The following is a 70075-nucleotide window of genomic DNA, read 5'->3' as shown; positions in this document are numbered from 1 at the left end:
GACTGTGGAATTAGAAAAATCACAAATTGGGACCCATGACAATATTAGTATGGGTTTTGATAACAATTTTTGTGAACCGATCCCTGTGTGTAATTTTTCTAATTCCATGGTCTTTATTTATGATTTTCCTTTTAAGTACTCCTTAAGGATAAAATAAAAAATCAAATTTTAAGTGCTTTTCCCAATTTTTATTTTTCACCTGTATGGGATAAATCAGCTTCATTTTAGGGGTGTTTGGATGATGCTTAATTTTTTACCTTGAGAATAAACTATAGTTTTAAAAGTGCTTTTGAAAATTTGCCTTATTTTGCTAAAAAGTGCTTTTTAAAAACACTTTTGAGGGTTGCCAACGCTTCCTATCCAAGGAGATTAATTATTCTTCTCCTGTTTTCCCACCCAAACAGAAAGAGGAAATGCCAAATAAAGTGAAGAGTAATAATAATGATAATCATAATAATCCACCAGTCATTCACATACAACGATTCGGTTCAGAAGATAAGAGCTTCTTCTGCTTAAACAAATCATAACCTAGCAGCACACCACACTAATTAACATCATTCACAATGTTAAATTGCTGGGGGCATCATCTTCATCTTCACAAAGGCGAATTGGCTAAGCTCCTAATCCTGCTTGAACGCCTCACAGGAGTCACAGTCGTCACACTCCCTCCATCTCCATGTCCCTGAAAGAAACAAAACAACAATCAAATAATATTTCTTCGCGTATAACAATTTATATATGTGTGTGTTGTGAACCAGAAGCCAATAAATGAAGAAGAAAACTCACAGGCTTTGGGATTTTTTCGTAAGTGGTGAAGCTTCCATAGGATGCAGAACCGCCCATGGAGTCTGCAGAAGAAGCGAGAGATTCTCTCCTGTAGTTCCTCTTTGGCTTCTTCTCCAGGCTTTGGGCTTCATTCTGCTCCTTCACTACCCTTTGGCTGTAATAATGAGATGAGCTCCTTTCAAAGCTGCTCATTTCTGAAGGGTATGACTCTCCAAGAACCTCCATTTCTATAGGGCTATTCCTCAGAAATGGCCTTTCCAGCGAAGAAAAGGTCTCCTCTTTTTGCAATGCCTTAGTCATGGGAGGTTGCTCCATAGAAGTGGTATTGGTAGCAGCCATTCTTCTTCTTCCTTCATCTTTCTTCTTCAAGAACTTGAATGCTGCACCTGCGATTATGGATAGAAAGAGAAGGATAGAGGCAACAATAACTGGTACAAGATATTTTTCCTCTGATTTCAATTGCACATCTTGATGCACTGTATTAATCTCAGACGCGGGCTCGCTGTCTGTATGCATTTCAGCAGTTTCAGAAACTTCAGAGCTTAAATCTGACTGATCTTTAAGGTCTACACTGCCAGTTTCAGCATCCTTCTCTGGAGTCTGCTTTGCTTGTAAATTATTAGCTTCAAAATCTTCAGTATGAATTTCATGAGCCTCTGAATCTGGATAATCAGTGTTACTTTCTGACTGACTGGGTTCACTAACCGCTCCAATTTCCGAAGCAGGTGAGGCATTTTCAACTTCAGTGTGAATTTCATGAACCTCTGAGACCGGATAATCAGTGTTACTTTCTGATTGATTGGGTTCACTAGCCTCCTCAATTTTTGAAGCAGGTGAAGCACTTTCAACTCCGGCAATTACTACTGCATCAGTATCAATCTCCTTGACAGCATCATTGTCAGGGACTGGATCCAGTTCCTGAACTACTTGTTCTTCATATGCTGAAGCATAATGATCTGCCATAATAATATCTCCAATATCATCATCACTAGAGGTGTCAGTGAAATCATCAGTCTTTTCAACGTTCAATACTGGAATATCCACCTGCGGAGCTTCTCGTATTAGATTTCATCTTGAACAAATGTAGGAAATTGATAAACCTCAGTATTTTCTGTCAAATCAGTCAGGTTCCAATGCAAGTGACCAGAATCTTGCACTCCTCTAAATGATGAAATCAATTTTGAAGTTGAGGACATCCATTTGGTAAACCAGATATGAAAATTTCGACTTAAGCCATCCAAATTATCTTTTGCTAACTGTGAAAAACGATCAAAATTGGCAGTTGCAAACTGGTAAAATTCAGAGGAATCACAAGTCGAGACCAAGTGGTGAGTTCTTTAAGCAATGGATCAAAGACCTGTGGATTTGTATATGAGATTGAAAAAGAAGCAACCGAGAGAAGCAAAAGCAGCGCAAAGGCTTTTGATCTCATGGAGAAGCCTGGTTTAGCAACTCCTTTTGCTTCAGCAATTTCGTCCTCCGGCGTGAGTGTGCTGTTGATAGTACTTGCTTCAGAAACATGATTCTGATCTTCACTTGCTATTTCATCCGAAGAAACTTCTGATTCCTTCTCTGACCCACCAGACAATGCCTCCTCTGTTAGTTCTGTATCTGAAGAGCCGTCATCTAACTTCATAGACTCCCTTTCTTTGTAAAGCTGAAGTCTTGGGTTTGGTTTATAGCGGAGAAACTGGGGTCTTGGAGAAAGGTAATTCACTTTAGGATCATATGGAAGAATCAAAGGGTCAGCTTTAGGATCATATGGAGGAATAAGAGGATCAGCATCAAGAGGAGCTATGACTGTAGAGGTCGAAGAAAATGGAGGTGGGGTAGGACTAAGCCTAAAAGATGGATCAAGATTAACACAATCAGGTTCATTAGTCACAGCTTCGCATGCTGATTCTGTTTCATTATGTGAATCCAAGCCTTCAGCTTTCAAATCTTCAGAAACAGTGGAAGACGTATGTTCCTCTGCGTCGTCTTTGATGAACCCATCAGTAAAAGGTTCAAACTTTTTCTCTTCAATAGAATCTGCAAATGCCACATTTGGATTAGGGCTTTTGGCTTCGGCTATCAAATCTTCAGAAACCAAGGAAGCTGTATGTTCATCCCTGTCCTCTTCGCTGACCTCATCAGGCGAAGGCTGAAACGTCTTCTCTTCAACAGAATCTGCGAATGTTACCTTGCGAATGGGGCTTTTATGCTTATGTGTCTCTTCCTTGATGATCCCATCAGAAAAATTTTGGAACTTTTTCTCATCAATAGAATCTCCAAAAGTAACCTTTCGACTGGGGCTTTTCCCTTCCGCGGAGGAAAATGAAGTTCTTGCTGGCTCATTCCTGTCCGTGAGCACTTTCTTTCTTGGAGACTCTGTGATCTTAGAAGAAGCAGATATAGTTGGAGTCATGAAATTTTTCATGCCCTTCGTTGAAGCAGCTGGAGATCGAACCTTTGACGACTTGAGAACATGTTCTTTCCCATTTTCTTTGTCATCAAGGTCACCAAGCGACCCTATGCTTTCTCTGCCACCAATAGAGTTTCTTCGTGGGAAATCTACAAAAAATTCAAAACAGTCATGATGATGAGTAAAGAAATCCCCAAACCAGCATCATTAAATGTATATTTTGATTCGAAAAATTCATACCTCTAGTAAAGAGAATAAATTTATAAATTTTCCCACAGTTTCACAGAGACCGAACGGCAAATATAAAGAAAGAAATACATATGAACACCAAGAAATACTAAATTTCCAACAAAGCTCGCATACTGTCCGGGAAGAGGAGCAGATTGATTTTCAAGCATTTTCTTAGCGGACAACCAGACTACTATTGCCATTTATTCATAATTCATAATATAAAAATAATGAAATCACAAAAAATGAAAAATATGAATGATTGAATAAGTAGATAAGTAAAACCTGAAGGACTATTGGCTGGAGTATAAGGGTTGAAACTACGAGGGTTTGCGATGATAGAAGGTTTCTGGAATGGGTTTCCACTGAAACTCCTTCTGACAGAGTTACTGATTTCTGAGTTTCTCAAATTAGGGTTTGATCTGCTTGATGCTGCTGCTAAAGAAGAAGACGAAGACCTGTTTGAAGGCATAGCCATCGATGAAATGAATGCGATGCAGAATAGAGAGAGAGAAATGAGAGTATTAACGAGAAAGGAAGGGCAATCAAGAAGTGATCTGAGAAAATTTGATTGAGAACGTCGCGAAGCGTTGGTAGCAAGTAACGGCTATAATTTGAGGAGAGAGAGAACAGAACGAAGAATTTAATTCGCGAGGGAGATTTGACCGTTGGACAATTTAAGAGCCGTTGGAATGATTGGAGCCGTTGGATTATTTAAAAAATTGAAAAGTCTGTAAAAATAGCATATATTCTTCAATGAATGAAAAGATTTAGATTTAACTTACCAAATCAATAAAAGTTTATTAAAATCATAAAATGGCAGATTTTAATCGAGGTTTTTAAAATGCATAAAAAGTCCTATATATATATTTTATGAATTAAATAAATTAATAAATTTTTATGAACTTAATAATTTATTTACAGTAATTATTTGAGATCTCCGTGACTATATATATATATATATATATATATATATTTAATCTTTATCTTAGCCTCATTTATAATTTCAATCTTAGTACACTTTCATTATTTTTTTTCCTTTTTCAATTTCTCAGTCTCATTTCACACACCTCATTAATTTCATTTCTTAAAATTATTTTAACTCTGATATTTTACTATTGATTTATTTTTCTCTCCAAATTTTGCAATTATTGTTTCAATGGGCATGTACTAATAATATGATGTTACAAGTGAGATCAAACTGAGAACCTCCATCAAATAACCTAATAATTATTTTTGTTAAATTATTTGTTGACGCAATTTCTATTTGCCTTGTAAATTGGATAATCTTATTTGATGGGAAAAAATCAAATCGAATAAAACAAATTTGCCAACAAAAATAAAAGCTTAAAGCCTTAAACCAAATATTTTTTATAATGAAAAAAAATTTCAGGTATTACATCCCAAATATTCACTCAACCAAATTTTAAAAAGGTAGTTTAATATCACTTTTTTGTTTTCCATTTCTTTTGTTGTTAGTTCATAGTTCTTAGAGTAAGCAGGAAAATTCTTTTTTTATTATTATTATTAATTAGAGGGAGAGGTAGCTGAAGAGTGGTAAAATGTGATGATTTTCTATTGCTTATCAACAAGACCCAACTTCAGCCAAAAAAATTTAAGAGAATTATAATTGAAGATTCAAAAAAATGTTTATAGTGAAAAATGTTAATGTAAAATTATTCAAAGTATCTTAAAACCCTGAATATGCTTTTATTATTTATTTTTTCATGTTTAAGTAAAAAAAATTGACAAAGGCCGAAAAAAAGACAGAAATATTGACCACCAAAATAAAGAGGAGTCTATGGGACTTAGGACATCAATATAAATCACCATACTTCAATTTTGCAGCCAACCAGACACTGAAGATTAAGCCAGTTGCTATGAGTTGCCAGTTAATTCTTCAACAGATATGAGGTCAACGCCTCCGCTTCCACTTTTTGGGAGCTTATTTCAAAAGAGGGAGGTATAAATATGAAACTCAAAAGAGCCCAATCAATTCTTTTGTGGCATTTAATAATGCAATATTTGGAATCATTCACGCAATCCTTTTCCAATCAAGGAATTCCAATAATTTCTTCATGCTATATTTGCTCAGGCAAAAATATTGACATCAATACCACCAGCAGAGCTTCAAAATTAGCCTTTTATTTCATTTTCAATCAAAATTCCATTCGCAGCAGAACATCTGCATTTATTTCCATGGTTCATCCACTCAAAGGTATGAACCAACAAAGCAAAAGATCACTTGTCTCCCTCAATAAAACGACAGACTAATCTATGACGTAACTGACCCTATTATTCAATGCTACCAAGAAAAAAAGGGTTCAATATATACAATCATTTAATTTAATGTTTAGATTAAAGCTTAGCACCAAGCCTGTACAGGAAAGGAAAAGAGATGAAATTGCAGACGGCTGATTTACTAACAGCAACTGAATTCTCATACTGACTTGCGTGCAGCATGGTAAAGTTCCAGATAGTCAAGAGCAGGTCGGTTCCAAGACCAGTCCTGCTCCATCACAGTCTTGCATAATGTATTGAACCAATCACGGCCTTCATACCAAGCCGATATTGCCCTGTAGAAAAATTTCACTTGAGATTTAGATATTACATGATAAAAAATTAATTTTTTTCCGGAAAGCTTATGTGTAAGTGTCAACAGAACGTTCAAGAGTGGGCAAACAACATGATAAAACTTTCAATCATGTCATGTAGTGGAAAGTCGCATAAAATTAACTTCAATTCCTTGATCATCAGAAAGTTCCATATAGTCAAAATTTAAGTCAGTGCCACAGGATCCTGAAATCCAAAAGTGTCGGTATATTCAATTACTATGGCAGAAAAATGATACCAGGGCAAGGAACTCCTTTTCCTATTCGCGCGCGCACATAGCGTTAAGTGGGAAAATAAAAAATGTGGCACTTCAAATGCACGGACAACATTAGGGACAGAGTCCTAAAGTATAGTCTCTTTGGAATCCAGAATAAATTGATGCAGATGGTTTTATTCTGAGCCTTTTAAGCTAAATGTCTACTGGTTTTGGAGTCCTGGAGGTGCAAGTCAAAATTCATTCAGCTGAGATTTAGCTCCCTAATATTACCAATATAACCCACCTATTAAGAGCAAAATCAACACCTCCAGCATCAGCTCCATCAAAACTAAATCCATTTGGTTCAAGACCCTGCGCTTGTGCTCTTTCCTTATCATGATCGACGTCAAATACAGTATCATATAGTCCTGCAAAATTACAAGAGGATGCATTATCAAATGTACCACAAATCCATAGCAATTGAATGAACATGAAACTTAGCCATAAATTCCTTCAAGTCATATATCCTATCACTGTCAGAGGAGAATGACAAGCTTCCAAAGAAAACAAGACTGGGATATCATAAACTCCCTCCAGTCCTATTTATAAGACCCTTTCCCAAGGTCCCTTCTACAAAACTCTTTGTCGAAAGCATTAATTTCTCCCTTAAGTGTCCTTTGCTCTGATATTTCCCAACAAACTAAACAACCACCTAATCAACTAAACAACCTCATTTAATTAATGAATTATAAAAGCATTAACAAATTTTGACCAAATTCCTTAATCTATGTAAATTTGATAATAGGTTTTTATAATAGAGACTGGAGGGAGTATGAAGGAATCTGCAAACATACTATAAGAACCTTGCAAAGGCAAAACAAACATTCCAAGAATAAGGTGATGGTCAAATCAGACTGTTGCATGGGTCAGGAAGTAAAGCTACGTATGAGGTAAATCAGGCGTGCTGATTAGCTGGCTAGGAATGCTCACGGAGTGGACATGATTTTGTTCTGAGGACCGTGAGCAAGGAGATTGCTGATGGTTATAGAGCCATAAGGATGGTTAATAATATTCATACTAATGTATTCAAAAGTATATTTTAAATAAAAACAGAGGAGTCATAGAAGATCTGTGTTCACAAGAAAAAAAGAAGAAAAAGTGTATAAACCTCCAGTTTTTCTAACAACCGGTATTGAACCATATCTCATTGCTGTGAGTTGAGTTAATCCGCACGGCTCAAAAATTGAAGGAACTAGAACGAAATCAGCACCAGCATATATCTAGGGGAAACAACAGAAAGAGAGAAATGAGTCAGCAATAACCTGCGCTGCTGCACATTAGCTTTACAAATGATAAATTGCTAAAAATGTTGAAGTTACCAAGTGTGAAAGTGGTTCGTCATATGTAAGACATAGTCTAGCACGGTCATGATGAGAAGAATGCAACTCATTGGCCAAATTCACAAAATCATTCTGGATACGAGGATCAGGGGCTGAACCAAGGAGCACAACCTGCATTTGTAGTTATTCAGGTGATTCATGCACTTTATAATACAACACGTAAGCAACTTTGAAATAAGTAAATGAAAACTAAAAAAAATTTAGGCAGCCTTGCTTTGACTTTGGCCCTTGACTCATGAATATGATGTAAACATGCAGCATAAAATCGGTTTTGAGAAGCGTATAGAAAGACTGTGGTGTATAATGCAAGGTGTTAACCATCCAATGCCATAATTATCCCCACACCAGTTGACTTGAGACCTTAGACAAATAGCAAAGGCTCCAAATGTATAAATCTCAACCATGCATGCTTTCACCTCAAATGTGAAAAACATTTGAAGCAAAAAAGTGGCTAAGATACAAGTTCACACTACTTTGTTTAGAATTTTTTGTTTGACTATAAGAATGAGAGAAACAGGGAACTCAAGAAAGCTTATTCAAGGAGATTTTCAAGAAAGCTTATTGAAGCAAAATAGCCCCTTGTCATATAACCACTAGATTTATCCGTAAAATATATCAAAAGGGAATAAATAAATATATAGAAGAATGAAGACAGAAACAAATTGCTCTCTGATTCAATATGATAGTCAATTAGGGATTTAGGGTTTCAATATACATAAGTGGGACATTCTGGCTGGCAAGGAAAGTCTAAGACCTAAATGCTGTTCAAAGGCTTACAATTGGCTCCGTTAATGTTATGTTCTGACGATTAGATCTGCCATTATGCAGGAAACGTACAATTATATGGTATTGGAAAAGCAGAGTTTGAAGTCAAAGAAAATAAAGGAAGACCTGTCCACCACGTTCTAGGGTGCGCCACATAGCATGCTTGATGAGATGGATTCCTTTCTGATGAGTCAATCTAGTAATGATTCCCACTAAAGGAAGATCAGCCCGTCTCAGACCAAGCCTTTGTTGCAAGGCTTCCTTAGCAGCTCTTTTGCCTTCGACTACATTCTCTGCTGTGTATGATACCTGAATAATGTTATATCAGGACAAATCATAATTCAATCAGTAGACATAACAGATCTTTATAAAACAAAAACTAGTGTTCTCATAATACATATTATTTCAGATTCCATGGAAATACTCATCGTCTCATAAATCCATAGCAACAATTCCAAAGTAGTCACAAAAAAGATAAGGCAATTATCTTCAATATAATTGGTAGAGCATTATAATTCAGCTGTGCATAAGGTAAGTCATTACGGTTTCTTACACAAGGGAAATAAAAAGTTTGGGTAAAAATGGTCATTCAGAAATGTAATAGGAACTGTCCAACTCTATAAAGCAGACACAGGTTATAAACTTATGAGGTGGTCAAAATATCAGGACATCAGTTTGAGAATTATCTGTCTGTCTTTAAATGTAAAAGATAAAAACGAAAAGCGCATATGTTAACTTACAGGTAAGAAATGATCATTATATGGGTCCCATATATCTTGGTCAATTCCATTTAATATACCATGGAACTTCTGAAGATAAGGAGCAACCGCAGGGTTTCCTGCAACCTCCCTTGAATAAGTGGGGGAGACCTGCCAACATAAACAGGAATCCATGAACATACTATAAAAAAAAAGATAGAAAATCACAATCAGCTTCTTGCTCCCTTCAAGATTTTCAGATTCATAATTGGTAGTATATTTTTCAATAAAACATTAGGCGTAAGCACACAGATTTGTCACTAAAATCAATACATGATGTTCAGTTAGGTCCCTGCATTTTGAAAACTATTAATGAAGCCTTTATATTTGTTATATATAAAAAACCTATTTGTGTCTACTGTGACATGTGAGGAATCTTTTTAGAAGTTTCCTTTGTAGTCACGGCAGGCCTATCATCAGACACATGAACATCAAAAAGCAATAAACCATCAGCTCAATCTGAGGGCATGTGAATGAACCAACTCTCCAAAAGCTTTTGGCCCATAAAGAAGTTTGAGCTGTTAGGTGACGTACCAGAAATGATTTCATTGATATTTTTAATTGAAAAAATATTCCAAATAACAGAATAGACAGCCCTCCAGAGAAAACAGAAAAAGCAGTAAACAAAAAGACAAAAGTACAATGAAAAGTGCGCCATTTACGAGCTCAAAGGTCATTATTTATTTTTACAGTGCTCAAAAGCGTAAGTTAAAATAAAGTGTGCATCGTGCATGTGCACAGATCCCAAGATGAGGCATGCTGTCTATGGTTTATAATCAGCATGACTCCATATATTTTATATGTTATGTTGATGGCCAAACTTTAATCCAGAGGTACAAATACAAAATTTGAAGGAGTTTATTATAAAGATATTTCCTCAGGTCTCACAAACACCCAGTAGAATGAGATTTTCAGATATGGTCGTTTCTGAACTGTTTTAGATTTGAGTGGTTGAAGCAGAAAGACAGGGTTGAAGTGTTTGAATCAATAATCTGATTCTGGAGGACCATTGGCTTCCTATGATTAAATGGAAAATCTTAGATGATTCCTTTTGAAAAATTTTCTTTGCAAAACTCTCTATCCTACGATTTCCTTTCCTCCCACCCCAGCCTCACCACTGTTGCAACAATTTCAGAAAACTATACACTCTCTGGTTTTGCACTCTATCAGCTCTTAAACCTCCAATGTCACCCAAAATGAAACAAGATTGTGTTAATATAACCATTATGAATAATATGAATGACTATCAGCAAGAAAAAAAGATTGTGTTAATAAATTGAATATTGCATATATCAAAATTAATAAGTTTTGAGCATAACGAACACTTACAGTTGTAGCCTTGTCAGCATATGCCATAGCTTTTCCAATCAAGGCAGCTCCAAATTCAAGATTATGAATTGTGAAGACAACTCGTGCTTTTCCAAGACCATATTGCATATAATGATCTTTATATAACCATGCAACTGGTGCACTCGACCAATCATGGCAATGGATGATATCCTGCCCATTGTTAGATGAGCATCAATTACCATACATTCTAGGAGACAAATGAATAGGGTTTGTTACAGGTTTACACTTCACAAAATATAGTCACATATGCTGTTAGAAAAAACTAACAAAGTAAGAGGAAAGTGATATAGGTAGAAGGGTAAGAAGGAAAGGGGGGATAGAAGGCAGAGAGAATTCAGGACTGGATTAGCCTGATAACCAAAAACAACATAACATAATCAAAGTCCTAGGCCCCTTTATTTATACTAGTCTAAAGCATAATGGTCAAGTCACATGCATCTAAATCATAACTACATAACTAATTAACTAACTCCTACTCCCAGAAAGCTGTGAACTTGGAAACGCATTTTCTGGTAAATGTGATTTTAAAATGATAATCTAGAAGGGCATTATTTCATGAGACATATTCTTAGTTTTATATTCATGCATGAGAAGTTTCGCATACAATCATGGATATGCATGGCCAATAGTCATGCCTGGAATAATCAACAGAAAAATCTATCGCTATTCACTAAAAATGTAATAAGGCAGGAGGAAAGACCAACCCTGATTGTGGATGCCTAACTATTGACAGAAACAAAATTGTGCACACGTAATATTTATGAGAGTAGTAAATGTTTCATCAATGTTTTAAAGTAACAACTTAATTAAAAGTAAAATATATCTTACGGGATGAAATCCATCTTGGAGAAGAAACTCGAGAGCAGCATGGCAAAAGAAACCAAATCTTGCACCGTCATTCCCACGGCCATATACACAGCCAACACCAAAGAATCTGCAACAAAAATTATAGATCAGATGAAGGATAATTTGAGCTTGGAGGCAGTTGAAGTTGCTTAAGCCATCTTTTATGAAATGACCATGAACAGTATAAATCCACTAAACAGAAGGTTTTCAATAAGAATCACGTTAAAAAAAAAGTTAGATTGTGAGAAACAAAATTAAATATGTAATTATTATTTATTATGATAATGAGTGATAAGAAACATAATAATAAGTAAGAAATGAAAAGAAATACAAGGATGGGAAAGTCAAAATACTCTTACCCATTTTGAGGCTCCAAAAAGTAAACAGAGAGGCCTTCAACCTTTCCATGCCATATTTTTATTTCAGTTCCACCCCAGGAGTAGTTTTTCCGATATTGCAAATCCTTTACCTGCACCAGAAGCCATATATGAAACATCTAGTTCAAGAACATGTATCAGCACGTGAATAGATCAAAAGTAAAATATATAGATTTTCAACCAGATGCAAATAAACATGTGGAACAATAGCCTCACAAATCTTCCGGAGGAGCCACATGAGGAACAGAGATGCACATAATCTCACTTGCACAAAGTGATAATTTGGGGAACCACATATATTTTAACAGATGACTCCAAATGTAATGAATAATTCATCACATTTCTTTGCGGAAAGACAATCAATATTTTCAATTCCAAACTTCTGCTATAACACTCCAAATAATATTTATGTAACCACAGGCTCTTCTCAAGAGATTTAAAAAAAAAAAAAAAGAAGCTTTTCTCAATGGGACAAGTTGGGAACTCATATTTTAAGGAGTAGACAAAGAACCAAGAAATGATATAAGGACAAAAGCGGAGGCAAAGAACTTACATGGCTATAGTTCAAACAGTCATACTTCGGAAGAATGATGTCCACGTTATGATTTAAATCCTGAACAGCTCGAGATAGACTGGTAACAACATCACCAAGCCCACCAACCTGTAAAATATGCAAAAACAATTTCACAAACAACATGACAATACATTAGTCTTAAATTTTAGCGTGTCGTATCTGTGTTTGAAAAGTAAGTAGATTTGTGCATTATACAATGATAATGCAACTTCCTTCCTTTCCTAACATTAAAAGCAAAAGAAAGAATGATAAGTAAGACAATCAGTCTTCCATTGAGCACATGACACAGCTCAATCTAATTAAAATCTTAATTTAAATCAGATAGAGAAAGCAGCATAAAGACTGCGCAGAACAAAAGCACTAATTTCGGTACAGAAGGACACCATATAACATTAGTGTATGCTAATCTCTTGAGGTTGGGGCAGGAAAAGGAAAGACAGAGAGTCAACAGTTCACTAATATATCCTTTCTTCAGTTCGCTTCGAAGGAAATTTCGTTTGTATTCCCATAATATTAGAGGTCTTACTGAATCTAACATTCTCACATCATGATACCAAATGTCAACATGTTTTCAACACATCCTGAATCCAGATATTTTAAACCATTTTTTCCTTTTCCACCAAACAATTACCACGTGAAAACTCTATTGATGCCCCAATCCATGACCGCACCAAAAAATTCAGCCATACATCTCACAGTATTTTTTCATATAAAGGGAATTTAAAGCAACAGGAAATAAAACTAGCACATTAAATTCCAAGCTAGAAAGATTACTGAAAACCATAAGCTTTGCAAAAGTATTTACCATAGCACATCCGTAAGATAAGTGGTGACATCACTTTAATTGAATTCATTATATACCAAAACCTTTGCAAGTCACAAGTTAAATAAATAGGTCCACACCAAATCATGCAGATGATGTTGACATAAGAATTTAACATACCTTTGCAACTGGGGCCATCTCAACAGCAATATGCACAATATGCATGGGTGGTTCCTTCACAATTCCTCCAAAAACAGGTATGTGATAATCCATTCCAAATTTGTTGTCAAATTCCCCACCATCTTCCCTCTCAGAAAAAACAAAGTCCATCATGTATGCGTCCAATGGTACCTTGACTGCAGAAAACACAATCATAAAGCTTCTTCAGGAACAGTTTTATCAGTCAATGAATAACTGACTCATTATTATGTCCTTTTGGCTTTAGATTGCAAAGTGATTGAGAAAGGCATGCATCCAATCATGTTGCAAGCCTTCAAATTTTGGGGTGAAAACGATCATATATTTAAACTGTCCACCTTAATGTGTTGCTGCTAATATGATGCAACGGAAGATCCATGAAAATCCGATCCAGATACAATCATAAGTGATCATTTCTATTAGCTCCTGATATGGTTTTGACATGACAAATACCCAGGACTCCTAATTTCAGACAAAGGCCAGTCTACAACATATGGGAAAAAACGTTTACAAGGAGTCTGATGAGTCAGTTTTCTGGCCAAAACAGATGCACATCATTTGACAGGACTGAGCATAAACCCAGTCAACATGATAAGATTGGGCCAGACTAAAAAAAAAAAAAAAATTCCAAGGAAGAATTTGGCTCATTAACAAGCTGGTCTGCGTTATGAGCAACAGGCTTGTTCTTGAAATAACCAGACCAATTTGTCACATGACTTTTAATAAATGAATGTTGCAAACATAGTATTTAAGCTACGCCTCCCCTAAATCCCTAATTTAAGCTCTCCCTCCCCGTAAAGCCATACTAGCCTTCTTGAGCTCTCAGCCTCTCCCTCTTGCATCCACACCTTCAAAATCTTCCTGCTTCTCCTCCAGCTTCCATTTTTGAAGGTCGTTGGCTCTGCCACTGATCTTATCATCATCAAAGACGAAGAGCTGAGTAATAGTTTCCCTCTCTCCCTCCACCTTTCCACTGTTCTCAGCTTTATACCTAAAGTTCCTTCTTCAAGTGATTTGGCTCCTCTTTTGCTTGCTATATATTGCTCTATTTGGTAACTTGCTGTGATGGCTATGATTTTTGGCTCCTCTTTTGCTTCTTGTGTTTGTCCTTCCCTTTTTCTTGCGGTAATAACAATTATATAGAGTTGCTGTGTTTGGATTATGTTCAGCCTCCCTTTTTCTGTGCTATGTAGATGTCAAACAAGTGAAGACATAGGATATTTTGTTCTAGTAATCTTGAGAGGGTGCATGTTGCAGATTATTGTTGTTGTTGTTTTTTTTTTTAAAAAAATATCACACAGCATATTATGCATGATGATGTCATTTTAATAATGTTCGCCATTCTGGAATGGTGAATTGATGATATTACTGGTTGTATCAATTATGTTTATGCTTGAATTGATTATTTCATTGTTGAATGTGATCCCCTTTCGAATATTTTCAGTTCAGCACTTCATTTTTATTGCTCTGCATCAGTTACACGTAGTCTTTGAGGGGTGGGGGGGAATACATGAGATAGCCTGGCCCAGCCCTGCCCAACCTATCCTGGTTTTTCCCGGCCCAGGTCCCCCTAGGACAGGCTGGTGAGCTGGGGTGAAAAAATCCCAGCTTGCACTGGTGACCAGGCTAGGCTACGGGTATGCTTCGACGTGGGCCTAGTCCGCCCATTCTTATCCCTATTATTTGTACATTGCAAATCAAAATTAATCATACATAAATTTGGCAGTTCTCTTGATCAGATTTCAAAAGCTGTGACCCTTGCAATGAATGTTAGTACAAAAATAAGCGCAGGAAAATAAGAAATTTACCAAGCAACCAGAAAACGTAAAATCTATCATGCTACCAGTTGCATTACTAGTACACTCGATTCATCCTTCACACATGAATCAAGAGAGAAAACTCACCAGAGGTTTTGAGATGAGTGCCATTCTCTGCGGGCAACATTCTTACAGGTGAAAGCAGACCCCTATGATGTGTCCAACGATTAAATGAACATCTAAACCAAACTTCAGGTTTTCCATTCAAATTTGTGTTGGTGGGATTATAATAGACTGTTACTGTGCTCCCCGCTTGAACATCAAGAGGCTCAGTATAGACAACATGCTTTTGGGAAAGCAAAAATCTTTTTAAAGTTTTCTCCTTTGTTTCAGATTTCATAAGTGCTGTTCTTTGGACCTACAACAAGAACAGGGCCAAGTAAATGAGAAGAGCAGCTTAAATACCTAAGATTTTTATTTTTGGCCCGTTATATCCCAAAACCAAGCATGTGCGACTTTAAATCAGAATAAACACAATGTTTCAGGTACTTGCTCCCTAAAAGAATTGAAGGGCGTGTTTGCTTTAACCATTTCATGTTTTCATTTACATTTAAAATTGAAAATAGACATGAATGGTTGAATTCCTTTTGATATTTTTTTTCCCCCTCTTAGGAAACAGACTCCACATATAAAGAAATTCTGTTTACTTTAAGAAACTGGAAATAGATTCACAAAATGAAAAGAGAAAATATTTTTTTAAAAAATCCCAATAAACTCTAAATAATCTATCACATTGAAATCAAAAATAAATGTGCTTTGTCCTAGGTTTTACAAGACAATAATTTTACAAATCTACTAAGTCAACATCTTATGCATATAACTTTAAATACACAAAAAATATGGAACCAGGTGATTCCACAGGCTTTTATCTACTTATGCAAGAAAGAACTTTAATGTTGTCATCTGAAATTTGAGTCTCAGAACAAACTAACCTTTGCACGTATAGCTTCTTGCTTGAGCCTCCTCTCCTCCTGCAGTTTCTGGTATATCTGTTGCTCTTCCTCAGTCCAATATTGTTCGTTAGGCATACCATTTGGGACAATAGAATGGAAGTCTTGCCTACGGTTGTTATCATAAATAGATGCTTTCTGTGGTGGACCATTAGCAAACACCCAATCCAGGAGAAATGCTTGATCAGGTACAACAACTGCATAAAAATAGAATTAATCAAGAATATGTCCTCTACTTGCAATCAAGTTCTAACAGAGATGAAATTAAAACTTTCAAACAGAGCAAGAGATGGCCAAGGATCTTCAACAGACTTCCAAGATAGTATCTGTTATTCATGATCTTGCACACATATTGGCATTGCTCAAGAGATACTCATAATGTTAGAAGAAGAAGCTAAAATCATGTCTAGCAATATTGCATTTTATGAGTAAGAGATGGATAGTGAGGGAGATTGATCCTCAATAGGTGAATAGTCCTTCACCTGAAGTATCACAATAATATATATTTCATGCTCTCTTCAAACTTTGCACCATATATGACTAAATGGAAGAGACATAAGGAAAAAAATTTACTTCTATTTTGGCTTATCTGTAGGGTAAAAGGGTACTTCGGAAACAAATAATAATCCTAACAGCAGAAATCTGCACAGTTGAGACCAATGGACTCCACCATATATCAGAAGATACCATGATAAATATTAGCAGACATGAAGTTTTAATAAGGAGATAGCTGCCTCAACCTCCTAGCACAATACATCACAGTTAAGCTTCTTAATTTCTCTATTCATGCAGACTTTTGCACCGCCAGTAAAGCAGTAATTAGAACAAAGACGAATCTAAGATTAGAAAAAGCAGATTTGAATGAACATACTGTCAGCATGCCACCAATCACTATCCTTTGAGCTAGAACGGACAAGCTGTTCAGCAAATGATATCCCAGCCTTCCAATTATTGTGTCCCCCATGAACCCATACTTCATTAGCATGTGACAGAGGACCTGAACTTCTGTTATAATATAATCTGATCAAGTCCTTGCCTTTGAATTCAGTTGGTTCTATATACCAAACATTATCCATGGATCTCACAGCTTTCTTAATCAACTGTTGAAATGTTTCACGCAATCTTTCAGTCTCCACCCTCGCCTGCAACCTATCAGCTTCTTTTGCGGCTTTCTCTTCTTCCATTTTTCTCTTTTCTTCTGCCTGTCTTTCCTTTTCTGCTTGCTCTTTGGCAAGATCTTCTAATTCTTTACGCTTCTTCTCTAGAAGAAAATCCTCAAATGATAATGCATCCATTTCGCCATCAACAGATAAGGAGAAGTCCTTTCCGTCATTGTTATCATAGATATTTTGCCCATTGAAGAACACAAAGTCCACTTTATAAGCTTCTCTTGGAACATTTAGATGGCAAGACCACCAATCACCCTTTAGATGCGTTTTATTCAACCGTTGGTTAAATGATTTCCACATCCAATCATTAAAAGCCCCCATAATCAAAACATCTGGCTCACTACTTAAAGTTGACAGACTTCTGTTCAAGAATACTTCAATATCTTGATCAGCTTTAACCACGGAAGGATATACAAACAGCTTGTTCCCTAGAGAAAAATTTTCCTCTGCAATCCTCTCAATTTCTTGTTTGCGTAGCTTTGCTTCCATCTCTAACTTCACCTGCCGAGAAGCTTCCTCTTGTTTGCGCAACTTTTCCTCCATCTCTAGCTTCAATAGCCGTGCGGCTTCCTCTTGTTTGCGTAAATTTTCCTCAATTTCTAGCTGCAAAAGTCGGGAAGCTTCATCCAGTTTGTGTAAATTTTCTTCCATCTCTAAGTTCAATGACGAAGAAGCTTCATCTTGTTTGGATATTGCTTCCATCACTAACTTTGCTTCTTGAGCATCCTCTTTCTGTTTAAGTAAACTTGCCTCTGCCTCTAACTTTGACAGTAGGGAGGTTTCCTCAGTCACTTTATCATCACTATCAACATCAGTTACTTTTGTGGTTTCACCAATTTTTTCGTATATTAGTGGCTCTCGCTCTGAATCCTGAACATTGCCAATATCACTTATTTCAGAAGTTTCTTCCTTCTGTGGTTCTAGAAGATCCTCTTCAATGATGGAAGTGATTCTGTTTTCAGTTTTAGTAACATCCAATGTATCATGTAATGATGATAATTCGCTAGCTTCCGCAGCACCTTCATCAACTCCATCTATCTCAGGTGTCTTCTCTTGAGAAAATATAACTGCCCCCTCTTCCTCAGGTTCAATTTTAAAATCAACTGCTCTTTTATCATCCCGTGAGATCCCACTAGCTGTTGGAGTATATGAATCCCCTTTAACGCCAGTCTTTTTATGTCCTCTCTTATGGTTACTTGTTCCAAGTGGTGATCTTGGCATGAAACCCTTTGGAGGAGGGCCCCTAGACCTTGCATTGGAAATCCTCCTGGGTCTCCTACGGGGAAAATCTGCCAAAAAAAGATAAAGGCCCCAGTTATACAAGAAAAGTAAATTATTACGCTGAAGTAGTAAAGAAGCGTGCTTTAACAATTAAAAGATTGCCTTCAACCTGCACTAGAATTGATGCAATAAGAACCCCAAACTGCCATGCACTCTTTGCGCCGTACCAAACACTGTTACGTCAAGGATTAACTCAACATATTCAGCATGGAAACTAAACAACCAAATTACAGTTATAGTTCAAAATTCAAATATGTCGCTCTAAAGAGAGCAATTTGTATAACTATTACTATCAGATATAATAAGATGACCAAATTACAATCAGAAAGATAGGGAATGATGGAACGAAAACCCAGTTAGTAATTAAAAAAAGGATCACCACCAAAAATCATTACTACAAAAACCAAAAAAATAGTAAATTAAGCAGAGCATGCTCGGTTATCACCAGACCTCAACAACAAAATCAAAACAAATCCCTCCTCAGAATTAGAAAATAGGTCATTGCAACTGTTCCAAATTTCAGGCAACCAACGAAAACAAGGACGGGATACACAAAGCCAACAAACAATTCAGGCGACCAGAAAGAAGCATACTTGGCGGGAAGCTGTAGTTCTTCCAATCGGAAAGGACCCAGAAAATGGTTTGAGCTTCACACAGCCCCTATCGCCGAACAGAGTTCCACAGTTCAGTGGCCTCTGCAAATGTAGGGACATTTCCATAGCTTTTGCCTCCAGGAATGCTCGTTAATGATCACCGAAAGATGCTTCTGATTGTGATTGATTCAGTAAACCATCAATCTCTCAATAAATTCGAGCTCATAAACAGAAATAAATAAATTTCTCTCCCCACTTCCAATGAATTAAAAAAAAGAAAAAAAAATGAATCAACTTGTAATATGTGCCTATGCTTCCGCTTCTTTGATAACGGCGGTGAGACTAAGTTCAACCTCAGCCATATGTATAAAGTTTACTATGCACGTTGGTGTAACGTTGTAGACTGTATCAAGTTTGCTGACGGTTCGATCTAAGCGAAGATAATGAGGTGTGAGATCCTATGGTGGCTGTTACGAGATTGTCGTGTGGCTCGTGAGCAAGCAGTCACAGGATAGTAAACCGGGGTATGTGAGATATTCATGGACAGGTGTACTAGCTGTTAAGATTTTTGGAGCTTTGTGGAGGATGATAGGATGCAACGAACAGAACAAACCAAAATCTACAGCATTCGATAGAAACATGCCACGTCAGGAAATAATTCTCGGTAGGTTCTTTTTTTTATTAATTAATTATATTAATCAATTTGTAATCATTAAATCAACGGGCCAAGTAGCACGTAACTTGCGAAAAGGAAAGGAAATTGATGATTGAGTTTGGTTTTTCGTAAATGAAGTAAAAGGGAGGGAGAAAAATAAAGCGATAAGTTTAGGAAAATATTTTCAACACAGAAATGATGCCTATATTTATGTTAATTTTAAGAAAATTAGATTCTCTTCATTTAAGGCACAAGATATTTTTTTTTATATTAATTAAATAGAGATAGTACTATAAATGTAAAAAAAAATTTATATAACAGTTTTTCTAAATACAATTAAATAAAAAAGAAATTAAATTTTTTTCACTATATTAACAAATTAAATTAATCTAAACATTGGTTCAAGAGTTACGAGAATTTAAACCTAATGTTGGTAGTTCATATTCAGTTTAGATAATTTTTATATTTTAAATGATTTTTTTATTTTCATAGATAAAGAATTTAAAGTAAAAATAATTTTATAATTCATAATTGACATTTCTTAAAAAATAACTTTATTATTGAAAAATTTTAAATTAAAATTTTTAAATTTGAGCCATTCAAAACATATTTTGTATGGTCTAAATTTCATTACAGCATGCTCATTCCTGTGATAAACAACGAATGAGAATCATCAAGAGCTAGTGATTTTGTTATGATTAAACCAAATTCAACCGATCCTGATTAAAATTATATAAATATATAAAAATATTCATATGTATCCTTAAAAAAATAATATATAAAAGTAATCCAACCATAAATAAAATATTCACATATAAAAACATAAATAATTTGAAAAAAAATAAATTACAAATATAATGAACTATTACTTTTCAAGTCAAAATAATGTGATTTTAGGCTCAATTATAAGAGAAAAATATAAATATTAATTAGATTATTAAATGATTGGTTCACTAGTTTAGCTTTTCTTGTGTCCGTTTGACTGAAAGTTTTAACACAACAATTTAAATCAACCAAGCCAACCTAGCTTTTATAAGTAAAAATGCAACTTTTGTGGTAAAATAATTAATTTTTAATTTTCTGTTACACCTACAAGTGTGGCATGCAACTATCTTACAAATAGACCTTCTTATGTATATTTTTAAAAAACTCAAATTAAATTGAAATTTAATTTAAAAAATTAGATGTAAGGAGTAAATAAAACATTTAAATATTTTTAATAACTTAAATTTTTAAAGAATAAACAGATGACTAAGTATTCATTTAAAGAACATAAAAAATAAATTTATTAGAAATATCAAATTTAGAAATTTTATTAGTAAATATATTAATATATATCAATTTAAAGTCAATTAAAAAATTATAAAAAAATAACAAATAAAGGAAACGGAAAAGTCCTATTCAAAGTATTGTAAATAAATAAATAGTACTTTTGGTAAACTTTATTGTTTGATCTTGATATTAATAGTCCACATGTCACTTAATTAAATTTTATTTCCAAACTAAATGGTATTTTTTTTTAAAGAAATAATTAATGCTTGAGAAAATTTGTGAAGTTTGTTATGCCTAATTACTAAGAAAACTCATTAAATAATGTCTTATAAAAATGATGGAGTTTTAATTTAAATGCATAACCCCTCCCATCCTACACTTTTCAGGAAAAAAAAGGGGTTATTATAATTTTTAATCTTTCAAGTTTACCCTCATTTTGGTTTTGGTTTCGGTTTCTTAAGTTTCAAATCATAAGTTGTAATCCCTCAAAAAGTAAAATGATTCAAGTTTTTATTGAATTACAGGAATCAATATTTTAAATAAAAAGAAACTTTCTTATAGGAAAAAAAAAAGTCACTTAATTGAGGGTATGAATTAAGTTTTTTTAATATCATTCCTATTGTCACTGCCTTTGAGAGATAATGTAATACAGATCTAAAAAATTTCTACTTAAATAAAGCGAATGACTTGACTTTTTCTTGACTCCGGTAGTTAGAGATATCTTATAATGAAAATCAGAATATCATAACAATTTAAAATAACAAATCTATCGCTATGCTCAAAATCTGTTTTTGGCATAGGCATGATGGACCATTCGGAAGACATTCTACCAAAAAAAAAAATTATGATTCCACTCTCAACTTTTCTCTCTATGCTTTTTAAGCTACCAGCAAATTTTCAGATCATTTTGTGTAATTTCCCCTTTCAAAGCTTATGGAGATAATGCATTCACAAGTCTCAAGCGACAACCAAATCTTTTTTCACCGGTGATGTTAGTTTGAGACTTTGCTACTTCAAAATCTGTGATCCAATCGATTACATGCCTGGAAGTGGTTAAATCTGGGAATTTGGGTGCATAAAGTGGTTTTGAGAAGATGAGTTTATTTCTTCAATTTGAATTGTGGTCCATTCATTAGTTGTTTGTTAATTTCCATCTTCCATTTTTCAATCCTTGGAGAACCCAACGAAGTGGATATGAATATGGTTGTTAAGTATGCATGTCTAAATTTTGTTATATTGAAAAGAAAAACGAGACTGAAAATGGTATTGAGAATGGGAAAAAGAACGTAACTTTAAAGTTACGTTTAGTATGGAGTAATACAAATTATAATACTAGAGAGCTTAGTGGCACCGAGGAGTCCTATATAGAATGGGATAGGGATTAGAATGATCCAATATTACCACATACCAAACATAAAAAATTAGTATTATCCAATCCCAATCCCAATCTAAATTTCATTCTTATCCTCTCAATCCTATATATCAAACCGAGCACTATATGTACCGATCCCAATTTGAGAAAAAGTAAATTTTTTTCTAAAATGAAATTGATTGATTTTAGCAGTGATATATTTTTTTGTAGCAAAAACCATTAAAAGAAGAGATGAATATTAAATAGTATGAGTAGCTTGCTTGAAGAGGGATGAGGCGCAAGACTAGGGTGTGGCATATTCAATTATTCGTTTTTTAGGGAAAGCTTGATGTATGCTGAGTCTTCATATAAATGAAGATTGATGGCGTAAAAGAGGATTGCCCTTGAAGAGACGTATTTAGATAAAAATCAAGAATTAATAATTAATAATAACTGTTGTTCGGTTAATTCGTAATAGAAAAAATTACAAAAGAAGACCTTGAAAATTAAAAAAAATTTGTATATAAGGACTAATTCATAAAAATTATCATTTGCTTATTAATTATTGTCAAAATCAATACTAATATTGTAATGAGTTTGTATTTGCAATTTTTCTATTTTTAAAGTTTTTTTTTTTTTGAAGAGACAGCAATTATAGACTAAGCTCGAGAAGTATCTGTTGCAAGAGGAGGTAATGTGGATTCAAAGATCTAGATGTAATGGGTACAATCATAGAGACAAAAATACAAGGTATTTTTATACGGTTACTCAGTGTCGTAAAAGAAGAAAGATTATTGAAGCTCTTCAAAGTGAGGATGGCAAGTGGTGCTATGATCAGGAAAAACTGAAACAGGAAGGTACTAGTTTTTTTCCAGCAATTGTACACCACTGAGGTCTCTTATAGTTTGCCTATTTGTTTTGGTGGGACTTTTTCATCATTAGGAAGTGATCAATTGAATGATATGGGTCGTGATGTTACACCACAGGAAATAAAACAGGCTTTGTTTAGTATGGGTGCATTGAAAGCACCTTGGCCGGATGGACTTAATCCACTCTTCTACTAGAGTCAATGGGACATTATGGGTACGTCGATGATTTAGTTGGTCCAAAGGATCTTTGCTATGCCAAAATTGATAAAGAATATTAATAGTACGAATATTGCCTTAATTCTGAAAGTTGATGTGCCTCAAACTTTTCGGGACTTTAGACCTATCCTCTTGTGTGATGTTGTGTATAAGGTGGTAACAAAAGTTTTAGCGAACCGACTAAAAGGGTTGATGCCATTAATTTTTCTCTGAATCAGCGTAGTTTTGTTCCAAGGAGACAGAGATCATATAATATTATTGTAGTGCAGGAAGTTATTCATTCTATGCAGACTTCGAAAAGGAAGTTATGACAATTAAAATTGACCTTGAAAAGGCATATGACAAAATACGTTGAGATTTTGTTATTGATTGTCTCCGGGAGTTGAATTTGCCGGCTAGTTTTATTAATCTTATCTATCATTGTCTGACCTCAGGTGAGATACAACTCTTATGGAATGGTGCTGAGGGACCAATGTTTGTCCCTACCCGTGGAACTAGGCAAGGTGATCCCATATCGCCTTATTTATTTGTGATTATTATGGAGAAGCTTGCACACCTTGTACAGAACGAAGTTACTCTTGGAAATTGGCTTCCTTTTTGATTGAAGTCCAATGGTACTGCCATCTCGCACCTCTTTTTTGCTGATGGTATAATACTCTTTGCTGAAGCTAATCTTGATCAGGCGAGGCTCATTAAGGCGTGTTTGGATGATTTCTGTGTAGCATCTAGTTTGAAAGCTAATAATTGTAAATCGAGGATCTTCTTCTCCAAGAATGTTCATCATGTTAGAAGAGATGAGATAAGCAAGTTCCTAGAGTTCACCCCTATAGCGGATTTGGGTAAATACCTTGGCATACCACTGCATCATCATAAGGCATCTAACAATACTTATCAGTACATCTTAAGTAAAATGAACCAACGGCTCTCTAGTTGGAAGGCAAATACGTTGTCTATGGCGACGCGTCATACTCTTGTGTCCTCAGTAGTGGTTGTTGTTCCATCATAAACCATGCAATCGACTTTGTTGCTGATTGGGACATGTAATGAGATTGATAAGCGATGCTGAAATTTCTTATGGGGAAGTTCAAACACAGTTAGGAAGGTGCATCTTGTAGCGTGGGATGAAGTTTGTAAAAGGAAGGATGAAGGTGGTTTGGGTATGAGACTTGCTAGAAAGCATAATACTGCTTTTATGATGAAACTTGGGTGGGGGTTGGTGAAAAGAAGATAGGCCCTATGGGTGCAGCTCTTACAGGAGAAGTACAAGTGTGGAAATGATGTTTTACCTAAGATGGAGGGAAGAAAGAATGAGTCTCAGGCATGGAAAGGCATTAAATTGGCTTGAGATTCGACTAAGAAAGGGATTGGCTGGATACTAGGTGATGGGTCTCAAGTGCGCTTCTAGGAAGATGCCTGGCTTCCTAATTACAGTTCACTTGCCTCATTTGTTACTAGAAGACTTGATGAGAATTTGTGTAATACAAAAGTGGCAAAGTACGTCTTGGTGTCAGGAGACTGGAACTGGAACAAGTTCTCTAGCTTTCTGCCTTGCTCAATCTTGAATTGTATTCGTAGATATTACCCATTGGGTCTTGATGGGTCGAAGGATATACCACGGTGGACCGAATCAAGTGATGGGGAATTTTCAGTTAAATCAGCTTATAATCTTCTTTGCAATCATGAGTTTACCCCATTGAAAGGCTTGTGGGGCAAAATATGGAAGTTGCTGATACCTCAAAGATGTAAGAACTTCATGTGGCTTTGTGGACGTGGTCGACTTCTTACGAACTGTTCACGAGCAGTACGGCACATGCAAGGATATATGACATGGGATCTCTGTGGAGGGGAGAGGGAGGATACTCTGCATGCCATACGGGAATGCCGTGTTGCCTCGGCTTGTTGGGAGGCCATGATACCACGGGAGGTGCGGGGGAAATTTTTTCACTCGAATGATCTTGGTAGATGGCTTGACTGGAACATTACGTTTAATGGCAGGATTATGGGAGTGCAGTGGGGTGTTTGGTTTGCTATCTTGTGTAGGCAAATCTGGCTTAATAGGAACTCAGGAGTTTTTTATAAGAAAGCTAAGGGATATTGACAAATCATTGCACAAGCTAAAGCTATATTAGATTGTGCGAATGTCAACATGGAATTGGATCAGAATGCTGTGATATCTAGTCCTCGTTGGGTTGCGCCGCAAGTTGGCTGTGTCAAATACAATGTTGATGGTGCGTGTGTGGGGGTGACTAAGGAGATAGCTTGTGCAAGGATTCCACGAGATCATGATGGCTTACTTTTGGATGGTTTTACATTCAAAATTGGAAAGGGGAACAGTCTCCATACTGAGCTATGGGCGGTGCTTTGGGGCTTGAAGAGATCTTTGGAGCTAAGATGGAAGAGGTTTATCATCGAGACGGACTGTATGGAGGTTATTGATTTGTTGGTAACAGGATGGACTGATAATCACCCTGATAGGAACCTGTTGGAGGAGCTAAAGTGGTGGCTGGAGCATGAGTGGGAAGCTAGCGTGGAATGGTGCTCTAGAGAAGCGAATATGGTCGTTGATATGCTGGCAAAGAATACTTTGAAGTCTGCTAAAGGGATGAACTTTTTCTACACTTCTCCTGAGTGCATTGCGTCGGTTATTAGTGCTGTTTAGTGCTCTTTTTTTTTTTGTTGCAATTTTTCCTTCATAGTATCAGTTAATATAGGGAAACTTATGTAATAGATGCATTTAGCTGTTTGCTGTATGTCATTTTACACAGCAACAACTTGAAACTTGGAGCAACAACAAAAAGCAGAGCAGCAATGTCAAGTTAAAGAAAACAAGTGTTGCATACACAGAGAATCAATCATGTACCACCCACTTGGTGAAAGCACTTGGTGAAAGCAAAAGTGCAACTTACGCAAATATCTCCCCTTGTGTGATATCAGATATGAGGCTAAATCAGCATCCACAGAGGCCAATTTGGATTGGATAAACATCTCTATGCATTTTAAACTGCATGTTTTTATGAGGGAAAAGACATCAATGAAGTTCTTTGAGGTTTTTCTATTGCATATGAATCATGAAACATGATTTGTTAACGAGGATACACTTCTTAGAGTAAAGAATTTTTAGATGTGAATCTCCAACATAGTGATGAAAGTTCATTGAAAAAGTAATAAGAATGAGAGGTGTTAAGCTTTTTATCATCCTGGTGCCGAGGTATTTTTCCGCAGGACCTCCCCTACAGTATCATCACCGCAGTAGAGTTTAACCACCAAGTTCGGGATGGATTGGTGTGGTTCAATTATGAAGCATGAAGAAGAGAATGGCGGAATTCTTGACCCCTTTGTCACTGACGCTTTCACACTCTGTCATTGACCCACTTCTCCTAAAAGTACTGTTAAGACAACCATGATATGATGTTGTGTCATTTTAGTTGTTAATATGAAATTCTAGATTCAAACTTTTGGTCATTGCCAAACGGAAAAACCTAATAATTTAATTATAGCCTTAAAAAATCTAGCTGACAAGACTATTGAGCTATATCAGAGATTTCATAGAATTAGCAATCAAGGAAGCTAAATCAATGTCTCTCCTGGTCAAGTTGGATGAATTTGGTATGCCATTAAAAAAAAAAAATCTAAAACTTGACTTTAGCTTAAGAGATAGCAGCATGACATATTGTAAGATTCATAGTTTAGATCCATGGTATGAATAATTCTACAAAGCTCACAACACAAACCATCACAATCACAATAGTTAGAAATTATGTGAATTTGTTGAGCCCAGGAGAAAATTGCTCTGAAAGTACAATCAAGATGAGGGTGAGAGTAAACTGATCTGTGAATCTGATGGGTACCTTATGAGGAATGTCTAAAATGCACTGTTATTACATATATAGCAGAGAGAGAAGAAGAATTTAGCGTACAGAGAATGTTGGAATGCTCAGTCAGTTTCAGATTATTACATCGCAGTTCCCTTTAAAGCACAAAAGGTTGTGCAGATGAGCAAGAACAATGAGGGGGAAAAGGTCTAAGTTCTTGCATAATTGTTCTTAAATAACCATATTTGGATTTGAAAAAATACCATTATAATACCTACATAGGAACAGAAGAGCCATCATTTAAGAAGCACGGATACTTGCACAAATACAGAACACTACAACACCACAAAATCTGTAGTACGGTGGAATCTGATGTATCGATGCTTCATATCACCACTGTGTTCCTCTATGTTAGGGCATTGGCACCAGCAACAATTTCCAGAATTTCACCTGTGATCTTGGCTTGACGTTGCCTGTTGTATACCCTTGACAAGTTCCTCTTCAATTCCACGGCGTTATCAGTAGCATTGCTCATAGCACTCATTCTAGCAGCTAGCTCACTGGCTAATGACTCCTGCAGTGCTCTAAGAATCTGAGAATTCAAGTACAGAGGCAATAAGGCATCAAGAATCTGAACTGGGTCCTGCTCAAACTGCAAAATGGGAGAGAAATCGTCTGTCTTGGTCCTCAAAACATCTCTCTCAACAGTCAACTTCCCTTCCTTTGTAGTCAACCTAAAGAACTCGTCCTCAGCAGCATCCACACAGTTACCATTCACATCACAGATCTCTCCTCTTGGTGACAGAGGAAGTAGAGTATGAATCACAGGATCGGATTTCACTAAAGACACAAACTTTGTGTATAATAACTCAACCTTGTCAACCTCTTCACTCACAAATAAAGAGAAAACGTCATCAGCAATGGCTTGAGCTTCTTTTGCAGTTGGCAGAGTTCCTTGTTCGAGAAATCTATCCACTGGGATATAAGGCCTACGAATAAAATACGAATTACCCTTTTTCCCAACGCTAATGACAGTATAATCAACACCCAGACCCTTCAATTCTGCGATTCTTGCTTCAGCCTTTTTAAGGATTTGGTTATTGAAACCCCCACAGAGACCTCGATCTCCAGTACAAACAACCAAAGCCACCTTCTTAACAGGTCGAACTTTTGTCAGAGGAACATCAACATCTTCGGTTTGAAGCTGCTCGTTGATATTGTAAAGGACTTCGACAAGGGTCTCAGAGAAAGGTCTGCCATTAACGACAGCTTCTTGAGCTCTTCTGACTTTCGCGGCGGCGACGAGCTTCATGGCCTCTGTGATTTTCTGGGTGTTCTTCACAGAATCAATTCGATCTCTGAGCTCACGGAGACCACACTGGATTTGCGTCGCAGAGGATCGCGAAGGAGATGGGTTCTGAGAAGGAGGGTGGAAAAAGGGGTTAAGGGATGCACGGAAGGAGAGGGAAGAAGCATCGGATAAAGAAGGTTTCGAAGAAACCCACATTGTCAGATTGGAGCAAGACATAGTTGTCGAGATGGGAATTCTCCAAGGAAGAGGAGGAAGAAGAAGAAAGGGAATGTGGATTTTGAATTCGGGTGGTAAAGATGGTGTCTTTTTTTTCTTCTGGTTTTTTATGATCTTATCTTGAAGAAGAAATAGAGATTGTATTTTGAGGTGGAAGGAAGGAGAAGGGGAATGAGTGGAGGGAGAGGAGGGAGCGGATGAGGTTTTAGGATAACGATTTTGACTGTAGGAGCTGAGCCGAAGCTCAAAATTATGATCCGTTATTCATCACTTGTTCTTTGTGTGGGTCCAGAATCTGATGTGGTTTCATCTGAGTGGATCGCAGTGCATGATGGTTCAGGTTTCCATGGGTATATGCGGCTATTCGATGGGTTATTCTCTTCTGAATGTAAAAACCGGGTTCCTCCTTCTACCTTTTCAGTTTTCAATTTTTCATGTGCAGCTTGGGTTCTTTTATAAATCACTTTTAAAAAAATATCAATAAAAGACCTATTTAACTAATTTGATTAGATTAAAAAAGTTAAGTAAGTTAGTTAATTATAAGAAATATGACATGTTCTTCCTAAAATATCATAATCATCTTTTTTAATATCTTCCCTCCCGCTTCTACTTGATTATGTTTGAGGAAGTATTTATAGGGATAATTTAAAAAAAATTGATAAATATTATAAATAAGTTTTATATTTATGACAAAAAACAACTCAACAATTAGGTTCTATATTAAGAACCGTATAAGTATTACAGAAACAACACTTGTAGTTCGTTGTGAGTAGTGAGATTTTCTTCATTGTGCTACCCTTTTCAGTTCGTACAAGATTTTTTTTTTTGGTATTTCTATGCGAGAGCTTTTATTAATGATCTCGACTTCACAATGGGTCAAACTCTTTGGAATAAAATTTAAATGCAGTAACCAATGGAAGTTAGGCTATTAGAAGATACTAGTCCCTCATAATTTCCGGTGGAATAGGCATAAAAATAATATAAATGCTTTTAATTTTGTAACTTCACTTAGTCATGGCATAGATATATGGAACGTAGATTGTAGGGAATCAAAATTCGCATTTTCCTTCTATTTTGGGGCTTTAATGTGGGGAAATTCAAGTAAACCGGCCCAGCCCACTCCCCACTTTCTTTTTCTTTTTTTCCCAACCACTCCCCACTACCTTCATAAGTCATAACGCCCGTGCATAAATAGGTTTGAGCACGAACAAGTTGGAAATGTTGAAATGGTGAATAAAACAGACTCAGCTTAGTTAAATATCAGTTATTTTTACCAAAATACATCTTATTGACCATCATAATGGAACCCCTGAGGAGAAACAAACACCTAAGGTTAGAGCATTGAGGCAAACTACTAGGAAGTCCCACACTCCCACATGATAATAGCAAGGATAATGTCTGAAATTGGTGCGTGCTGAAGATGAGAAATGATTTTGCATACATATTCGCCAGAAAAACTGAAAACATAACCTATTAATACGTGAAGAACTTTATAGGTAGTTAGTACTAGTGTATGTGATAAAAGGAGTGTATGGATGCAATGGAAATGAGACTATAAGGAAATCTGCATCTTGTAACCCCAGGCATCGATCTTATTGTGTTTTCGTGGTTAGGATTGTTGGAGCATTTTCAAGGCAACGCTCATATCAAGAGAGAAATCTCAAAAGCCTTATTCAACATTCTCAAAATTCCCTTGATATCTACCTGTTGCAGAATCGTGAAAATTGACAACAGCAGGATCCAAATGATGCAATACTATATCTGGCATAATGGCAACTTTGACTCGAAATTAAGCATTGAAACGGTAGAAGGAACGGAAGATTTACCTTAGGAGCCAGATATTTTGGTTGCCAAAAGTCTTGTGAATCTATCCTGAGCTATGATGGATGAAGTGAGAGCATTTTTTTTAAAAATGTTTTCTTCTGTTTTTTTTTTTTTTTTTCGTTGGGGGGGGGGGGGTTTAGTTTCTGAGGGTGTTTTTGATATTCATATAAAGAGTACGTTCTGTTCTTGTTGAGATGACTGACAAAGTCAAAGCCATGAGGGCAGAGCTGAAGGAAGTTGTGCACTTTTTACCGAAACAGAGCAATCCATTTCTGTCTTTTCCCTATGTTCTCGTCATTTGATTCTAAAAATGTCCGTTGCCCGAGCGCCCCCCCCCCCCAAAAAAGTCTGTGTTCGCATCATGATTGTGCTAGGTGGTAAAGGCTCATGTATTTTATTTTGTTGTTCTTATTATTGGGATTTCCTAGTTCTAGTTCCCGCTGTTTCTCTTCATTCTGTGTTTTCCCGATGATGTGTGGTTTTGATTCACTTTGTTTTCCATCTGAGAACTTTCACCCAGGACTTTCATCAAACACCTCGCATCCAACAACAAGAAAAACGAAGAAATGGACGAAGCAACGAGGGGGAATTCTAGTTTTGCACAGATACTACAAGAACTTACAGAATTGAGCCAATGAGCAACCACCCCCTCATTGCTAGACTCCTGTGACAACCCATCGAAGAATTGGATCAACAAGCACGGCGAGGGAAGAAAATGCGCTGCAACGGACGAACGAAATAAGAGCACGGAGGGAGCACAACAAAGCAGAAATGGATGGTCACGATCTCCCAAGAAATACTTTCAGTTAGGGCTGAACACAAAACCCGATAACCCGATGAACCCCGTCTGGCCCCCAAAAAAAGAAAAAAAGCCCGATAAAAATCAAGTCAGACTAGGTCTGACCCGAAGACCGGGTAGGACTGGGTTCCGAGTAAGTATGCTGGACTAGTTAACCCGTTCCTACCCGGTGATACATATTATTTTTTAATATATATTAGACATCATATTGATTTTTTTTAAAAAAAGAAAAAGACACAAAAAGTCCAAGTCCCAAAGAATGACACCACTGATTGATAGGGGGTCAGTACCACCGTCCTCAAAACCCAATATGATTTGAAACTCAATTCAAACCCTAAGCCTTAGGTTTTTGGCACCTTCTCTTTTCCTCCTCCCACTCCCGCTTCCCTCTCTCTTCTTTTTCTCACTTCCCTTCTCCGTTCCTCCTCCCATTTCCCTTTTCTCTTCAGCGCCTTTAATCCTTTCACTTCCCTTCTCCCTTCCTCCTCCCACTTCCCTTCTCTCTTCAATCTACTGCTCAAATGCTCAATACTTCCTTTCACTATTGTAGACTTGCAACCCCTTCTTCAGCCTCTTTGTCATCTTTAAATATTCGTCCTTAAGCTTATTATTGTCCTGCTGTATTTTATTCTTACTAATGTGACGTGGAACAGTTATGGTGATAAATATAAATAGAGTCCTATCTCCTCCTCTAATTCTAATTTTCTATGTTTTAATCAGTCTTCTTGAGGTCTTGTGGCCTGGGTGATTTTTCATCATGAATATATTTCTTTTCCAATTCTTTATATATGTATGAATTTTTACTCTTCATACATCGTCACACTCATTTTTCTAACCCAACTGGATCATTATTCATTAACTTTGGTTGAAAAAAAAGAAAAGAAAATGGACCATTAGCCCGATCCAATCCTGTCTGGCCTGCCCAACCCGATGGGTAGCGAGTTCTCCACCGGGTTGGACCGGTCTTTGGGCTAAAATGGCCAGCCCGAAGACCAAATTGGACCAGACCACGGGCTAATGTCCTGCCCGGCCTGGTCTGGTCTATGTTCAGTCCTACTTTCGGTGCTTCTCATAAGATGCGAATCCAATTTAGGCATTTCAGATTTAATTTTTTTATTTTTTTAAAATTTTATTTCTTTTAATGGATATGATATTTAAATTAAAATAAAAATATTTTAACAATTACTCGACCTATTTAGAAGGTAGAGAGAAGATTTTTCTTAATTCTTTTTATAAGTCACTTCATTAAATTTTTAACATAAATGTACTATTTTTTACTTATTATAGCAAAAATAATTATTTTTTTAATGTGTATATATATTAAATAGGAATAAAGTTAAAAATATAATATATTTTAATAAAGAGTTAATACAGTTTAAAATTTTTTTTAGGATATGTAAATATGCTGAAGTGTCTTATCAATAGGATAATGAGAGTAATTTTGTTAACAAGAAATATATATATTTTAATTTAGAAATCATCAATTGTTGTACCAAACAAAGGTCGGTAGGCACAATTTCTACACCTTTTAAATGTGGTAAAAACATAGTTGCAAAAAAAAAAACAGTTTTTTAAAATAACAATATCTTAGTCTGACATATTTAATTAATTTTTATCAGTTTTTGGTAAACAAAATCATTATCAGTTTGATCATAATTCAATCATGATTGGACGGATAAATTTCAGATATGTACTCCGTCGTCCATAATTCAATAACTCATGTTCACTTTAATTAATTTATTCGGATTTGATTCATTAATCAATTATTTAATTTGTTCCAATAAAGCACAATATACACATAACACTACTTTACTATTATTTTGGCCATCAACACCTAACGTGACTGAAAGAGACAGATTGGTGATAGTGCTGTTGGTGAAGGATAAGATCCATTTACGACCATGTTTTTTGGCATAAATTAAGGATTTTTTGTCTTGCACGGAATAAAGCGAAATCACGCCCTAATTAACTACTTAACCTTTCAACTATATATATATATATATATATATATATATATTTATATAAAGATACTCTGGTCTTCATTTTTCTGAACTATCTGGTTACCAAATCACCGTCAACTTTCTGATATTTGAAGAGCTTCTTGTGATCGATGGAGGTGAAGAACATGAGCAGCTCAAACCATACAGGCGAAATTGCCAATGGCCGTATTGGCAAAGGTACATATAGAAACATATATGTATATATACTACTCCTCTCCTGAACAAGCTTGATCATTTTAATTTAAGGTTTCTGCGTTTGTTTCTGAACAAACGATCCCCCTCTTTGTTTTTTTCTGAAGAGTTTAAGTTTCTGATCAGATTCTGGTTTGTGTCTTGATCTGTCATCCCTGTAATGATTCTCTCTTTGTTGTCTGTCAGAGACAAGAGCTGAGGAGGACGCTCATCAGCAGCGGGGATTCTCAGAAGATGAGGAAGAACTCGTTGCTAGAATGTTCAGATTGGTTGGCAAAAGGTTCCTTTAATTTGTTTTATATATATATACTCCTCCTATCCTTAATATAGGACCCAATTTTTGAGTTGATTTTGGTCCTAAATATAAGACACATTTTTCATATTTATCAATTTTCTCTAAATTACCCCTATGAATACTCCCTCAATCATAATCAAGTAGAAGAGGGAGATGGGGTATTAAGAAAAATAATTATGATATTTTAGGAAAAATGTGTCACTTTTCTTATAATTAACTAACTTACTTAACTTCCTTAATCTAATCAAATTAGTTAAATGGGTCTTATATTAAGGACCGGAGGAGTATGTATGTATTTATCTTCTTACTTGTTATCCATTTCTTTCAAATTAATTTTTCACACACACACACACACAAAGCACTCACAGAGTTTGCAATCGATTGTAAAGTTCTTCAGAAGCTTGGAGAAAGAAGAGAGGAAAAAGGAGAGTGTGAGACACGTTCACGTATAGTTTTTGAACACTTGCCTGCTCTTCTGTCACTTTCGCTTCCTTCCAACCTAGGGTTTATATTATTCATCAAAGCCAACTAAACTAAAATATATACCAGGTGAATATGGATTCAGTACTCCTAAAATATGTGTTCAATTGCATCCGGTATTTAAAAATATTTTGTTATGTATCTGGCACTTTCAAATATTTTCTTCAAGTGTATTCAGCACTCTTGATTATTTTTTTGCGCAATTTTATACTTAACAATTTGAAGTAAAAGATTCGTCAACAAATAATTTAGGATGCTGAATGCATATTAAAAAAATACTTTAAATGCTGAATACACCACAATATAATTTAGGACTTCTTGATTATGCAGAGATTCCTCAGATGATGAGATTATTATAGTGATCGAATTGTAAATTTTATTATGTTTTTTGGTTGGTGGGTTTGACTTGTTGCAGGTGGTCTTTGATTGCTGGGAGAATTCCTGGAAGAACTGCGCAAGAGATAGAGAAATACTGGAATTCAAAGTGCCCTTCATGAACTGCTTAATGTCTTATAAATAATTAAGTGCCTTGTAATTTAATTTTACTTCTTAAGTTAGTTGGGCGTAGTATCTAATATCTATATCTATATCTACTCAAAATTATTACAATGAATAATGAATATATAGATTTTAGTTGCGCTTTACATACATGTTCTTTTGTTTCCGGTTGTTAAAGGAATATCAAATTCTATTTTTTAAAGTTATAAAATAAAATATCTAGTACTATAATACTATCTTCGGTTCTTAATATAAGAGTTAGTTGTGAATTATATTTTGTTCTAAATATAAAATCTCGATTCACTTCATCTTTCAAATTCATCATTCATTCTCTAAAATTTTCTTATTGATTACTCGTATCAAGAAATTCTATAATTTAGATAATTCAATCTATATTTATTACAAATAACTTACTTAACAAATCTTTTTGATCTACTCAAATTAATTAAGTAATTCTCATATTAAAAGCTGGTATTGTCAAGGTGTACCTCCCACTAAAAAACAGAAAATTTAAAAACAGGATTTGTAAAATTTTTACTTAAAATAAGTTATGAGTATATTGGATTAAGACATGCTAACTAAAAATTAAGAGTTTAAGACATAAACAGAACTAATTGGAGGGAAAGGTTTATCAATTTTTCATTCCTAAACAATGAGAGGGAAGCAAAATTCCTCCCCTTCGTTTGCTTTGGCCTTTGGGTCAAGAACGTTCCATGAGATGTTGAGACAACTTTCCTGTGAAATCCATATTCCTCGCGAGACAGAGAGAAAAGTAAAAGCCCATTACCTGAACCTGAGCCTCTGTGACCAAAGAGCAAGAGAGACATCCCTGAATTGCCCCGTTTGCCTCCTCGCTCACTCGGACCACTTCTCCCCGCTTTCAGAGGTTTATGGGTGGGTTTATGACTATGCAAATAGGTTCAGAAAAGTGAAAACAGGGACAAAGCAATGGACTTCGAGAAGAGGAAGGCGGCAACGCTAGCTTCTCTTAGCTCAGTGGAAGCTGATAAATCGCCAAAAGGCTCCTTGGACACACCCATCATCCCTCTCCTCAACACCATCAATCAACACCCTTGTTTCTACACTACCAGTTCATGCTCTGGCCGAATCTCTATCCTTTCGCAACCTTTATTGAACCTCAACACTGATGAGCAAAAACCCAAGAAAAAGGCTAGAGGAGGTTCTTGGCTCTTCGTCTCCCACGATCCTGCTGATCCTGATTCAATACTCAACCTCCTTTTCCCCTCCAAGCCAACTCCGTCTTCTGTTTCAACTGAGCCGTCTGAACTTGTCTTCAGATTCGAGCCCCTCATCATTGCTGTTGAGTGCAAAGACCTCTCTTCGGCCCAGTCGCTTGTTTCTTTGGCTATTTCTTGCGGGTTCAGGGAGTCGGGCATTACTAATGCTAACAAGCGTGTGATTATAGCAATTCGGTGTTCGATAAGATTAGAGGTGCCTCTAGGGGATACTCACAAGATTATGGTGCCGCCTGAGTATGTTCGGTACGTTGTTGAAGTCGCAAATGATAAAATGGACGCGAATAGGAAGAGAACCGAGAGGTTTTTTGGATTGTTGCAGTCCAATGGCTTTGTAGGATTTATGGCTGCGGATAATAGTAATAATATGTCTATAAATGAGTCATTGAATCCTACTGATGTTTCCGTGCATGAAGAAGGCCTCGCTTGTGATAATGTTAAAGTTGGAGATGATGATGAGTTAGAAAAGAGGAATGGTGAAACCCCTTCAGGTATCTATGTAATTTACTGTTTTCAGCATTTGTGAGCTGTACAAGCCAAGTATGATTTGCTTTCTGTGATAGATTCACTCCAGTTCTTTTCATACTGGTGGCTTCAGGCTTGAAATTCTATTCTGTGATTGGAGAATGCTTGCCTGAGTACTCTCTGGTCTTGAGCTTATCTAGTAATGATAAAAATGTGTCACTATGAATTTGCAAATGTAATCAAATAAGTACTCATATTCGACATGAAACTGATTGCAGGACGACATTACTTTTAGTATCAAACAAAAGTCTGAATCCTTCAATTGTTGGCAGGGCTTGAGGATTTTCCTGGTTGTAGTCTGCAGATCGTCCATATTGAAATTGTTGGTGAATCGGCAGAAAAGCTTTTCCTTTGGGGTCATTCTGCTTGTGCCTTGGATAATGCCAGCCACAACAAAGTAGTCGTGTTTGGTGGCTTTGGAGGCATGGGGAGACATGCAAGAAGAAATGATTTATTGCTGCTTGATCCATATTCTGGTAATCTGGAAACAATCAGAACTGTTGGTGATTTGTCATTATCTCCCCGCCTAGGCCATACATCTTCCCTGGTTGGAGATGACATGTTCTTGATTGGAGGCCGGACTGGCCCTGATAAGATTCTGAGCGAAGTTTGGGTCCTTGATACAGCTAAGAATTGTTGGAAGTTAATGCAATGTGGAGGCAGTGACTTTCTTCCCAGGTAATGCTTTCTAGCATCCTTCTTTTGTAGCCTTGAATGAGAAGCACCAATGAAACAAGTGAAAATGAGAAGAGTTTATATTTTCCTAGTGGCAGGAATTTAATTCATTTGCATAGATTCTCGCAACTCAATGGAAAGTGTGTGTTCTAATGTCATTTCCTGTGGTGTGATTGCGTAAACTCACCTCAACGAATTTTATATCTAAATTTTCATGTTGGATAGGCATCGTCATGCTGCAGCTGTTGTGGGCTCAAATATTTATATATTTGGGGGACTCGATAATGATAATATATTTTCCTCCCTTTATATTCTCGACACAATTAACTTAACGTGGAAAGAGGTGCCAATTTCTGGGGACTGGCCCTGTGCTCGTCATTCTCATGCAATGGTGGCACATGGTTCTCAGATCTTCATGTTTGGTGGACACAATGGTGCAAAAGCACTTAATGATCTGTATAGCTTTGATATTCGGAAGGGTCAGTGGAAAAAAGAAAAGACCACTGGAAGGAATCCCCATGCTAGGTTTTCCCACTCAATGTTTGTCTATAAAAATTATCTTGGAGTTATTGGTGGTTGTCCAGTTAGACAGAATTTTCAAGAGGTGGCTTTACTTGATTTGAAGCTTCGCCAATGGAAGCATGTAACCCTTAATTCTGTTGGCAAGGATTTATTTGTGCGCGGTACAGCTTGTGTCATTGGCGATGATCTTGTTATTGTTGGTGGTGGTGCATCTTGCTATGCATTTGGAACCAAGTTTAGTGAGCCAGCAAAAGTTAGTTTGCTCCCTTTAATGCCTTCGTGTGATGATCATATAGATGTTAAAAACAAAACAGTGCTTATCAATAATCAAAATGATGGGGAAAATAAGACTATGATCCAAAATTTTGAAGAACCGCAACTTGAGCATGTACTGGATATAGCTGACAATGGTAGCATGCATCCTGATGATGAATCACCTGTCACAAATGACCAATTTCAGATGGCTACATCACATCATGTTCTGAAGCTAGACAAGAGATTTGCAAAATTAGGGAAGGATATATTGAAAGAATTTGGATGGTTGGACCTAAGTAGGAAAGCATACTCACAGGAGGATGGATTACATATCTGTTTTCCTGTGAGTAATGATTTTTTTCATATATTTCATGCAAGGAAGAATCGTTCAGGAGACACAATTGAAGGAAAAGATGAAATCTCCAAGACATCTAAAGGAAATGGATGCATGTTGAGTGACTTATCTGGTCCAAAAGCCTTGAGTCTTTTACATGAATATGGTGCAAATATACAGGAAGACGAAGTTGTTGAAGTCAGAAAAGCTGCAAAAACTCCTTTGAAAGTGATGACTGAAGCAATAGCCACTTTGATTGAGCAACATGGCCTCCCTGCGCGGCTGCTAGAGGAATTACCGACAAGGTTCTGCTATATTTCTATTAATTTTCTTTTGTGATGGCTCATTTTCTCTTTCAAGGTTCTATGCTTCATGCCTTTAGTATTTTTGTTTATGAGTGCAATCACTTTGATAGCATGTTTTCTAGCCATCTTATTTCATTAAACTTTCTAGGTGGGATCGACTTGGAGATATTGTTATACTTCCAACTACGTCTTTCAAAGATCCAACGTGGAACTCCATTGCAGAAGAGCTTTGGCCCACTGTTGCCAAATCACTTAAGGCGAATCGCCTTGGTCGCCAGGTAACTATGTTTATCATCAATTCATAAATATATGTTTTCTTTTACTTGGCCTGGGCTTCAACTTTTTAATTCAATAGCTGATAGATGATGAATGCTCAAGCAAGCAATTATAGTTCATGGAGAAATTAAGTCAAATCAACAAATGTATGAATAAAGCTGGGACATCTGCATGTTTTGCGTCTTTTAAACAACTCATCTTCTAAGTATGGAAAGATTGATGATCCTCCAAAAGTGCTGACCGTGTTCTCTGTGAGATCAGCTGATGTGTGCAAGTGTTTTACACTCAGTAAACTTAATAATTGGCGTGTGCCTGTTTCATAGCTTGATTGCTTTTAATCTCTATACGCTGAAAATTTCTTTATCTAGGCAAGCATGAATGCACAGCTTCCCTCCCCCCTCCCTCTCTCTCAAGATTTGATTATCATGTTGAACTTTGCAGTGATTGCCTCTGAATTCTTTTCTTCTTCTTGTTATGAGCCAAATCTTTTAATTAGATGCTTTGTGTAGACAAACAATTAGAGTACTAGCACACTGCATAAGTGGCACCTGTTGAATGTTCCATCATTCATAAGCATGATATTATTTTTTAAGTTGCTTCGTATAGTTGGAAAATTGGGGTTTCTGTTACTATCAAAATCTATAGATATACTTCTTTGAACACTTTGGGACTAAAAATATATTCTGTAGCAAAATTTGTTTTTGTAGAAAATTTTGCTATTGTAGATTTGGCATAAATAATATTTGTGGCGAAGATCCAAGAATATCTCATGATGATATGTGAAACATGTATATCGTAGCGGAATCACTAAAATTGTGTCAACTGTGTAACTAAAGGTTAATTTTTCCCGGATAAAATTATGAAGGTAAGAAGAGGAGGAACCTGTGGCAACACATGTAGGCTATAAATAACCTTTCTTTTTTGAAAAACAAAAAGGATTAATTTGTAGTTGCATCACATTTTTCAAACATACCTATAAACAAGCAACGCATGGATCTACTAGGAGTGGGATCTAAGGATGATGAAATCATGGAATTGTCAGTAAATTTTAATCATCAAAACACTTTTTTTAAATGTTTTAGTTAGTTATACATCTGAAAATTATTTTGCCTTCGATAGGATTTCAGTATCTTTAGAGTGAATTTATTTATTTATGAATACTAAGATGGCTATTATAGGGGCCAGTTGCAGCAAACGGTACAAGAGATAGTACATTGCAGATTCTCGTTGGAGATAATGGATGGGTTGGCCATCGGGAAAATGGAATACTCTATTCTTTTGATGCTAGCAAGTGCATGTTCTCATGGGGCAATCTTTCTGAGAAGCTTCGGATGGCCCGATTAGATTGTCAGGATGAGATTATAGTAGATCTGTTCGCAGGCATTGGATACTTTGTGCTGCCATTCCTTGTCAGGTACTTTGTACCTTACATTTCCTATACACAGGGCTGTGCAATTTTGTGAATCTTAAATTACAACCTCCTGCAAAAATTTTGTATAGCCTGACACAAACACCCTTTGTATGCCTTCAATATTATGCCTTCGATTTGGCTGTTAGCTATCTTTATACTTACGCTTTGTGAGCTTCCTTTAAAATTGACGATCTATTTTTATTCCTCTTTTTGCGTGATCTTGAGCAGGGCCCAGGCAAAATTTGTATATGCTTGTGAGTGGAATCCTCATGCCGTAGAGGCGCTCAAACATAATCTGAAAGCAAATTCTGTGACTGACCAATGTCTCATTCTTGAGGGAGATAATCGAAGTTTGGCTCCCAAAGTATAATCTCAAGTTTATTTCTTCTTTTGTTGATCATATTTACATCATCTCTTAAATGTCAATATGATTTCGAAATCTTCATTTGGTATGTAATGTTTCTTAAAAAGTCATCCAAGAAATATTAAGGGATTTTATTACTATATAACAAATAATTAAGAAATGAAAAACTGAAGAATAAGTACTAATGTTTTGACGTATTCTTATCAGATTACTATTCTGATAACCTTTAAATCGAAGTTTGGAAAGAGAGTGACAGTGTGGAAAATTTAAGTTGAATGTGATATCTGTCTCTTTAATTTGTATGAAAGGAGAACGTGAAAAGGAATCATTAGACCCTTGCTTGATAATGATATATACACAGACACACACATGCAAACATGCTTTGACTTAACTCATGAATCTGTTCTTCACTTTTCTATACTCTGCATGCTGACAATAAGCACTGGTACAGGAGGAAAAACTGGCCCATCTGTTTTTTAGCATCCGTACATGGACAGGGAAACGACTTATTTTTTATTGTTTCCATCCAGGGTGTTGCTGATAGAGTTTGTCTGGGTCTCCTTCCGTCTAGTGAATGTAGTTGGGTCACAGCCGTGAGGGCCTTAAGGTAATTGGATTGTCTTTGTGCATAAGGTCTTTCTATAAATGTATCTGGTATCACTCTGTTGTCAAATATAGACAATCTTCCAATCCTGTGTCAACCGCAGCATTTATATTTCCTCGGCAGTCTAATTTGAAAGTTGCATGGTTGTTTGGCGCCATATAGTTTCAACAAAGTTGGAACTGAACTTCAATTAGCAAAACACAAGTTGAAAATGAACTTGTTATGTAATCGACACTGCAGGAGTGAAGGTGGAGTGCTACACGTGCATGGAAATGCAAAGGACACGGAGGAAGGCCGGTGGACAGAGCACTTGTTGAAGTCAATACAAGAAATTGTTAGGTCTGAAGGTAGGATTTAGGAACTTCTTGACCCTGAGGATCTGGTTCTTGGAAGAACTGATGTTGAAACCTTGCTGATGTGATTTCTACAGGTTATTGTTGGGAAGTTTCTATAGAACATGTGGAGAGGGTTAAGTGGTATGCTCCACGCATTCGCCACCTTGTTGCAGATGTAAGATGCAGACAGACCCAAAGATAGGGAATGGCAATATATTCAAAAGTCTTCGGATATACCATCCTCAGTTATAGAGCCTCTGCTGATCTACTCTGATCCCAGTCCACACACACAAATGCCTAATCTGAATCATGCAAGTCCAAAGAATGCTGTGGAACAAGTGAACGAACTGAGTTAATTGGACTGGTAAATGTTGTAGATGAAGCAGAAAGGAGATTGAATGGATAGTTTCTGGTTTTGGTAGTGATAATTTATATTGAAGTTTCTGTGCCGTTTGCTGCATATGCTATTGCGATTTGTGTTCTTAATGCTCATCTTTATGTTTCGAAATGGGTCTTTTATCTGGTTTCTAAAAAGAGTGGACCTTGTCGAATGCAAAAATAATAACTTAACTTCAATAAGTGAGGCAGCTGCATAAATTATATAATGAAATGGTACTCCATTTGTAACCCACTCTTGTAGCATGCTGTTAACCAAAAGATCTCAATCAATGATTATTAACAGATCAATAAGGAGGTTATCTGTAATAATTTACTACCTCTAACATTTAATATAAAAGTTAGTTGACTAATTTAAATATATTAAGATAATTAGTTAAGTTAGTTATTTATAATAAATAGGTGTTATTTTTTTAAAAATATTTTTACTAATCAAATGTCATTTGATGAAATATTTAACATATGTAACTATTATATGGGTTTCATTAAAAGTAAAGATAAATATATAAAAAATAAATTGAAATTTTATATTTAATATTAAAATAAAAGCTAAATAAATTTTTATATTAAGAATCAGAGAAATAGTACTGTTTAAACACAATCTTCTTTTATCCTTCCAAAACGTAGGAGGCACAGGGTTGGACAGGGTCTTGTCTTTCACAGTAAAAAGTGGAAAGTGTGGGCTTGACAAAGAATTTAGAATGACATTGTGCCTGCGACAAGAGTCAATAAATGGATTTGGATTCTCTCCACTTCTTCTCTCATCTTCTTTTCCTTCACTATCCTCTTAGGCCCTTTACAATCATTGGATCAAAACTTTAATGGTCCAGATTTAATATTTTACAACATTTTATAAAAATAAATATAATTATAAAAATAGATAAATAAATTTAAACTATTAAAATCTAATTTGAACAGCTCATATCTACATATTATTATTACAGAGCAAATTTTTTTCAACTTTTTTTATTACAGTTATTAACTGTTTAGAGCATATTTTAACATTTTAAATTTATTTATTTATTTTTTTAATAATATTATTTTTATAAGATATCAAATCTGAATCGTTGGAATTTTGGATCCAATGGTGTGAAGGGAAAAAGAGGGTGGTGGAGAGGAAGAGGATGAAAGAAGAAGTGGAGAGAATCCAAATCCGTCAAGAACTATAACTTTCATCTTTCCCTAACGTTGTTATTTGCTTCGTTTCATATTTAATGTCATAGTTTCTGTGTGAGAGTTGAAGTTCATGACTACCTCGTATCTTTAATATAAGAGCTAATTTGATATTTAATTTAGTTCTAGATATAAAATTTTAATCTATTTTATCTCGTATTTATTTTTTAAGATAGTCTTTGTAGTAGTTACACATATTAAAGATTTCATCTAATGGTAATTCTAACTAATACACATTATTAATAAGGATATTTTAAAAAAGACAGCACATATTTATTACAAATAAATATCATAATTAATTTGTTGATCTATTTAAATTAATTAATTAGTTTTTATATTAATGACTGTTCATTAGTAAGCTTCTTTTCTTAAACATTATAATATATACATAAATATTTATAAAATATAATCTCATATATAAATATACTACCTCCAGTTCTAATTACAAAAGCCAATTGACTAATTTGAAAAGATTAAGGAAGTAAGTTGAGTTAGTTATTTGTCCTAAATAGGTGTTATTTTTCCTAAAATATCCTTACTCAGTAAGTATATTGACTAGAACTATCATTGTTAAAAGGGCTACTTTGAAAAAAAAAATATAAATATGAAAAACAAAATGAATTGGGGTCTTATATTTATGATCAAAATAAAAATCAAACAGGATCTTATATTAAAGTTCCGAAGTGATATAATAAAAGTTGCATGGATCATCCTATTATGCTTGTTGACATGACATTTTGTCTTTTTGTCATTTCAAATTTTTACCACTCCGATGCACTGTTGCACAAGGCTCATGCTAAAATAAGTAACATAACAAGTCTAGCAGCGGCATCATCATTGGGCTTCTCCTTTTGGTGTCTAATGCAATGTTCTTTTTTCAAAAAAAGTTAAGAAAATGAAGGAACTGGGTCCAGTTAAAAAAAAACTAATTCTTTACAATGCGGTTAATTTACACTTAAAAAGAGGATCCACGTCTAATATCCCAATATTTAAAATAGAAAGATATTTATGCCCATGAAAAAGGAGGGACAAGGAGGAAGCAGGACTGTTACTTATGGCATAATTACTACATCTGGACTTCAAAATAAAGCCAGCGGGGCATGTGACTTGATAGGTGGAACAATTAATTAATGGATTGGAGGGACAGGATCTCAATTATTAACAGAGAATCTTTATACTACCTCAGCTGGTTAATATAAGATCTTGTTTGACTTTTAGTTTGGTCCTAAATATAAGACCCCAATTCATTTTGTCTCTCATATTTATTCAATTTTTTCCAAGATAGTCCTTTTAATAATTATAGTTCTAGTTATTACACTTGATTAGCAAGGATATTTTAGGAAAGACAACACTTATTTAGGACAAATAACTAACTCAACTTACTTCCTTAATCTCTTCAAATTAGTCAACTGGCTCTTATAATTAGGACCGGAGAAAGTATAACATAACAAAAACGGAAAGTGTCTGTTACCCCAAAGAAAACGGAAAGTGTCTAATCTGTCTAATGGGACACTAAACAACATGTTTCATTAAATTGTAAATTATTATAAAATAAATAAATTTTATGAATTTAGAAATTTAATAATGAAAAACTTTTAAAGATCTTATAAGGAAATCTCTACTGCTGTTTTCTAAAAATATTATCCATTTGATTTCCTTTGCAATTATAGTGTACTCTTCTCTCTTCTTTATATTACAACTTTTAGTGAGCTATTAATTATCTGGAGTGTAAAACTCTTAACGTCTATTCACATTTATCATAGAATTTAAATTTAGAAACCAAAAAAAAAAAATGAATGGCTCACATGATAGTTGGAGTGAATCCAAAGCTATTGCACTTCCCTAGAGAAAAGAAAGTAACATTAAAAAAAAGATACAAAGAGCAATAAATAAATAAAGTAATCAAAGAGTAAAATGTTAGTTAAAATATTTAGAAAAAATGACAAAAATACCGTTAAAATAAAAAAAATTATAAATAAGAACCTGTAATAATATTTGTATGGGTTTTAACAAAAATAATATAAATTTTGATGATAATTTTTATCAACTGGTCTTTATGTGTAATTTTTCTATTTTAGCAGCTTTTTTTAATTATTTTCTCGATTATTTATTTTGATTCATCAAGGGGCAACAGAATAAATAATATTTAATTAACAATTCATTAAAGTAATGTAGGGCCTTTAATCACTCACCACCCCCAAGGAAAAAGGAGGGAACCTAACTCCTTCACGATGATGATGTAATTATGCGGGGATTGCACGCTCCTAATTAGAAGATAAGCCTGAATTGTTAGTTATATTTATCTGTTATAAATATTTATATTATTTATTTAATCAAAATGTTGACCATATTCATATATTTACTTACAATTTGCTTGTCTTTTATTCCTGAAAATTTTTTTAAAAATTCATAAAATATGCAGTATATTTATCTAAAAAATCACATTATGTTTTTATCAAAACATTCTCTATTTAAAATTTAACGTAATTAAAACAATAATTAAGTTCATGAAGTGTGTATTTTCCAATGTTAAGTTCATAAGCCTTTTAAATTTAAAAAAAAAAACTATAGAGAAACTAAAGTGCATGTTAATTTTTTTTAATTTAAAAAATAATCAAACTTCATTAGGATTTTGTTTCAGCTATAAAAAAAATTTTAGAAAAGAGACAAAAACCATTTTGCAAATACATATACTTTCCGTTAATTTTTAATCTGGTGTCTATAATATATAGAGGTTACCGATAAGCAAAGTTAAAGATTTAATTTTTTAAAAAAATCAAATTCAAACCGAAAATAAAAATAAAAGCAGTGAGATAGTGACAATGGGACAATGGGAGGCGTCGTGATTACAAATGGACCATTGTAAAGTGTCGGTGATGAGTGATGAACGGTCCAAAACACAAAAGCTTTAATGGTCCTCCTTCAGCGTTCACAGATTAGGCTCCCTCCACCTTTCATTCGTTAATTGCTTTTCTTTTTCTTTTCTTTTCTTTTTTTAAATAAAGTACTCCTCTAATCCTTAGTATAGGACATAATTCTTAAATTAATTTTGATCCTAAATATAAGATTTATCTATCATATTTATCAATTTTTTCTAAATTACTCTTATGGATACTCCCTTAACTATAATCAAGTAAGTCAGAAAAGAAGGATATTGAGAAAGATGATTATAATATTTTGAGCAAAACATATCATACTCCTCCGGTCCTTATTATAAGACCCCATTTGACTTTTTATTTGGTCCTAATTATAAGACCCAAATTCATTTTGTCTCTTATATTTATGCATTTTTTTCCAAGATAATCCTTCTAATAATGATAGTTTTAGCCAATATACTTAATTAGCAAGGATATTTTATGAATGACAACACTTATTTATTATAAATAACCAACTTAACTTACTTCCTTAATCTCCTCAAATAAGTCAATTGGGTCTTATAATTAGAACCGGAGGAGTATTTCTTATAATTAACTAATTTACCTAATTTTTCTAATCTAATCAAATTAGTTAAATAGATCTTATATTAAAAACAGGAGTCCTAAAACTCATGAGGCTAGGTAAACTCACAAACAGGGTGTTCACCAGCCAGTCCCAGAAGTATGCAATGTTGATCCGAACATGATAAAATTATGCTTTGTCCAGCACTAAAATAAAGGTCCAAAAGATAATTGGGGCATTTTTAGGACCAGCCAAATATCAGGCAGGATCAGGTATCAAGCAAAGTATGCTACCCTGCCCAAAGTTTTATGCGTGTATATGTTATGGATTTTAATACTTAAGTTGTTGATATATTTGATCATAGATATGACCTACTGTGTTGTGTTTGATTATGTAATTATAATTATATATGAAATGTGTGGACTAGTAGTGTAGTATTTATATTTCCTCTCTTAGAATATTTTTAAGTTGTGAAATTATAAAATATATTTAGAGTCTAAAATATTATTTATCAGGTTTGAAATAAATTTTCATATAATAAATATAAGGTGTCTCTACTTGAACAGAGAAGTCCACTTGACCTGGTCCTACCCAAAATCAGTCAGACTTTTATCAGGTAGGATTAAACATCAGACGGCTAAATGTATCCTGTTGATTATTCAGATAGGGGTCTCACAGCAAAGATGTAAACTCATAGTAACATAAATTTGAATCATAAACTCATCATAATATTAAAAATTCTAAAAATATGTGATGCATGGTTAAAATTAAATAAAAGAAAACAAATTGTTCGAATATAATTCAAAATTAATTATAAAAAAAATTCATCTAACTTGCTTAACTCAGTTCAAAATCAATTATTCAATCGATTTTGACCGAGTGAATGGGTTAGTTTGATTGAGTTCAGGGTTATTCCAAGCTAAGCAATTTAAATTTATTTTATTGGCTAAAAACATGAACTAATTAAAATCACTAGTCTAATTAACAACTATGCCCACAATAATAGAGTTTAATTTTCCTAAATAATGGATTGAATTGTTTGATTTGCTCATTTAGTCCAATCATAACAAGTTACTACCTCCAGTCCTAATTATAAGAGCTATTAATTAATTTGAAAAGATTAAGAAAATAGGTTAAGTTAGTTATTTGTAATAAATCAGTGTTATCTTTTCTAAAATATCCTTGCTAATCAAATATATTAGCTAAAACCATCATTATTAGAAGGATTATTTTAGAAAAAATACATAAATATGAGAGACAAATTGGATTGGAGTATTATATTTAAGATTAAAATAAAAATCAAACAAGGTCTTGTATTAAGGGCCAGAGGTAACACCAAATTAACTTTTAAAATACCAAAGTAGAAGGAATTATAATGAAGGACCAAATTTATAAATTAATTATAATGGTCCTAAAATTAGTCACTCACGTAACACAAATTTATAATTTTAAAAAGGGTTATCCCTATTTGTCACTCAAATAATACAAACTTGCAAGTGAAATAATGAATATTTACTATTAGTGATCCTTAAAAATAAAAGATTTGTGAATTTGGCCTTCAAGCATAATTCTCCCTTATTTATATGTTATAGATTTTTAGTGAGTTTTAAACTTCCAATAGAGTAAATCATATAATTTGATCTAGTGAGGGAATCAACGTATACTGGATCAGGATCTACTTGTTCCATACTTAAATTTCAGTATAAAACAACGTTTAATCATTTCGCCGAAGCATCTCTTTTTTCAACCACGATATATATTATTAATAATTATATTGTTATTCCAAAATACAAATTTTTTATCTAAAATTTTTTATTTTATTCTAGTTTACTAATTAAAACTATTACCTAATCGTGATTCTGAGTGGCAACTTTTTACCTGACTTGTATCTTTGATGTGTAATATAAAAATATATTATTGTGAATATTTACTTAAAAATAGTGAGATTTAGTTTAATAATTTTGATTTGGTTCATTCATTAATTAATAATTCATCCCTTTAATTTAAATTATCTTAAACACAATTACGTATGATTGGGATGTTTTAACCACAATTGTTATGGACTCATTATATTTAAACCTTTCAAAAAGAGAGTTGTGTAGGTCACTCCTTAATTTCAAGAGTAGAAAGTAGAAACACAATTACCAATTGGTTAAAATTTGGATGTTCTATTAATTTTAAAATAAGAACAAGTTCTTTCAGCTATTTTTGAGGGTTAGCTCCCACGTTAGTGATTACTTGTTGTCTGCCTCTTATTTTATTTTATGCCATATTATTCAAATGAAATGTCAATATTACTCCTGAATGAGGAAAGTAATAATATTAGTCCACGTTTGCCTCGAAAGAGAATATATTTCAAGTAAAATAAAAGTACTACCCCACTTGAAAGTGAGGATTTTTAGATAAAATTAAACGGAGCAGTTGCGCAAAAAAAATACGCACAGGAAATTTATATTTTAAAATTAACCTAAAATAAGGTAGTTTAATCTTATTTCTTAAGTGTATCTATTGATATTTTTAATACCGCGTTCTACAACCTAATTGTATCCAACACTTTAACCTTATTTTTTGTACGTTTTGTTATCTTAAACATTAGGATACTAGGTGTAAGTGAAAATATAACATTAGGTGTTAGATGCATTAAAAAAAATATTAGAGCATTAAATACATTTGAAAAATATGATTACGATGCTAAATATATTAAGAAAATAAGATAAGAATGTTGAATGTATGTGTACTTTTAAAATTATAATAAATTATGGATGATTAAATAGTATTTGTGAATTCAATGTCAGAAATTGTAAGAGGATTTCAAGGAAAGAATAAGGGAAAATTACAATCAAGTTTCAAGAAAAAAATAATTACTAAAAAGTCCTAATAACAATTGGAGCAGTCTATAATGACAAATTTTAGAACAGAAAATAATAACCCCTAAAACTTATTTTATAATTTTTTTCAGACCTTATTCTAATTCTTTCAAAGAATTTTTTTTTTTATGACAAGGAGACAAAGCCTTAATAAAACTACAGTCAGATGGCTAGGGCCTAATATAGATGGCCATTAAACAAAGTCTTAATTTAAGAGACTCCTACAATTAGGAGGCGGCTCACGGTAACTCGCATCTCTTCATTTACTATTGATAACTTGTTAATAGTAGTAGTATATCTTATTATAAATATTACTTCTCCAATACTTAATATAAAACATATTTAACTAATTTGATTAGATTAAAAAAGTTAGGTAAGTTAGTTAATTATAAAAAAAGTGATATATTTTTCTTAAAACACCATAATCATCTTTCTTAATACCCCTTCTCCCTCTCCTACTTGATTATGGTTGAAGGAGTATCTATAGGGATAATTTAGAAAAAACTGATAAATATGATAAATGGGTCTTATATTTAGAACCAAAATCAACTCAAGAATTGAGTCTTATATTAAGGAGTGGAGGAGTACAAATATAAGTTTAATTGTACATATATCGATATATATATTAATAATTTCTTGATTAAATTTAACATTGTGTTCATGGCAAAATATATTGAGTATAAACTTGGCATATGGCAAGCAACATCACTCATGAATTATGATGGAAAATGATCCCAACTATGATCGTCAAAATTTAATGTGAATAGTTCAAATATAATTTTTAATTTATAAGTTTAAATGAAAAATATTGAAAATTATTCTTATTTTATATTTTCTATCTATTGAATAAAAAATTATAAATATATAAAATTAAAATGATTTTTAAACTTCTTATCTTATAGAAATATTATTAAATTTAAAATGCTTAATTTTTTTTTGGGGTGAGAGAAGAGGCCTCAGGCCCAATAAAATGCTTAATTTTAATCTAAATGATCTAGATTTATACTCATTATCCCAATGTCTTCATAACCTCTTATGTAGAAAGCAAAATATACAATATTTAAGCCCATAACTTGACATATTATCAAGTAACTCGATTATTAATATAAAGCCTAATTTAAGAGTTGATATTGATTATATATATAAGACCTAGTTCATATATTTATTAATTTTTTCTGAAATCAATGCTGTTTTAGGAGAAGAAAGAAAGGAGGGAATTAAGAAAGATCACTAAGGTGCTTTAGAAAAAAATATTATATTAATAAATTTAATGAATGTTATTAATCTATTCAAATTAGTTAAGTAGATATTCTATTAATGATTGGGGGAGTATTTAAAAAACTATTAAAGGCCATTTGAAGCTAACTTGGCGATAAGAATGAGATGTGATATATTTAGAGGCAAGGGGTTAACCCTCTAATGCGTTAAAAATTTAAAGGCAAACAAACCCGTAAAATTCAAAAATAAGTTTAATTTTTAAAATAGCTTTATTTTTAAATTTAAAATTTCAAAACTTGAATTATTGATATTATAAGTGGCAATCGGTTATCAGAATCACATTTTCACCGAAAGTGAGGCAAAAATAGAAAACAAACGGTTTCACTTTCACGCGATCCTTTTTTTGTCATCTATGACTTGCTAGTTTCGGCATGATTTATGTAGGGCTTTTTTTTTAATCTTGGTATATAAATTTAATCTTTAATTGAATGAATATCTTCCGGTGAAAAAATCAATAAATATCATTCTGGGACAAATAAAAAATATATTTTAAACTAATAATATTAAATAAGTTGTTCAATTAAAATATTAGATATAAAACTTTTGAATACATAAAAATCATACCCACAGTTTAGGAAAAGATACGAGAATTACAATAAGATCTTAAGTAAAAAAAATAATTAATTAAAAGTTTTAATAACAACTTCAAGAGTTTGTAATAACAAGTTTTAAAATTCAAAAAAAAATTTAAGATTTATTTTGTTATCATTTTTAAAATTTAATTGTAATTTTTTTGAAAATTTTTTTTAAAGAATTACAATGAGGTCTCAAAAAAAATTTACAAAATAAGTCTTTATGATTGTAATTTTTCATTCTAGAATTTATTATTACAAACTTCTCAAATTATTATTGAAGCTTTTTAGTAATTTTTTTTGGAAAAACCATATTGAAGGTACCTATACTTTCTCTCAATTTTTAATTTGGTACCTATGTGTTTTTTTCCTTTAATTAAACATTTAATTTTATCTTTTTAGCAACATTAGCTCTTATAACTTTGTTCTATTGATATTTTTAGTCTCTACATAAGGATTAATAATGTTAATAGAAGAAAAATAAAGATTTAGTTAAGAACAAAAAACACATAGATACTAAATTGAAAATTGAAAAAAAGTATAAATACCTTCAATATGGTTTTTTTTTTTAAATTTGATTGTAATTTTCGCAAAAGTTTTTGGCTTACCATAAATGCTACTGGTAAAAGTAATAAAGCATTGAAGTTACCAATTTGGGAATATAAAAAATCCAAACTTTATCAGCGAAGTACACGTCTCAGTGACAATTAATTAGCATGGCCACCTGTTGGTTTTGTTATTTAAGTGTTGTCCCCCAGAGCACCAAGCAAGGTGGTCACTGATTCACTGAGCGTAGAGAGAGAATGGCCCCAAAAGCTATCTTCTTCGTTCTGCTTTGCTTTTCATCAGTTTCTCTCAGTCCTGTTCTTGCAGAGACTGAGCAACATGACGATCCTGGCCTTGTTATGAACTTCTACAAGGAAGCTTGCCCTCAAGCTGAAGACATTATCAGAGAACAAGTCAAACTCCTCTACAAGCGCCACAAGAACACTGCTTTCTCATGGCTCAGAAACATCTTCCATGACTGTGCTGTTCAGGTTCACTTCTCTCTTCACTCCTTCTCTACTAACATTTAGCGTTTTCACTGCTTGACCCCAGATGATTCTTGTTCTTTACTCCCAAGATTTTGCCTTTTATTTTTTATTTTTTTGCCTGCTTTGATCTTTGAGTAATGTGGTTTCCGGGGATTTTTGTGGAGTAGAGTTGTGATGCTTCTCTGCTTCTGGATTCCACAAGAAGGACCTTGTCTGAGAAGGAGACAGACCGAAGCTTTGGTTTGAGGAACTTCAGGTACATTGAGACCATCAAAGAGGCTGTAGAGAGAGAGTGCCCTGGGGTTGTTTCATGTGCTGACATTCTTGTTCTCTCTGCGAGAGATGGGATTGTTGCGGTAATTTCTCAATTCTAAGTACCCTTATAACAAGAACAAATGGGTTTAAATCCAGATTTGTCTCTGCAAAATCTGATCTTTTTTTTTTCTTTTAGCTGTGTTCTTGCACAGCAGAACAGTTAGAAGAGAGACCACAAAGTTCGGATTTGTTCTGATTCTAGTGTGGTAGCACTCAACTAATTGTTTTTATACATATAAGTTTTCTGAAATGAGTTTGTTGCAGCTAGGAGGACCTTATATTCCACTTAAAACTGGAAGAAGAGATGGAAGAAAAAGCAGAGCAGATGTGGTTGAACAGTACCTTCCAGATCACAATGAAAGCATCTCTGTTGTTCTTGAGAGGTTCTCTGCCATGGGAATCGACACCCCTGGTGTTGTTGCACTTCTGGGTAAACCAAAAACCATGGCTTGTTATAACTGAACTAAGTTTAGCCTAAGTTTTAACCTGTTTTAGTTTCTGGTTTGATTTTGAAGATTTCTACTTAGAAAGTAGATAAAGCACAAGTTCATCCTCTGTGATCTCATATCAGAAAGTATTTTAACACTCATAATAAGTTTTGATATAATCTCTAAGGCATAAATACACATAAAAAACTGTCTTGCATTGAGATAGATATTACTGAATCAGAGAAAAAAACAAACATTTAGATGTGTATGCATTAACTTCTCTTAATAAATGGATGGACCACAACTCCACATGGCTTCACCAGAGTTAAGGATCTGGGGTGAAAGTAATTTTAGATCCAACACTCTTAACACTCTTACTTCCTTTTGTCACTTTAGAGATACTTACGTGTTGCCAGTGGCCTTATAACCCAACCGAGTGGCATAAAAACTCCCTTATAAGTGGGAGGTTGTGGGTTTAATCCTGATTATAACCTTGGGTAGAAATACTGATGAGTTGTGATTTAGATTATCAGAGTTGAAATCACTTACATGCAGATATACATAAGGAATTAGGTTTGTGATAATGATGTTTGTGCTGTGCAGGAGCACACAGTGTAGGTAGAACCCATTGTGTGAAGCTGGTGCACCGTCTGTACCCAGAGGTAGCCCCAGAACTGAACCCAGACCATATCCCTCACATGCTGAAGAAGTGCCCGGATGCGATTCCTGACCCGAAGGCGGTGCAGTACGTGAGGAACGATCGAGGCACGCCGATGGTTCTAGACAACAACTATTACAGGAACATACTGGACAACAAGGGCTTGTTGATAGTGGATCACCAACTAGCCTATGACAAGAGGACCAGACCTTTTGTGAAGAAGATGGCCAAAAGCCAGGACTATTTCTTCAAACACTTCTCCAGAGCCATCACTCTCTTGTCTGAAAACAGCCCCCTCACTGGCTCAAAGGGTGAGATCAGAAGGCAATGCAATGTTGCCAACAAGCACCATGAGGAGCCTTAATTAAGTGCCTTTTAATATATATATATGCCTCCAAGTTCAGTAATTCGCTTTCTTCTTCTGTGTGTGTGAGGAAGAGAAGTGCAAGAACTATTCAGAATAAGGTGTTTGTTTCTTTTTAGTTCCTAGCTTTGCTCCTGTACTAGTAGCTATAGTGATAATGATGCTGTATCTATTAATGATGCAAGTGAATGATGATGACAATGTCTGTGACATTCATGCGCGCCAAGGCTGTTCATTCACTTACATCGTTAAGAATAAAGTGTTTGTTCTTTGTATTAGCTATAGTAATGATGGCGTATGTATTTTAATGATGCAAGTTAATGATGAGGCATGAATGTAAGTGAAGATGTCTATGATATATATATATATATATATATATATATATATATGGGGCAAAAAAAGAAGACAAGAAATTGAGACTGCCTTTCATGAAAAGAAACCCAGCTGACAAGTAAACATTGATTTGTTTCTTTTCTGTATATAAAATTTATAAAAGCATTGCCAATTCCTAGCAAAAAGAGATCAGGCAACATCAGTGGAAGGTGTCTTCATAATGGTGGGCTCTGTTTTGGTCTCCAGTGATCATATTTAAAGCTGTCACATAATCACGATGTCCTGGGGCAAGTAAATTTTAAGAGGTTGGCTCAATAGTCCTATTGATACTAGGGGAGTGTTTGGGAAACCCAAAACAATGGTTTCAGAAGCACTTTTCCGCAAAACGAGGTAATCTCCTCCACATATTTACTTCGTAATCCGTAAAAGCACTTCTGAAATCATGGTTTGGTTTCTATCTAAACACCCTCTAGATCTCAAAGTAAAACCCAGAAGAAGAAAAACTTGCCTCAAGCCTGACTCAAATAAAGTTATTGCCCTTCCTCGATCCCCAATAACTCAAAAATGGCCGGCAGGCATATACCTGGTTTACAGCAAAAACCAAGAATCCAATTTAAAGTACTGTCTCAAATAACTTCAGCACAAGAGCTTTCAGCATCAATATATAATCCAACATTTCCCACTTTAGGAGGGTGCCAACCCAGAAGCGTGGTCCATTGTCTCCCATCCCAAGTGAAAAAAAAAATGGTACTACTCATCAGATTCCTATCCTTGTAGGCTTCACATAAATTGGAGACCACAGATTCCTCACATAAATGTCTTTTGATATTCATGCACGTGAAACTAGGTTCTGTTCTGTTCACGGAGGATAAGGCAGACAGTGAAATAATATATGGGGAAGAATTGAAGAGACAAGATTTCTCATCTTGGAAAAAATAAGTGTGTGGGTACAGAAAAAGGGGTCCGGACAATACGAATACATATAGAACAAAAGCCCTTGGATGCCGATCTATGTGGTGTTTGGACATTTTGTGTGAGAATCTTTGAAATATTTTTACAAGGTTGCTTCATTGTTAATACTCCTTCGCTTTTAAATATAAGACCCTTATACATATTAGGATCAGAGGAGTATAATGTCAGAGAAGATATAAACTTTAAAATGTTCAGACTTCAGACTTGCCTAGTTTAGCATCAGCATATATTACAAGTTAAAGCAAAAGCCAAAACAATTATTTGAAGTAATAGGCACCATGTAATGACGCATACGAATTTTCATTCTAACCCAATAAGAATGAAAACAAGTTTTTGAAAGTTGCACTGCACGAATCACGACATCTAACACAATTCGCATGTAGCTAGGTTTTTTAAACATTGAGTCAGGACTTAGGAATTTAATTACTAGTAATGTATACAAAGAAAGTCTCATGGCCAATATTAAAGTTTTTTTAAAAAATAGAAAAAATTAGTCACTCTACCGACAACATATATCTTGGCTCAACCAAAATAATTGGGGAAAAAAAAAAGTTGCGTTTCAGAGAGTAGACTATTGAACTAAGATGTTCACGGGGTTTGTTCTTAAATTCAAGCTAAGGGCAATTTTTTAAGGGAAATTACCCATAAATACACGTTTGGAGAATTAATTATCCAATGCTCTATGAACGGGACATTATGGTCCTGTTTGTAAAAAACATTGAAAATGAGGGATAGATATTGGAATTGTAATTGAAAAAAATCATTAAAAGAGTATTTAGCATAAGTAATTGCTTGTTATATGGGATTAGGCAAACTCATAGAAATGGGATTAGAGAATACTACTTACCCTTATGGTATTCTCCAATCCCACATATATGGGTTTAGCTAATCCCATATAACAAGCAATCTCTCATACTAAATACTTTTTTAATAAATTTTTGTAATCCTAATCTCAATCTCTGTCCTTATTTTTTAATACTTCCTACCAAACGGGATCTATATGGTTTCATACAATAAAAGCATTGGTACCACTTTTGGCAAAAACAAAAGAAGAAGAAGAAAGTATTGGTACCACTCTATTCCTATATATGTAACTTACTTGTACCACATTCTTACATTAAACAAAGTGTATTTAAAAAAAATGTTGTACATTTTCTCTCACTTATTTTTTTTTTATTGAATTCGATAATAATAAAATGGAAAAAAAATCATTAACGACCTCACAAACCCCTTATATTTAATAACCAACTTTTTCTCACCAGTAGTTTACATACAAAAATAGAGTGGTACTCCAAAGTCTAAAGGATCTGATACTTTTTGTAGACTTCGAGGACCATTGGGCAAATAATTTTCTAAACAGGTACTATTATTTATGGGCATTTTTTAAAATGTAAGGAAATTACAATTCCCATTTTTCGGTACTATTTATCCAATGCAACTCATCCAATGATATGATAATCGAATAGATTTTATAAACGAGGTAGGGATTTAATAATCAAATGAACAATAACCATTTTGCTCCGCCAACAAAATGTTAATATTTCATATAGATTTTATTTTTAAGGAAAAAAATTTGCACCTAGTCCTCCTCAAAAATTACGTTTGTCTATGCAAAGAATTTCATTATAAAAAATATCAAATATAATTTTACATTATATTGATTTTATAAGTAAACTTTTAAAATATACATTTCATAAATTATTAATATTTATATCAGGCACATTTTTTGTCCCACCCTCAAATCCCAATTGCTGTTTATGTTTAACTTGAATTATATATTATAATATGATATAATGTCTATGACTTTTATGTCAAAAAATTCAAAAACATAATGGCCAACATAGCCAGCCCTACAGCCTTAAAGTCTAGGGCCAGGCTTAAAAATTTAAGCCCTTATATATTTAATTATTTATGGAATTTTGTGCTTTTTATTTGGGCCTTATTTGGGCCCATACCCAAGCCCAAAAATGATGCTATGATAAGCCTGGAGCCTCGACGGAATGCCCTTATGAAAAAAAAAAAATCATTGTTACAACCAAGTTCAAAAGAAATTATGTGTTATTTTTAAAATGATATATTTTCATGTGGCATGTCTTTTCTTTTGGTAAAACGTGGCATGCTTTAACTGTAAGGAATTTCTTTTTTTTAAATAAAATAGCAAAAATGATATTGATCAGCAAAAATATTACAAAGTAGCATAAAAAATAGGATAAGTATATAATTCTAACAACTTGAAAAAGAAGGAAGGCTGAGCTAACCTAGATGTAACATTTACAAGGATATCCTGACAGACAAATTTTTACACAAACTATACTTTTTTTAAAAAAATAAAGGGATTTTATGATTACCGTACAATAATTTGGGCATTTCATATATTATATGGAATTTGAAGAATGAATTACAGAATTCACAACTTATTAATAATGCACTCTGTTGTCAATTTAATATTGTTCATTGAACTTCTATTAATATACTACATATTCTTAATATAAAACCCATTAATTAATTTAGAATAATTAATAAAGTTATTAAATTACTTTAAACTATTTATATTTATTATTATGTTTCAAATTAATATATAATTTAATAATTCACATAATTATTTTAGAAAGATCATGTAATATATATCATAATTATATAATTTAATAACTTTCTTAATACTTTTAAATTCGTCAACGAGTCTTGTATCAAAAATCAGAAATAATATTAAATGTGTATTTGAAAATAAAAGAAAATAGAAAAGTAAGATTTTGACTAAAGAAGTTAAAAGTAAAAAACGGTACTTAATTTTCCCAATGTGAAAACGTTACAGGAAGTACACTTTATGAAAGTACAAGAAGAATTAAGGGCAGGGGCATGAATTTATGTGCAAGTGGGAATAAAAAATGAGTCCTAAATCTAAAGCACTCACTCGCCTTTTATGACGAGTACTTTGGGAGGCCTAATTATGGCCTCTACATTCATTCACAATGGATGGACCAAAACTCTTCTTCGGCAAAAATAAAAACGTTAGGGCATATCTTTTCTTTTGGGTAGATTATAATTAACCAACAAGAATTAATCTAATTAGCAAGAAGACAGCTCATGACTCATATAGTCGTGAGTTTAAATACTACTGCTGATATGAAAACATTATTAGTAAGTGATCTGTAAATACTTTTATAAGCGTTCTCACTTCTCAGAGTCTGGAAGCATGTTTTGACTTTAGTGAACCCTAAAACCCAACTCATTTAAATTTTTTGTAACAAAAAAAAGATAAATTATAATTTTTTTCAGTATCCTAACTAGGACTTTTTTGTGAAAAAAAAAAGTTGAAAATCCCTGTTTAAAATTTTTTATATTGCCTGAAAGAATATAAATCTGAATACCAGTACTTTTTATGTATAAAATCCTGCAGACTTGATATTTTCAGGTTCTTCTAACTAATAAAAATTTTACCAATTTTTCCTTTTTTCCCCTCTATGTCCGTTACAAATTAGTTTTTGCTGTCAATAAAAGATACTCCTGATCTCATGAAAATTTATATTTTTTGTTTTATTTTTTTGGATATTCAGGAAAAAGAATATAAAGCCGAAGATTCAAAACATGCAATAAAAAATAATACTCCGTTCCTTATTATAAGAGACATTTGATGCTTATAGCATGTTCCTATATATAAGAGACACTTACAAGTTGTTTCTATTTTTTTGTGTTGATTTACTATTTTACCCATATTTATTATCTCCAACTCACACTCTCTCTCCCTCTCACTTCTTTTTTTTTTAATAATTTAATTGTTCTCTCTCATGCTCTCTCTCTTTATTAATGAGAGCATTTTTGAAAAAAAATTATACTTTTTACACATTAATTGTTCTTAACTAATTTTAACTGTTTTTTTTATCAACGTATTTCGATTATTTGTCTCTTATAATAAGGAACGGAGTAATATTTTAAAATAAATTTTTATTATTTGTTATTTTCACTAATTTTTGGACGTGATTGTGACGAGTGTGGCGCTAAGTGTACGTACCGAAGTTGTTCGGAGAAAAATCAACGGTGGTAAGGCCACTTGGGCATGCGAGTCCAACGTATAAAAGAGTTGTCGTCATTTTCATGAAAAAGGTTCCTCCATTGCCCACTATTTCAGTCTTTCAAAGGTTGCTCAGTTCTTTCAAGTCTTGTTGCCCTAGTTATATGTTGCAAAAATTAATTATTTCTCTGTAATTCTAACTCAGTTAAAGCTCAATTTATGAATTTTGTCTTGGTCCAATATAATCATTATAATTTAAACTTTGCCTACATTCAACTTCTAAATTTTTTTTTAGTTGAGCTCAGAATATCAACTACTGCAGCAATGACTGATCCCCTCGTACCGTGGACTTATTCAACTTCTAAATTCTAATTCAGTTGGTAAATCTAATCATTTAAAATATTGATCCCTATATATTTTAGAAAATAAAATTATTTTTTGAAACTCAGTGACTAATATTTTAAGTGGCTAAAATTATGCCGATTGAGTTACACAGAATTAAAATGCAAGGGCTGAGATTCAATTGAGTCAAACATATAGGGACCAAATGAATAATTTTTATTATATATTTAAGCAAAATCTATCATAAAAAAAATATGGTTGTGTACAAAAACTTATTTTGACAAAAATTGTATTATTTATGAATTAGAAAAAGTGAGAATGCCCGAAAATTATATATATATATATATATTCTATATTAACATAGATATTAATGATATTTTTATATTTAGTAATAAAGTTAATGTTGTCAATTCCATGCCACCATCGTCCTGTTATTCCATTAAAAGCTGTATGTCCCTCTCTCACGGGAATGTGGACCTCACTGTGTTTTTGTCCACTCAATTTGGAATTTAAGGACAAAAATTTTCAATTTAGAGACAACGAAGAATCAAAGTATCATCATCGAGTTAAAAAAAACAAGCACTGCAGTACTACAGTAACGGGGATTGATTGAGTGTTACAGAAGAAACAAGTCCCTTGGGATTTGAATCTCTGTTTTTGAATTTTTATTAAAAGAGGCACCTACACATACACATACTTAATATCTGACTATATTTTCTGGTCAAAAAAATATCTGACTATATCTTAAATAAAATTGACATATCAATTTTTTTTCAAATTAATTAATTCTATTAGTATTCTCTCAATAATAATCAAGTAAGAGAGAGAGGAGAAAATTAAAAAAGATTATTAGGGTATTTGAGAAAAAAACATATCATATTAACTAATATTTTTAATTTACTTAAATTAGTTAATGAGGTCCTATATTAAGAATCGAAAAAATATCATGAAGTTAAACAAGTACTGCAATTCCTTCAAGTCAAAAGGGTTATAATTTTTCCCGTGATTCAATTGCCATAATTATTGTGTTTTATAAAATTAAAAGTCACAAAAATTAAAAAAAATGTTGAAAAAATTCTTAATTGAATTTGAAATTACTCCAATCTAAATTGAGAGCAACAATATTAGATAATTGTACAATGAATTTAACACCTAGCTTCTAGGAATGTCAACAATGGACATTTTACATTCATTCATTGGGCTGTACAAGGAATTGGACAAAATAGGGGTACTCTTGAGTCCTGTCTAGCATCTCGTCCTGGTAAATATGACGAGATATAATTTTCATCCAGGGTCCTCTCAGATCTGAATACTAACTTAATTTTTATTTTAATTTTAAATATAATATCACGGTTCACTTTATTTTTTATATTTATTTTTTTTATAGTTATTGTAGTTATGGTAGTTCTAACTAATACACATAACTATTAAGAATATTCTAGAAAAAATAACTCTTTTTTATTATAAATAACTAATTTAACTAATTTTTTTTAATTTATTCAAACTAATCAGCTTGTTCTTATATTAAAGATCTAAGGTAGTATGAAATAAGAAGGGGACCGGGAAGTTTTCCTAAGTTTCTTTTAAGAAAATTTGAGAACCTTCATTACTGCAACTTTGGCATTGTTAATGGCTTCTTGGCATTGAAACAGGGAGGGTTTGATCATGTAAGTTTATCTTTGTTTGTACTCAACAATATTTAAATTCTTGAATTTTTAACTAAAATCTTGTTCAATTAAACATATCATAAAAAATTATCATCAGGTTATTATTTATCCCATGCATTGCGAAAAAAAAAATCCATTTTTTAAAAAAGAAAAGCATGTAAGCAAATCAATTTTTTGAAAAGAAAAAAGAATTTTAAAAGACATCTGAAACTTTCTCATCCATTAGATGGATAAGTCCGTATGTCAGCCACGCTAGAAACAAATCAGATCTTCCATTTATTCATTCCTTCACTCATTTTCAACAAAGTCAAAAATATTATGTTACCAACAAAATTAAAGTACTTACCATATACTATTATTTAGATGGAATCTTTAACTTCCACGACTCAACCACTCTACAAATTAATTATTTTAAAAAATGTATAAAAGTATTTTTTTCCCTATTATTCTTTACTTTACAAAATTACATATATCTTTCTTTATTCATTCATATGCAAGAATTGATGTGATTCTCATCAGTTTCATGCCAACCATCCAAAGTAAGTGCTTTCAATTCTTTCCTTGTTTTATATTTGTCTCCATCAATCATTATCTTTTAAACTCAAAGTTATATTTGGTTTTCATTTTTAGATATGATTTTTTCTTAATTTATTTTTGTTCATAAATAATTCAAGGGCGCAAGTGTATTTCTTCCCCAAAAGACGTCAAGATAATCATATACAACTAAATCTAAACATTATTATTCTAGAATATTAGGGTGAGTAGAAAATAACTTTTTGAAAAGTTTAGTTATCACCTTATTCTTGACAATTTTGAATAATTAATGATATCTGTGGAATAGGTTCAATTTTATGATATGAAATATTCAAATAAAAAAAAACCGTCAAACATTAAAAAAAAATTATAACAACATTTTAGTGCGTGTGTGTGTATATGTATTCATCCATCGTGTATGGAGTAAAGTGACAAACCTAGTTTAGAAGAGTCTACCTTTCATCCTCTATATTTTGATAAAAAAATCAATTTCTAGTATTAGCAAAGGATATTCCAAATCTCTTTTAAAAACAACTGTACAGAGAATGGCCTGTAATGTGCGAGTAAGATATACTCCTCTGGTTTTATTTATAGGGTATTAAGAAATTTTTTTATATGAATATATAATTCTACCCCTCATTCATTATTGTACTGACTTTGTTTACATGAGATATAATGTATATTAAATAGGAATAAAATTAAAAATTTATTGAATTTTAAATGAAAGTTAATGAAGTTTAAGGTTTTTTTTTGTCTGTGTGAAATATATTAAAAGTGACTTATAAATAAGATCAAAGAAGTATGTTATAAATTTTATATTTGATAATGATGTTGATATTAATAAATGACATGTATTGGCAAAATTATATATATATGAAAAATTAAAATAACAAATATCAAACATTTTCTCCAAACTAATACAGTATCTATGTCCTGCATCATAGTTCAAATTACAACAAGAAATAACCATAAATAAAAGAGGAACACTGTCCTACATTTAACTGACGCCAATTGGTCTAAAAATTGTAATTAATGAGAGTAATAAAATTGCCATTCCCCATTTATGCATTTCAGGCTCCCTTGAAGCTGAGTTTGACTCTCTGAAACTGAGTCAACTCAGCCGAATCATCGCCCACAAAACTCACCCACCCAATAGGCTCCTCCAAAAAAAAAAAAAAAAGTATTCCTCAAATTGCTGAGTTTGACTAGCAAGTAACAACGCATAACTGCTTCCAAACAGGCCTGAACCGTCCTCAGCAGCTAGCCGTCGAACCCGGTTTGGCTCCACACTGCATCACGAACCCGCGTCATGTCTCGGCCCTTCAACGTCCGGCCTACTCCCTCAAAAACCGAGTTTGCCGCCATCTTCCGGCTCCGTGCATACTCACGAGCCAAATACTCGTGTGGGGGGACCATCTCCGATTCGTAGTCGTCGTCGGAACCGTCGTCCACCTCATGCATAGACTCCACCGAATTGACTCGCAGAATCTTACTCCAGTCCGGGACGTTCACCGGCGCCGATGTCGCCATGTGGTGGCCGCGAGGCGATGCCACGCTTTCATGCCCCCGATATTGATGAACAATCATCGACGACGTCGTTGCATTATCATCTGGGGAGTCTTCGAACGACAGGGACAAACCGCCGACGCGGTGGGTAGGGATTCGCCGCCTGCTCATCACAGAGCTGCTGCCGTTACACTCAGAGGTTGCGGTTGGCTCCCAATCTCTGAAAGGAGCACTCGCCATGTTCTCGCCGGCGTCATCTGCCGCGGACCAGACGTCTTCCTCTCCGAGCTCGGATGAGTCAGAGGCGTTAAACCCGTAGGTATGAGAGTTGGCGTAGGTTCCCAAGAAGCGCTCGCTTTGGCTAGTAGTCAATTTGCGACCCTTGGCCATGGACGGCGGCGGAATGGGATGGTGCCGGCGAGCTCGCCAAAATTAGAAGTCCAGGGCCATTGGAGGCTTGGACATAAGCGGAAGGGTGGAGATTGGACGTGTATATATAGAATTTTTTGTTTCGGAGGCCTGGTCCCACCATTTGAATTTCATTTGAATTTGAGGTTCATTTTCTCTGCATTTCGTCCAATTTTATTTATTTATTTGGTATAACTCAAAGTATTTTTAAGTTATTTTGAGGTTGAAACTAATCTTTATTAGGTCAAGGACATTAAGGTTAAAATCTTTCCAATAAACACACTTCTTAAGATTTAAATTTGTGTTTTTATCCTTACGAAAGTGAGACTGTTTACCGTATCAACCAATAGATTGTTGATATGTCTTATTTATTATTACTCCGAAAGTGAAAGTTGCAAATAAGAAGTAGAGGCTAGATTATACAATAATATCACCTTGGCTCCTAAATATAAAAATAAGTTGGTAATACAATTATAAATTAAATTTTATATTTAAAATTAGAGCTAATAGGTTTTTTCTAATAATTTTATTGAGGAGTTCTTTTATTCACAATTTAATATTTTTACATAAAAAAAGCATTTTTTTGTTTAATTGACCAATAGGTTCACTGCTTAAGAATTATAATTAATTCTTCTCATAAGTCCAATCAACTATTTCACGTTAATTAGTTAAAATTAATTATTTATTATAAAATTTAAATTTATTATCAACATAAATTATTATTCAAAGGAGTCTGGTTAATTAATTAAATTTTTTTACAATTAGTTAGACATAGCGAGAGAAAAAATATTTTAAACAAAATATCAATTCGGGTTAAACAAAATAATCTTCGGGCAAAATTTTGGGTAGATAAATCCAAACTTTATAATATTATTAATTCTTATAGTCTGATCAAATTTAAGTTTTAGTTCTTATATCTGCAAATTGTTAAATTTAGGTTAAAAAAATTATAAGACTATACTACTAGACGTGTTAAAATCATGATTAAATTAAATTGTGAGCATTAACCTTAGTCTAAATGAATAAAGCTAAGGAGGATGACAAATGGCAGTCCGTTAAATAGGTACAAGCTCTTGCCAGTTAAACCAAACATTTTGTGGTAAGAATTGGTTCTTGAAGAGGGTGTCTGAGCACTATAAAAGTGCTTTTTATGAGCATTTTTTAACAAATCATAACAAATTTCTTTACATATTTATTTTATATACCGTAAAAATACTTTTAAAACTATGATTTTGATTCTATCTAAAAGTATTTTTTAACAATGATGATATGGAGTTAGGTTATGTTGATTTTACAATACATAAACTTTATATTCCAAGAAAAATTATTGCATAATGAATATCTACGTGTTTAGTCATAGATTTTGTATTAAAAAAATGAATAAATGGATTGCCAAACAGATAATAATTATTAATTAAGATGATTAAGGAATGGGGGAGACTAAGTAAATATCCACGTGGATTAACCACAAGAAAAATAAAATCTATCGTGTTTGGAGGACGTCACAACGCATCAAATCAAGACCCCCACGCTCCACGTGGCTACTATCATTTCGCTATCTGTGCATGAAACCTCTCACCACCTACCACGTGTACGATTCCTGCTCAGATGGACCCCACCTCTTATTTTTAGAAAATAAAAAACATATATCATATGCTTGTCATGGTTACTTTTCGTCGTCTTTCCCTTTGCGCTGGTGGGACGTGCTGGATGAAAATGGTGATAGTAAAATTTAAAACGCACACACAGAGACTACTCCTTCACCCTTGTTATAAAAAACAATTATTAAAATTATGTGATTCCAAATATTAGTTAAATTTAGTCAAAAATAATAAATATATAAGAAATATATATTTTTATAATTATGCGCTTAATTAGAAAAAAAGTATATGAGAGATAATAACTGGAAATGTGTTGTATGAAGATAATAAGTGAAGAGACAGAATTTGTTTTGTGTATGTATTTAATGGAAGTTAAAATAAAAAAAAACTAATTGAAAATTTTAGATAAAAAATTTATTTCTTATATTTAGGAGCACTATTATAAAATAAATTGTTTATTATAAAAAGGAAATAGATGAAGTAGAATAATAAATAATCAAATGAAATGTGTGTAAAACTTTTCTACAGATAAAAATGTTAGCACAATGTATCAAAGGAAATAAAAACTCATTTGATTCTATTTATAATGCATTCGTAATATGTTTAACCAAAGCCAAAGAAATAATAACATCCCAATCTTGGAATGGTGAAAATTGGGAAGTTGAAGAGCACAACAGTCTACGTAATATTTCTCCGGTTTATAATACAAATCATTTACTAATTTATTAGAATTAAGAAATAATAGTTACTTAACTCATTAAATCTTTTTCACATTTATATTTTTTAATTTTAGCCATATTAAATGAGGCTATGAAAGAGAGAGAAAAATGCAATGGGCTACATTTAAACATTAATTGTAGTGGCAAAATTGGCAAATAAGGATTGATTACTGTTAAGGTAACTCATAATTTAGGCAAATCACTAATCATTCTTTTAAAAATGACTTATATTATGAATCAGAGGGAGAAATAAATTACAAATAAAATTGCAAATAGAGTAATAGACACAAGTAATACTATATTAAAATGCTCGCTCCTTTGGTCCTCTTTACATGGCAGAAAGAAAAAATATTTTTGGATCCTATTTATAGGGTAGTGAGAGAAATTTTTTGTATAGATGTATAATTTTACCTGCCATTTATTGTTATGTTAACTTTGTTTATATAAGGCACTACCTCTGGTCCTTAATATAAGACCTTATTTGACTTTTATTTTGGTCCTAAATATAAGACCCCAATCCATTTTGTCTCTCATATTTATGCATATTTTTTCAAAATAACCCTTCTAACAATAGTAGTTTTAGCCAATACACTTGATTAGTAAGGATATTTTAGGAAAGATAACACCTATTTGTTACAAATAACTAACTTAACTTTTTTCCTTAATCTCATCAAAGTAGTCAACTAGCTCTTATAATTAGGACCGGAGGTAGTATAATGTATATTAGATAGGGCTAAAGTTGGAAAGTTGTTGAATTTTAAATGAAAGTTAATGAAGTTTAAGGTTTTTCTTAGTCTGTGTGAAACGTGTTAGAAGTGACTTATAAATAAGACCAGAGAAATAAGATACAGGAAGGTTCAAACTTCAAAGCAATGATGGTATCATTGAATCGCTAATGCCAAGTACTAGTGGTAATTCCGTAATAATTGTGAACTTGTAATTAGGTCAAACAACTAATCCCACTCAAGTGACGCAATGAGGGGCGTTAATATCAGGCACATTGAGCGGTCCAGAGAAAGGTGGGGCCCACAATTGAGAAAATGAAAAGCAAGCAAACCCCACAACCAATAGGCTTAACCCTGGGCCAGGCCTAGCGGGCCCACTTCAAGTTTGGAAGTTTCCCCCAAATAACCAATCGTGCCCATCAAAATGCACTTCCACTCTATGTTAGTACTGCAAGTAACAGCCACTTTGACTGTGTCACTGAGCTAGTTTCATTTACATGGGCCTGAAATTGTGGCGTGGGCCAATGATTTCACCATGACCAGACCTTCGGGGCCCACATGGATTGGTTTAAAATGTTGAATATTCCAGAAGTGGGCCATGGGTCGGGGCCCAACTCTGGCTTGAGTTGGACCCATCGAAACAACCAAGCATCCTATGCTAGGCTTTAGCCTTGTAGTTGTTAATTATCATCATGACTTTTTTGCCCCTCCTTGTTTTCAGGCCAACTTGGCCAATGGTTCATGTTTTGAAAGGAATCTTAGTTAAGCAGCATTATTCTCCATGCTTACTAACTTTAGTCACCGGTATAAAAACTAGTTGGCATTTAACTTGGTTTAAAATATTATCTCTCAATTATTCTCGTCTTTATTTTTACCATTTTGTCCCAAATTAACTTATCAAACTTATAACTAACGTCTAATCTAATGTCACAGTGAGATATTTTAGGGAGATCGTGTCATATTTGTTCAAATTAATTAATTTATTTTATTTTTTTAATTAGGTAAGTAGCTCTTATACTAACGATTGGAGGGGGTATATAATTGATATATGTAGCAATTTTTTGGAATATTAAATTTATCAATCAATTGTTTGTATGATTTTTATGTAGCATTTTTTTTCAATTTTTGTAAAAGTTTCATTGAGTATCATCAAGAGTTGTTAGACGTTATATAGATGTAGTTACTCATCAGTTCATTTTAAAACTTGAATGAATCAACATACGTGTTTAGTTTATGGATGAAAAATAATCATAAGTTAATACTTGGAGAGGAATCATTATGGGCAGCTAAATCAAACTATTATTATTAATAATACAAACTGAATCATATCATATCACATAAAATCACATATATACTGAGGGAGAGCGTAATTGGGTCGTTTTCAAAAGAAGGAAACAGAATCAGAATCTTCAATTAGTTTAAGACTAAGCCGAAGGCAGAATATAATAAATTATAGCAAAGAAAACCCTATGCAAGTTGTATTGTGATATTACCTCCGATCTTTAATATAAGATCTTGTTTGACTTTTATTTTTATCTTAATTATAAGACCAAAATCCACTTTGTCTCTCATATTTATACTTTTTTTTTTCCAAGATAGTCCTTCTAACAGTAATAGTTCTAGCTAATACACTTGACTAGTAAGGATATTTTAGGAGAGATAACACATATTTATTACAAATAATTAACTTAACTTTTTTTTCTTAATCTTCTCAAATTAGTCAATTAGCTCTTATAAATAGAATATGAGGTAGTATCATGGTTTGGGATTGAATATATTAATTTGATTTTGTCTTGATCATATGGTATTATTACTAAACTTGTTCTCTGACGTCTGTACTTTTTTAAAAAAAAAACTTGTTTTCTCATGTCTACCAATGTTTTACGAGTCACCCTTCTTAATTATACTGAAGTTTCTTAATTACGTATATACATAGAGAGAGATTGATTTGAAAGTAGTGGGGGGGGGGAGAGAGAGAGAGAGACAAAAAGGCCCACAATTCATGATTCAGGTTTTCACTCAATTAATAGTTGGCTGTGATTATTTATGTTGTTTGGATTGTTTATTCAACCTATCAATAATGTAAGTTATAAAACTTGCATCAAAATCCAAGTTTAGCTCATTTTTTAGAGTCAGTATAATAATATATGGGGACAATGTTTGATTATATTATGAATAGGATAATTATTGGTGGTAATAATGAGGCTTCCATTGACTTGTAGCTGTGCCACTTAATACTAATCTTTATCAGCCAATAATTTTTGCTTTAAACTTACAGTTTTTTTTTTTATAAGGTACCAAGATTTGAATTAGTTTGGTGCTTTGGATCATATTTTTTTTGGAGATATCTGAATATTAAATATGTTTTAATCAATTTTGCCTCAATTCATGTTCTATTTTTTCTCCTCATCTTTTTTCTTTATGCTACATTTTCTTTTATCCTTTATATTATCATTAGTATTTTTTTCCCTCTTATTTACTCCTTTATTAAATAAATGCATACGGATTTCGGTCAGCTGTCCCTTTTGTTGCCCTTCAATTTTTCTCTACTTTCCAAATGTTTTTTTTTTTTACCATTAGATTCTACATGAAACAAACAAATTTGTGATATCTCGCGCAAAAACTGGTGTTGTTTTCAGTTTTTTGTGATTTTTTTTAAAGAAAATGCATAATAAAATTGGCGTAGTATCTTTTCAATTTAGATATAAACTCTTTGAAAAATCATAAAAAATTGAATGCAATATTATTTTTGACCCATAAGATATTAAAATTTCACTCTTTTCATGTAAGATGCGAGGGAGTATTTCTCAGTAAACTTAAGTGCCTCTTTTGATAAGAATAAACATAAAAATCTGCATATACTTTCAGCTTTATGGGCAATTCAGAAAATACGTCGTTCTCATGTACATGCATGTTGTCTTTATTCTCTCTTATCCATCTCTTTGAATCTGAGATTCCAGATTCCGATGACGATGATAATCTCATTTCTGAAACTAACAAACAAGACAAGCCACT

The 70075-nt window shown here is 33.6% G+C and overlaps 7 protein-coding genes across 7 annotated transcripts; 3 read left to right on the top strand and 4 right to left on the bottom strand.

Moving 5' to 3' along the window:
• Positions 1-426: 426 nt before the first annotated feature.
• Positions 427-3980, bottom strand: LOC114721312 (uncharacterized). Its single transcript, XM_028907131.1, has 4 exons — positions 3704-3980; positions 2099-3339; positions 787-1848; positions 427-682 (listed from the first exon to the last, which is right to left on the bottom strand). Exons 1-4 carry the CDS (start codon positions 3894-3896, stop codon positions 596-598), a joined length of 2583 nt encoding a protein of 860 aa, XP_028762964.1. The 5' UTR covers positions 3897-3980; the 3' UTR covers positions 427-595.
• Positions 3981-5542: 1562 nt separating this feature from the next.
• On the bottom strand, positions 5543-19338 carry LOC114721317 (starch synthase 3, chloroplastic/amyloplastic). The gene is made up of 16 exons (XM_028907139.1): positions 19069-19338; positions 18585-18648; positions 16897-18483; positions 16008-16222; positions 15163-15433; positions 13241-13416; positions 12277-12384; positions 11706-11815; positions 11329-11434; positions 10480-10650; positions 9133-9261; positions 8519-8701; positions 7607-7738; positions 7396-7507; positions 6532-6655; positions 5543-5994 (listed from the first exon to the last, which is right to left on the bottom strand). The coding sequence occupies exons 1-16, from the start codon at positions 19192-19194 to the stop codon at positions 5859-5861; spliced, it is 3750 nt and encodes a 1249-aa protein (XP_028762972.1). The 5' UTR covers positions 19195-19338; the 3' UTR covers positions 5543-5858.
• A 7931-nt stretch (positions 19339-27269) lies between these two features.
• LOC114721318 (ATP synthase gamma chain, chloroplastic) lies at positions 27270-28915 on the bottom strand. The gene has a single exon (XM_028907140.1). The coding sequence runs from the start codon at positions 28769-28771 to the stop codon at positions 27650-27652; it is 1122 nt and encodes a 373-aa protein (XP_028762973.1). The 5' UTR covers positions 28772-28915; the 3' UTR covers positions 27270-27649.
• Positions 28916-33431: 4516 nt separating this feature from the next.
• On the top strand, positions 33432-35009 carry LOC114721321 (MYB-like transcription factor ETC3). Its single transcript, XM_028907142.1, has 3 exons — positions 33432-33571; positions 33773-33866; positions 34777-35009. Exons 1-3 carry the CDS (start codon positions 33505-33507, stop codon positions 34856-34858), a joined length of 243 nt encoding a protein of 80 aa, XP_028762975.1. The 5' UTR covers positions 33432-33504; the 3' UTR covers positions 34859-35009.
• Positions 35010-35648: 639 nt separating this feature from the next.
• LOC114721322 (tRNA wybutosine-synthesizing protein 2/3/4) lies at positions 35649-42257 on the top strand. Its single transcript, XM_028907143.1, has 9 exons — positions 35649-36551; positions 36921-37318; positions 37541-38731; positions 38880-39009; positions 40186-40421; positions 40647-40782; positions 41313-41389; positions 41627-41733; positions 41817-42257. Exons 1-9 carry the CDS (start codon positions 35808-35810, stop codon positions 41921-41923), a joined length of 3126 nt encoding a protein of 1041 aa, XP_028762976.1. The 5' UTR covers positions 35649-35807; the 3' UTR covers positions 41924-42257.
• A 9951-nt stretch (positions 42258-52208) lies between these two features.
• Positions 52209-54528, top strand: LOC114721320 (peroxidase 42). The gene is made up of 4 exons (XM_028907141.1): positions 52209-52482; positions 52647-52835; positions 53059-53224; positions 53826-54528. Exons 1-4 carry the CDS (start codon positions 52249-52251, stop codon positions 54242-54244), a joined length of 1008 nt encoding a protein of 335 aa, XP_028762974.1. The 5' UTR covers positions 52209-52248; the 3' UTR covers positions 54245-54528.
• An 8460-nt stretch (positions 54529-62988) lies between these two features.
• On the bottom strand, positions 62989-64065 carry LOC114721326 (uncharacterized). Its single transcript, XM_028907150.1, has one exon. The coding sequence runs from the start codon at positions 63995-63997 to the stop codon at positions 63362-63364; it is 636 nt and encodes a 211-aa protein (XP_028762983.1). The 5' UTR covers positions 63998-64065; the 3' UTR covers positions 62989-63361.
• Positions 64066-70075: the final 6010 nt, after the last annotated feature.

Source organism: Neltuma alba, unplaced genomic scaffold, assembly GCF_004799145.2.
Source record: "Neltuma alba isolate B1F8T4 unplaced genomic scaffold, ASM479914v2 tig00012028_pilon, whole genome shotgun sequence".
NCBI lineage: Eukaryota > Viridiplantae > Streptophyta > Magnoliopsida > Fabales > Fabaceae > Neltuma > Neltuma alba.
Note: the sequence above shows the minus strand (reverse complement) of the source record. Positions and strands in the feature narration are given on the sequence as shown.

Bases quoted from the DNA above. Each gene is read 5' to 3' on its own strand.
- LOC114721326 (XM_028907150.1), bottom strand. From the start codon at position 63,997: ATGGCCAAGGGTCGCAAATTGACTACTAGCCAAAGCGAGCGCTTCTTG.
- LOC114721317 (XM_028907139.1), bottom strand. From the start codon at position 19,194: ATGGAAATGTCCCTACATTTGCAGAGGCCACTGAACTGTGGAACTCTG. The intron at 18,649-19,068 runs GTATGCTTCTTT...TTGACGTAACAG, and splicing joins GAACTACAGCTTCCCGCCAA to TGTTTGGTACGGCGCAAAGA. The intron at 18,484-18,584 runs GTTGAAGGCAAT...TTTTTTTGGCAG, and splicing joins TTGCATCAATTCTAGTGCAG to ATTTTCCCCGTAGGAGACCC.
- LOC114721320 (XM_028907141.1), top strand. From the start codon at position 52,249: ATGGCCCCAAAAGCTATCTTCTTCGTTCTGCTTTGCTTTTCATCAGTT. The intron at 52,836-53,058 runs GTAATTTCTCAA...AGTTTGTTGCAG, and splicing joins CGAGAGATGGGATTGTTGCG to CTAGGAGGACCTTATATTCC. The intron at 53,225-53,825 runs GTAAACCAAAAA...TGTGCTGTGCAG, and splicing joins TGGTGTTGTTGCACTTCTGG to GAGCACACAGTGTAGGTAGA.
- LOC114721312 (XM_028907131.1), bottom strand. From the start codon at position 3,896: ATGGCTATGCCTTCAAACAGGTCTTCGTCTTCTTCTTTAGCAGCAGCA. The intron at 3,340-3,703 runs GTTTTACTTATC...AATTTTTTGTAG, and splicing joins TCCAGCCAATAGTCCTTCAG to ATTTCCCACGAAGAAACTCT. The intron at 683-786 runs GTGAGTTTTCTT...TGTTTCTTTCAG, and splicing joins ACGAAAAAATCCCAAAGCCT to GGACATGGAGATGGAGGGAG.
- LOC114721322 (XM_028907143.1), top strand. From the start codon at position 35,808: ATGGACTTCGAGAAGAGGAAGGCGGCAACGCTAGCTTCTCTTAGCTCA. The intron at 37,319-37,540 runs GTAATGCTTTCT...CATGTTGGATAG, and splicing joins GGCAGTGACTTTCTTCCCAG to GCATCGTCATGCTGCAGCTG. The intron at 39,010-40,185 runs GTAACTATGTTT...TGGCTATTATAG, and splicing joins CGAATCGCCTTGGTCGCCAG to GGGCCAGTTGCAGCAAACGG.
- LOC114721321 (XM_028907142.1), top strand. From the start codon at position 33,505: ATGGAGGTGAAGAACATGAGCAGCTCAAACCATACAGGCGAAATTGCC. The intron at 33,572-33,772 runs GTACATATAGAA...GTTGTCTGTCAG, and splicing joins CAATGGCCGTATTGGCAAAG to AGACAAGAGCTGAGGAGGAC. The intron at 33,867-34,776 runs GTTCCTTTAATT...GACTTGTTGCAG, and splicing joins TTCAGATTGGTTGGCAAAAG to GTGGTCTTTGATTGCTGGGA.
- LOC114721318 (XM_028907140.1), bottom strand. From the start codon at position 28,771: ATGTCTTGCTCCAATCTGACAATGTGGGTTTCTTCGAAACCTTCTTTA.